Source organism: Nycticebus coucang, chromosome 3 (genome assembly GCF_027406575.1).
Source record: "Nycticebus coucang isolate mNycCou1 chromosome 3, mNycCou1.pri, whole genome shotgun sequence".
Lineage (NCBI taxonomy): Eukaryota > Metazoa > Chordata > Mammalia > Primates > Lorisidae > Nycticebus > Nycticebus coucang.
This window is the reverse complement of record NC_069782.1, coordinates 67,965,191-68,037,279: the sequence shown is the minus strand read 5'-3', so window position 1 is coordinate 68,037,279 and position 72,089 is coordinate 67,965,191. Positions and strand designations below refer to the sequence as shown.

At 40.3% G+C, this 72,089-nt stretch overlaps 1 protein-coding gene across 1 annotated transcript; it reads left to right on the top strand.

Annotated features, from left to right (window-relative positions):
• Positions 1-12,223: 12,223 nt before the first annotated feature.
• LOC128580995 (adhesion G protein-coupled receptor E2-like) lies at positions 12,224-71,523 on the top strand. The gene is made up of 15 exons (XM_053583458.1): positions 12,224-12,314; positions 26,024-26,179; positions 27,551-27,682; positions 28,320-28,366; positions 28,485-28,562; positions 28,917-29,094; positions 34,284-34,391; positions 34,575-34,798; positions 35,004-35,183; positions 35,625-35,822; positions 36,174-36,409; positions 68,978-69,044; positions 69,310-69,401; positions 71,168-71,336; positions 71,422-71,523. Exons 1-15 carry the CDS (start codon positions 12,224-12,226, stop codon positions 71,521-71,523), a joined length of 2,058 nt encoding a protein of 685 aa, XP_053439433.1.
• The last annotated feature ends 566 nt before the right edge of the window (positions 71,524-72,089 follow it).

Below are 72,089 nucleotides of genomic sequence, written 5' to 3'. Positions count from 1 at the left end.
ATATTATGCAGCCTTAAAAAAAGATGGAGACTTTACCTCTTTTATGTTTACATGGGTGGAGCTGGAACATATTCTTCTTAGCAAAGTATCTCAAGAATGGAAGAAAAAGTATCCAATGTACTCAGCCCTAATATGAAACCAATTTATAAATACCTACACTTCCATATGAAAGCTATAACCCAACTACAGCCCAAGATGAGGGGGAAAGGAGAGGGGGAGGGAGAGGAGTAGGAGGATGGGTGGAGGGAGGGTAATTGGTGGGACCACACCTATGGTGCATTTTACAAGGGTACATGTTAAATCTACTAAGTGTAGAATATAAATGTCTTAACACGATAACTAAGAAAATGAGGTGAAGGTTATGTTAACCAGTTTGATGAAAGTATTTAAAATTGTATATAAAACCAGCACATTGGGCAGCGCCTGTGGCTCAGTGAGCAGGGCACCAGCCCCATATACCGAGGGTGGTGGGTTCAAACCCAGCCCCGGCCAAACTGCAACAAAAAAATAGCCGGGCATTGTGGCAGGTGCCTGTAGTCCCAGCTACTTGGGAGGCTGAGGCAGGAGAATCGCCTAAGCCCAGGAGTTGGAGGTTGCTGTGAGCTGTGTGATGCCACGGCACTCTACCGAGGGCAATAAAGTGAAACTCTGTCTCTACAAAAAAAAAAAAACCAGCACATTGTACCCCATAATTGCATTAATGTACACAGCTGTTACTTAATAAAAAAAAAAATGTTTATTGCACCTCCATTCACAATTGCCAAGACTTGGAAGCAACCCAAATGCCACCAACCCATGAATGGATTAACAAACTGTGGCATATGTATATCATGGAGCACTTCAGCCATAAGAAAAGATGGAGACTTTACGTATTTTGTGTTTACCTGGATGGAGTTAAAACATTCTTTTTTTTTTTTTTTTTTTTGAGACAGAGTGTTACTATGTCACCCTTGGTAGAGTGCCGTGGCATCACAGCTAATAGCAACCTCATACTCTTTAGGCTTAAGCAATTCTCTTGCCTCAGCTTCCCAAGTAGCTGGAACTACAGGTGCCCGCCCAACGCCTGGTTATTTCATTGTTGTTGTTGTTGTTGCTGCTATTGTTGTTGTCCTTGTTTAGTAGGCCCTAGCCAGACTTGAACCCAGCAGCCCCAGTGCATGTGGCAGGCTCCCTAACCACTGAACTATGGGCACCAAGCCAGAAACATATTCCTCTTAGGAAAGTATCTCAAGAGTGGGGGAAAAAAATCCAATGTACTCAGTACTAACATGAAACTATTATATGAACAACTATAAGCCCACATGAAAGAAAAATACAAGTCTAGCAAGGGGGAGGGTAGAGGATGAAGAAAGAAGGAGGGAGTAGAGAAGGTGTTTGGCAGGTTTGAGACCAGCCTGAGCAAGAGAAAGACCCTGTCTCTAAAAATTAGCTGGGCAGTGGGGAGGAGACAAGATGGCTGACTGAAGCCAGCTTTCCACAGAGGCTCCTGTCTGGTAGAAGAGTTAAAGGACAAAAATTCAGCAAGTAACCTGGTGGATTTGAGCTGCACTAAGAAAGAAGGTTGAAGAACGCACGTCAACCCTGCTGAGGCAAGCTGCAACCACAAGGATACAAACAAAAGGTACAAAATCCATCACCAAGCGGACGGGAGTCCACTCCCCATGAGAACGGCTCAGAGTGCTCCACAAACAACCAGGCAGAGTTCAAAGGTCCTCCCACTACACTCCATGGGACAGACCCTCTAAAAACTGGACCTACCTCCCCTACTAGGGAGTTTATACAGGCATAAAACTGTATAAACTGTATATAGTCTCTACCCGGAATTCTTAGCTACCAGCACTCCCCTTCACTCACACTGAGGTCTGGAGGCCAGTCCTGGTTGGCAGAGAGGGGATGGCACCGGAGTGGCAGTTCCCTGAGGCATAGTGTGACAGCCGTCTTTTGATGACAATACGGCCAGGCATAAAACTGCGTAAAGCTGTGTGTGTTCTCTGTCCGCAACCCCAGGCTCCCAGCACTCCCCATGATCCCCTCTGCTCTTGCTCCAAGGTCTGGAGGCCTGTCCCCCAGGGGTCCAGACACTTGGGCGATTGCTCAAGGGGTGTACACAGTGCTGGGCTGCAGCTGGTCAGTGCAGATTCTGGGGTATGGGAGCAGAGAGAGGACGGTTGGCTGGAAGGGAGCTACACCAGAGCAGCAGTTGCCTGAGCCATAAAACAGCAGCCCTCTTTTGCTAGCAATACGGCTTGCTACAGAATATTCTGAAGCCACACCCCTGTCTCCCTGGGCAACCAGAGACTCTGAGTATAGGATTTACCTGAGGCAACACCAACTTGCAAACCGGGAAACTCCCAGAGTGGGAGGTCTGACCCAGAGGTCCGCTTTACTAAACCTAAGACGCACCTGGCCCTCAGGGGATCATCACCCCATAGACAATACAAGAGCAAAGACAAGCTGATTTGGAACTCAATTCAGCTTCTCTTCTGCAGGGGAACCACAGAGTTGTTCTGTTGTGTTCTGTCAGTAACATTAATCAGGGGCGAGACTGGACCTGAGTGAAAACCCCCCAACCTTCATCACGTGCCCGAGGTTGTCAGGCCTCACCTCCTCCTGCTAGAGAGAGACAGAGCGCAGCGGCCTGGCAGACTTCCTTGTGATTCAGGCAGGTGCAAACTCCTGGAGTGCTGATTCACTACAGGCAACTGGGTCAGCCAACTGCAGGTCTATCAGTGACTGGGTGTGACAGTGGTGCAAGGTGGGGAAGGAGGCAGCAACATTCCCAGACTGATCTGTTGGCTGGGTATCTCCTCCTGACTCCACGCAGCACTGGAGCAAGCCACACCAGAGTAGTCACCAGACCTGTGACTGGATCACCTGTGATCCAGTTCCCAGAGACCTCTTAAACTCTCTCACCCAAGACAGGTGCAGACTGAGACAACTGATTTGGACTTTTTGAACTAAATGAATCACCTGAGGACAAATCAAGTGGTGCCCTGGGTGCACGATGGTAGGAAGGTTTGATTTTTCTTTTCCAATTGTTTGCCAGTCGTGGGTGGGGTGACTTAATTGCTGATATTTCTCCACAGCTGAGACTTCAATCCAGAGTATCTGTTTCACTAGGGTGGAACAGAAACCAGCTGAAAACAAGGCAGAGCCACTTAGCCCCACCACACCAGACAGAGCCCCAGTTTCTCAGGCCACAACATTGTACAGGCCCTCGACAAAGCCCCAGGGGAAAAAATCAAAGGGAGTAAAACAACCATGGGGCAGAATTAGCAGAAAAACTCTGGTAACATGAATAACCACAATAGATCAACAACCCCCCCCCCAAGGAAAGATATGGCAGATGTAATTGAAGATCCTATTCATAAACAACTGGCTGAGATGTTAGAAATCAAATTCAGAATTTGGATTGCAGACAAGATTAACAAAGTGGAATTAGGAATTCAAGGAGAAATTCAAAAGTTGTCTCAAGAATTTAACGAATTTAAAGACAAAACCACCAAAGACTTAGACACACTGAAGCAAGAATTTGCAGCCCTTAAAGATATGAAAAATACAGTAGAATCCCACAACAGACTGGAGCAAGCAGAAGAAGGGATTTCTGACATTGAAGATAAAGCCTTTGAATGCTCCTAAATTCTCAAAGAGGAAGAGAAATGGAGAGCAAAAATGGATCATTCTCTCCGAGAGTTCTGGGATAATTCAAAGAAGGTGAATATCCAAATCACTGGAGTTCCAAAAAACAGATGAAGTGGCCTCGCTGGGCACAGAGGCCCTTCTGCATGAAGTTATGGGAGAGAATTTTCCAGACATGCCTAGAGATTCTGAAATTCAGATATCAGGCAAATGGTAATCAGAAAAAAGCAGGTGTTGCAATTTTATTTGCAGATACAATAGGCTTTAAACCATCAAAAGTAAGGAAGGACAAGAATGGTCACTTCATATTTGTTAAGGGTAATACTCAATATGATGAGATCTCAATTATTAATATTTATGCACCCAACCAGAATGTGCCTCAATTTATAAGAGAAACTCTAACAGACAGGAGCAACTTGATTTCCTCCAGCTCCATAATAGTCAGAGATTTCAACACTCCTTTGGCAGTGTTGAATTGATCCTCCAACAAGAAGCTGAGCAAAGAAATCTTAGATTTAAACCTAACCATCCAACATTTGGATTTAGCAGATGTCTACAGAACATTTCATCCCAACAAAACTGAATACACATACTTCTCATCAGTCCATGGAACTTATTCCAAAATCGATCACATCTTAGGTCACAACTCTAACCTCAGTAAATTTAAAGGAATAGAAATTATTCCATGCATCTTCTCAGACCACCATGGAATAAAACTTGAGCTGAGTAACAACAAGAATCTGCATACTCATACAAAAACATGGAAGTTAAATATCCTTATGCTGAATGATAGCTGGGTCAGAGATGAGATTAAGAAAGAAATCACCAATTTTTTGGAACAAAACAACAATGAAGACATGAACTATCAGAACCTATGGGACACCGCAAAGGCAGTTCTAAGAGGGAAATTTATAGCACTGCAAGCCTTCCTCAAGAGAAGGGAAAAAGAGGAAGTTAACAACTTACTGGGACATCTCAAGCAACTGGAAAAGGAAGAACATTCCAACCCCAAACCCAGTAGAAGAAAAGAAATAACCAAAATTAGAGCAGAATCACATGAAATTGAAAACAAAAGAATAATACAACAGATCAATAAATCAAAAAGCTGGTTTTTGGAAAAGGTCAATAAAATAGATAAATCTTTGGCCAACCTAATCAGGATAAAAAAGAGTAAAATCTCTAATCTCATCAATCAGAAACTACAAAGACGAAATAACAACAGACTCCTCAGAAATCAAAAAAAATCCTTAATGAATATTACAAGATCCATCCATGTAAACATGAAAGAGGTAAAGTCTCCATCTTTCTTTAAGGCTGCATAGTATTCCATGGTATACATATACCACTATTTATTAATCCATTCGTGGATCGATGGGCACTTGGGCTTTTTCCATGACTTAGCTATTACGAATTGGGCTGCAATAAACATTCTGGTACAAATATCTTTGTTATGTTGTGATTTTTGGTCTTCTGGGTATATGCCCAGCAGAGGAATTACAGGATTGAATGGCAGATCTATTTTTAGATCTCTGAGTGTTCTCCATATATCTTTCCCAAAGGAATGTATTAATTTGCATTCCCACCAGCAGTGCAGAAGTGTTCCCTTTTCTCCACATCCACGCCAACATCTCTGGTCTTGAGATTTTGTGATATAGGCTAGTCTCAGTGGAGTTAGATGATATCTCAAAGTAGTTTTGATTTGCATTTCTCTGATGATTAAAGATGATGAGCATTTTTTCATATGTCTGAAGGCCTTGCACCTGTCTTCTTCAGAGAAGTTTCTCTTCAAATCCCTTGCCCAGCCTGCGATGGGATCCCTTGTTTTTTTCTTGCTGATGCGTTTGAGTTCTCTGTGGATTCTGGTTATTAAACCTTTGTCGGAGATATACCCTGCAAATATCTTCTCCCATTCTGAGGGCTGTCTGCTTGCTCTGCTTACTGTGTTCTTAGCTGTGCAGAAGCTTTTTAGTTTGATCAAGTCCCAGTAGTGTATTTTTGAAGCTGCTTCAATTGCCTTTTCTTCTTAGTAAAGTATCCCAAGAATGGAAGAAAAAGTACCCAATGTACACAGCCCTACTATGAAACTAATTTGTGACTCTCACATGAAAGCTATAACCCAGCTACAACTTAACAATAGGGGGAAGTGGGAAGAGGGGGTGGGTAGAGGGAGGGGGAACGGTGGGATCGCACCTGTGGTGCATCTTACAGGGGTATTTGCGAAACTTGGTAAATGTAGAGTGTAAATGTTTTGGCACAGTAACTGAGATAACACCAGAAAGGCTATGTTAACCACTGTGATAAAAATGTGTCAAATGGTTTGTGAAGCGAGTGTATGATGCCCCATGATCATATCAATGTATACAGTTATGTTTTAATAAAAAAAAAGAATATTACAAGAAACTTTATTCTCAGAAATATGAAAATCTGAAGGAAATTGACTGATACTTGGAAGCACGTCACCTTCCAAGACTTAGCCAGAATCAAGTGGAAATGTTGAACAGGCCCATATAAAGTTTGGAAATAGCATCAACCATACAAAACCTCCCTAAAAAGAAAAGCCCAGGACCAGATGGCTTCACGTCAGAATTCTACCAAACCTTTAAAGAGGAATTAGTACCTATATTATTCAAAAAGGTAGAAAAGTAGAAAAAGAAGGAAGACTACCCAACACGTTCTATGAAGCAAACATCACCCTGATCCCCAAACAAGGAAAAGACCCAACAAGAAAAGAAAATTATAGACCGATATCACTAGTGAATATAGATGCAAAAATTTTCAACAAGATCCTAACAAACAGAATCCAGCAACACATCAAACAAATTATGCATCATGACCAAGTCGGTTTTATCCCAGGGTCTCAAGGCTGGTTCAATATACGTAAATCTATAAATGTAATACAGCACATAAACAAATAAAAAACAAAGACCATATGATTCTCTCCATCGATGCAGAAAAAGCTTTTGATAATATCCAGCATCCATTCCTGATCAGAACACTTAAGAAAATCCATATAGAAGGGACATTTCTTAAACTGATAGAGACCATCTACAGCAAACCCACGGCCAATATCATATTGCATGGACTTAAATTGGAATCATTTCCACTCAGATCAGGAACCAGACAAGGCTGCCCATTGTCTCCATTGGTTTTTAACATTGTAATGGAAGTTTTAGCCACTGCAATTAGGGAAGAAAAGGCGATCAAGGGTATCCATATAGATAGGGTCAGAAGAGATCAAACTTTCGCTCTTCACAGATGATATGATAGTATATCTGGAAAACATTAGGGACTCTACTACAAAACTCTTAGAAGTGATCAAGGAATACAGCAGCGTCTCAGGTTACAAAATCAACATTCATAAATTGGTAGCCTTTATATATACCAACAATAGTCAAGTTGAAAAAACAGTTAAGGACTCTATCCCATTCACAGTAGTGCCAAAGAAGATGAAATATTTGGAAATTTATCTAACAAAGGATGTGAAAGATCTCTATAAAGAGAACTATGAAACTCTAAGAAAAGAAATGGCTGAAAATATTAACAAATGGAAAAACATACCATGCTCATGGATGGGAAGGATCAACATTGTTAAAATGTCCATACTACCCAAAGCAATATATAATTTCAATGCAATCCCTTTTAAAGCTCCACTGTCATACTTTAAAGATCTTGAAAAAACAATACTTTGTTTTATATGGAATCAGAAAATACCTCGAATAGCCAAGACATTACCCAGAAATAAAAACAAAACAGGAGGAATTACACTACCAGACCTCAGACTATACTACAAATCAACAGTGATCAAAACAGCATGGTATTGGCACAAAAACAGAGAAGTAGATGTCTGGAACAGAATAGAGAACCAAGAGATGAATCCAGCTACTTACCGTTATTTAATCCATGACAAGCCAATTAAAAACATGCAGTGGGGAAAAGATTCCCTATTTAACAAATGGTGCTGGGTGAACTGGCTGGCAACCTGCAGAAGACTGAAACTGGACCCACACCTTTCACCATTAACTAAGATAGACTCTCACTGGATCAAAGATTTAAACTTAAGACATGAAACTATAAAAATACTAGAGGAGAGTGCAGGGAAAACCCTTGAAGAAATCAGTCTGGGCGAGTATTTTATGAGGAGGACCTCCCGGGCAATTGAAGCAGCTTCAAAAATACACTACTGGGACTTGATCAAACTAAAAAGCTTCTGCACAGCCAAGAACACAGTAAGTAAAGCAAGCAGACAGCCCTCAGAATGGGAGAAGATATTTGCAGGTTATGTCTCCAACAAAGGTTTAATAACTAGAATCCACAGAGAACTCAAACACATTAGCAAGAATAGAACAAGGGATCGCATTGCAGGCTGGGCAAGGGATTTGAAGAGAAACTTCTCTGAAGAAGACAGGCGCGCGGCCTTCAGACATATGAAAAAATGCTCATCATCTTTAATCATCAGAGAAATGGAAATCAAAACTACTTTGAGATACCATCTAACTCCAGTGAGACTAGCCTATATCACAAAATCCCAAGACCAGAGATGTTGGCGCGGATGTGGAGAAAAGGGAACACTTTTGCACTGCTGGTGGGAATGCAAATTAATACATTCCTTTTGGAAAGAGATATGGAGAACACTTAGAGATCTAAACATAGATCTGCCATTCAATCCTGTAATCCCTCTACTGGGCATATACCCAGAAGACCAAAAATCACATTATAACAAAGATATTTGTACCAGAATGTTTATTGCAGCCCAATTCATAATTGCTAAGTCATGGAAGAAGCCCAAGTGCCCATCAATCCACGAATGGATTAATAAATTGTGGTATATGTACACCATGGAATACTATGCAGCCTTAAAGAAAGATGGAGATGGGCGGCGCCTGTGGCTCAAGGAGTAGGACGCCGGTCCCATATGCCGGAGGTGGCGGGTTCAAACCCATCCCCGGCCAAGAAAAAAAGAAAGATGGAGACTTTACCTCTTTCATGTTTACATGGATGGAGCTGGAACATATTCTTCTTAGTAAAGTATCTCAAGAATGGAAGAAAAAGTACCCAATGTACTCAGCCCCACTATGAAACTAATTTAGGGTTTTCGCGTGAAAGCTATAACCCAGTTACAACCTAAGAATGGGGGAAGGGAGGGGAGGGAGGGGGAGGGGAGTAGAGGGAAGGGGATTGGTGGGATTATACCAGCGGTGCATCTTACAAGGGTATATGTGAAACTTGGTAAACGGTCTATGAAGCTAGTAAATGATGCCCCATGATTATATCAATGTACGCAGCTATGATTTAATAAAAAAAAAAAAATTAGCTGGACATTGTGGCAGGTACCTATAGTCCCAGCTACTCAGGAGGCTGAAGCAAGAGAATTGCTTGAACCCTGGATTTTGAGGTTGCTGTGAGCTATAATACCATGGCACTCTGCTGAGGGCGACAACGTGAGGTTCTATCTCAAAAGAAAAAAAAGAGAACTGCACTGAGACATTGGTATGGGACAAATTGGGGAAGGAAAGCAGTTTCCTAAATCTTCTCATATAGATACAATCTCAGTTTAAAAAGAAAAATTTTGTCCAGGCACCGTGGCTCACACCTGTAATCCAATTACCCTAGGAGGCCAAGGCAAAGGACTGCCTGACCTTGGGATTTTGAGGCTAGCCTAAACAAGAGGGAGATCCTCATCTTCTAATAAAAATAGAAAAATTATGCAGTCATCATGGTTCACCATGGAGTCCCAACTACTCACAAGGCTGAGGCAAGAGGATTGCCTGAGCCCAAGAGTTTCAGGTTGCAGTGAGCTATGATAACATCACTGCATTCTACCCATGGCAACAGAATAAGACTCTGTTTCAGAAAAAAAAAAAAAAAGAGAGAGAGAGAGAGAAAGAAAAAAGGAAGTATTCTTAAGTCATGTAAACCAGTATGACAAACCCTCCACAGTGGAGCTTGCTGGTCTGTGCACCATGAGAAACAGACATCTACACTGATTGGCAGGTGGGTAGAATTATGACATTAGTGATAAAAAATTAAAGCTATCTGAGAGCTATTTGTCTAGTTTGAGAATCTTCTCAGTGCTGTGCTTAATTTCTGAAAAATGCCTTCACAGACATTTCTTAACTAGTGTCTGACCAACTTTCTGGGTCCTTGGCCTGCTCACATGGATACCCATAATTCAACACCACACCTCCTATACTATTTTTTCAGAGGCAGAGATAACCAAACTCTCTGAAAATTCTACTGTACTTTTGAAAACAAATAATTTAGTCTAGAACTAAGCTTTGTGTAGATCATAAAGTGATATGAAGAATAGTCACAGTGAACTGGCTGAAAATTGATATTGGCAAGGTCAGCTTAATTTTAATGAGTCCCTATTTCCTTCCTTGGGTAGGATAAAACCTGTCATGTAGTAGATGCTCCTTATATGTTGACCTAATTGTTCATGGTTTTTTCCCCATTTTTATGAAAATGGATTGATTTCTTACCATCTTATTTGTGAAACACCTTTTTATAAAGCTGTGCATATTTCGGAGGGATCACTGTACCCAGTGCTGTGGGCATTTAAAAGAAATAGCAAAGTTAATTTCCTAACTTTTGTATTTCCTAATAAATATTTAGGTGTGCATATATAATATACTCAGAAGACTATATATAATATACTCAGAAGACTAGGGGGCTTCATTCATATAAATGAGATGTGAGAAGTCATGTTAGAGAATAGAAGCATAGCTGACAGGCATCTGAGGCACGGAGCTCCTGAACAACTCGGCCAAGCGACAGCTGCCAGGTGTCAAATATAGGATTTAGATTCAGACGATTTTCCACCCAGAGCCCAGTTCTCTCCACCACTGGACAGGGCAATAAGAGAAAAGGAGCATTTGATGGACCAGAAAGGAAGAGTAGAAACGTGGGACTCTGATACAGAGAGCCAAAACTAGCATGTAACTTTGCCTGTCCCCGGAGTCTGACAGACACAGGTAACTCTCGGGTAACAGGAAGGTATTAGAATAGCAGGAGAGAAACTCTGCTGCTTTTGTTTTCTTCTTTTTCTCTTCCTGTCCTGCAGGCTGACCTGACTTATCTGTTCACTCGGTCCAGGCAGCACACTAGCTCTTTATTAGCCCTCACCAATGTACAATCCTAAAAAAGCTCATGCTTCCATCATCACCATTGTACCCTTTTACATTGGGAAAAGCAAAGTTCAAAGAAGGTTGGTGGCAGCCCTGAAGCTGCATGGCCACCAAGTGTCAGACTGGTAGACTGACTTGCGCATGTCTGACTCACAGATCCATTCTCCACACTTGTCCCCTGTCCCCTTACACAGTAATGATGTGGTGGTACAGTATGAGTAAGGAAACCCATCTTTGCCTTTGCCAGAGGTGAAAGATCCAGGGAATTTTCATAAGGTTCGTTGGCTCACATGGATGCGATTGCAGAAACTAATGGGGTACTAGCTTATATGGTAGACTCGATCCCTTGGCACTCATAATGATTTTCACAGCATAAAGCATATTGCTGTCAGTAACTCAGGTCTCAGGGCCGACAGAAAAATAAAGGGGAAAATCTGTGTCCTACATGCCTTGGAGCAGCGGTTCTCAACATATGGGTTGCGACTCCTTTGGACTGTATTAAAGATTCACAGCATTAGGAAGGTTGCGAACCATTGCCTTAGAGGGAAGTGTGGGAGTCCATTTGGAAGGAAGCATAGAAGCCACTGAATAAGCAGATAGTGGCCTTAGTTCTCACTCCTTGCCCAGCATCACCTCCCTCTCCTGTTTCAGGGGTCCATGCTCTGCTAATACCATTCTAAACCACAGCACAACATTAGGGCTGCCGGCCTCGAAACCCAATGCTTCTCTCGTATATGCTAGGAGATGTACCTTAGACAGGAGAAATGTGTTCTCAGAAGTGAAACCCTCAAGGCAGATTTCTGCCATGGCAATAGAACAAAGAACTCAGCTATGGGCAAAGGCACACTGATCTGAAGACTTTCTCCTTTAATATTTTCCCCCTCTCTGCGTGACACAGGAGTTTCTAGGACATGTTCCTGTCATCCTCTGTCTTTATATACTCTGTTCCCATCCCTGCGGCACCTGAGATACGATGGGGGCTCGTGGCTGTCAGTCCTGATTTCTCAGGGAGCATGGGGAGGGGCAGGGGAAGGGCTGAGCCCATGATTCTCTGCCTCATGGGAGGAATTGCAGAGGTGCAACTGGGAGGTTCAGAACCAGAGCTGCCGGCCGTGGCTATGCACACAGTGGTGAACACTGGAGCTCAACTGTCCTCCTGCTTTTATCTCTCTGTGTTTCTGGCCCAGGACTCTCTGCGCTTCTACTGTTGCCATTGGGAGCTGCATCTCAGAACTCTGCAGGTGAGTCTTCCCAGCCAGCCTCTGTTTCTTCTCTTCTCTTCTCCAAATGCCCAGTTTCCTGAGCTCTTCCTCTTCCAATGGTAACCATCCCTCCTCTCCCCACCCCCTCCTCCTCCACTGTCTGATCCCCAAGAGGCAGTTCATGTCCTCCATTCCCAAAACCTTCTGACCATTGGCTCCATCCCCATAGCCTGTGCCCAGTGGTGCCCTCCAAACGCCATGTGTGTCAACACCACTGCCTGTCGCTGCAAGCCAGGATTCATTTCCTCAATGGAGGAGACCTTCAGTGACCCCACAGGGACTTGTGATGGTACAGGCGTGGGGGCAGTACAGGGGCATGCCTGTGATTGGGGGAGTTTGTGGGGCATCAAAGCTCCCATCCCTGGGGTCTGGAGACAAGTACTCTGCCAAGGATGAGAGTGAGGAAACAGTGAAGTGTGAAAGGGGTGAACCACCAATGTCTCTGTGATCAGTAGGTGTAGTGTTGAAAGCTTACACAGGGAAGCTGGGCTACTTGGGCTCAGTCTAGCTCTCCCACTGACTAATGTTTTGGCACAGTAACTGAGATAACGCCGGAAAGGCTATGTTAACCACTGTGATAAAAATGTGTCAAATGGTTTATGAAGTGAGCGTATGATGCCCCATAATCATATCATTGTATACAGTTATGATTTAATAAGAAAAAAAAGAAAAAAAAAAAGAAAATCTCTACTCTGTCTGCCTCAACTTGCTTGTCTGTACATTGGGCACCTACCCCACATAGACAGCGTGCAATTAAAAAGGCATCTGTGGAGAGTACATGTAAGGACTGGTACAGAGAAAATTGGCAAAAAATGCAAGCTATTAGCAATCCTACTGCTGTTATTATAATTTTCAGAGGGCAAAGAAAGGAGAGGAATAGGGAAGCAACAGGAAGAGAGAAGTGCCCAGCACCTGGAAGCCCACTGTACCCCACCTGCTCTCAGCTCATGGCCACAATTTCCTACCCTAAACCTCACAGAAGCCTGTGAGGGAAGCAGAACTAGCATCATTTTAAAACAAACGGCCTCAGAGAGGCTGAGTGAATCATACAAACTTGCACAACTAATAAGGTGGTAAAACCTAGATCCAGTTGTAAGACTGAGTTGTGTACAGAATTGTAAAATTACACTGTTTTTACACCAAGAAGTACTCTTTGTCACTCAAGATAGTCTTAAATTCACATTTATTCATAAAGGACAAAAAATTTCTACATATTTTCCCATTTGTATGTGGTATGATTTGAATTCTGTTACATATATATGTTGTATAATGGGCGAGTCTTGGCTGTAAGTGTACCCATCACCTGAACAGCATACATTGTACCCCATAGGTAATATTTCTAATATATTTGAAAAAATGAGAGATATATAACCTCCAAATTTCCCAGTAGTCTATGTGGTGGAATGATGGATGATTTTCTTTGTTTTTATTTTTTACATTTGTTTTGTTTTCTAAGTGTCCATGTATTGTTTAGTATTCAGAGGAAAGTAAATTTTATCACAACAAAAGAAAAAAATGATGTTGTTGTGGCCACTGCTCAGCCATCCATGGCCCTAGGGATACTCCTGCATGTTCCTTTTGTGTTTGCACGTGTGTGGTGAAGAGGAGGCGCTCCTGCTAATGTAACTGGATTCCAGCTCTCTTCTGGGAGGACATTTACACTTGATCCCACCCTTCCCCAGCAATCTTAAGGACAGGTCTCCAGTATTGCCACCATCTGAGAACATGGGAGGGAAATCTCATTGCCCAGGTGGGGCTGGACATGCATCCCTCAAGTGTGTACCCCTTCCCCATTCCTATCCTGACCTGGTCCCATCTTGCACGGCCCAGGTGAGAGTCTCAGCCGGAAAATCCTCAGTTGCAGAGAATAGAATTCCTCTGGGGTGGGATGTGGATGCTCACACCTGTGATCCTGGCACTCTGCAAGGCTGAGGCAGGGGGATCGCATGAGGTCAGGAGTTTGAGACCAGCTTGAACAAAGCATAAAAAATTAGCCAGGCATAGTAGCATGCCCTTGTAGTCCCAGCTACTTGGGAAGCTTCGGCAGGAGGATAACTTGAGCCTAGAAGTTTGAGGTGGCATTGAGCTCTGATGATGCCATTGCACTCTAGCCCAGGTGACAGGACAAGACTCTGTCTCAAACAAACCCCCAGGAAGAGGGGTGGGTGTGTTCCCACTTGATGGGCACAATGTTAGGATGTATCACGCACCTCTTGGGGGTGGGACACAATTGTAAGATGGACTTTACCTAACAAATGAACCATTGTAACCTAATTATTTGTACCCTCAATTAACCTGAAACAATAAAAATAAGCCCCTCCCCCCCAACAAAAATAAGAACTTAATCTGGAAAAGACCGGGTGCCTGTGCTGACTCAAAATAACTCATGAGTCCAAGAATCTTTGGTCCTCTCATGGGAAGGGTCAAACATTCTGCCTCCTGTTTGAATTCATTCTTGCTCTGCTGGTTCTTGGTAAGCTGTTGTTTTTAAGCCAACAGCGCCCAGCCTCAACTCTAGTTTCCTTTAGATACTCAAGGGGAAATAGTTCATGTAATCTTTCCTCTCATATTCAGAGAAGAGAAAGAGATAAGATGCCAAAGCCCAGGCCCGATGACTCAGCTGGGAGCACCTTCCTGCCGTTTCTTCATTTTATGATGAGACTGGCTCTGATAAGAAGGAACTTCCCCAGTGGTGGAGACATGCTGGGCACCTCAGAAAGACCTCCCATCTCTGTGTGTCACACCTCCAGGAGCTGGGAGGTGCCAGGCCGTGAGTGCGGGGTGTGCTTGGGAAGACTGTGAGTCAAGCAGGGCAAAGCTGGCAGTGGGCAGAGCCCTGAGACTTGACTTTTGTTGTTATTAGTGTTTTTGCTCAGAGTTAGATTATTTTTGTTATGGTAAAAATAAATATACTGTGAAGTATACCGTTTTAACCATGTTAAAACATACTAGTTTTGTGTTAAAACATACTAGTTTTGTTAAAACATACTAGATTGAATCATGATCCAGTCATCATTACCATTGATCTCTGGAGCTTTTTTCTGGTTTTTTTCTTTCTTTCTTTTTTTTTAATTGTTGGGGATTCATTGAGGGTAGAAGAAACCAGGTTACACTGACTGCATTTGTTAGGTAAAGTCCCTCTTACAATCGTGCCTTGCCCCCCAAAAGGTGTGGCACAAACCAAGGTCCCCCCCTTCCCTCTGTCTGCTCTTCCTTTCTCCACCCCTCCCTCCTTCTTTCTCTCTCTGCTCTCCCTTTCTCCCACACCCACCGTGTCCTTAATTGTTCTCATATCAAAACTGAGGGTATAGGATTCATGCTTCTCCATTCTTGTGATGCTTTACTAAGAATAATTTGTTCCACTTCCATCCAGGTTAATACAAAGGATATAAAGTCTCCATTTTATTTTTTTTACACTTTCATGTTTATTAGGACCCTTAGTCTTGAATCAGGGAACATTACTCCCTCTTTGTGAAATTAAAATGTGTAGAAATTTAAGATGACTATTTAACTTCCAAAGCTGTTACATAAACATAGTATCCTATATTCATCATGTGTTTTATGGTGAAAAAATTACAGATGAGCTATGAACATATATATATTTTCTTCCATCTGCCATCTTAATTGCTTCATAATTTATTCTTTTTATTATTAAATCATAGCTGTGTACGTTAATGCAATCATGGGGCACCATACACTGGTTTTATAGATCATTTGACATATTTTCATCACACTGTTTAACATAGCCTTCCTGGCATTTTCTTAGTTATTCTGTTAAGACATATATATTCTACATTTAAAAACTTTCAAATGTACCCTTGTAAAATGCACCGTAGGTATGATCCCACCAATCACTCTCCCTCAGCCCATCCTCGCCCCTCCCCTCCCTTCCCTTCCCCCCTTCCCCATATTCTTAGGTTATAACTGGGTTATAGCTTTCATGTGAAAGCCATAAATTAGTTTCATAGTAGGGCTGAGCACATTAGATACTTTTTCTTCCATTCTTGAGATACTTTACTAAGAAGAATATGTTCCAGCTCCATCCGTGTAAACACGAAAGAGGTAAGGTCTCCATCTTTCTTTAAGGCTGCATAATATTCCATGATGTACATATATCACACTTTATTAATCCATTCGTGGATCGATGGGCACTGGGCTTTTTGCATGACTTACCAATTATGAATTGGGCTGCAATAAACAATAAAGATATTCTGGTACAAATATCTTTGTTATAATGTGATTTTTGGTCTTCTGAGTATATACCTAGTAGAGGAATTACAGGATTGAATGGCAGGTCTATTTTTAGATTTCTAAATGTTCTCCAAACATCTTTCCAAAAGGAATGTATTAATTTGCATTCCCACCAGCAGTGTAGAAGTGTTCCCTTTTCTCCACATCCACGCCAACATCTCTGGTATTGGGATTTTGTGATTTGGGCTAATCTTACTGGAGTTAGATGATATCTCAAAGTAGTTTTGATTTGCATTTCTCTGATGATTAAGGATGATGAACATTTTTTCATGTGTCTGTAGGCCGTGCACCTGTCTTCTTCAGAGTTCTATTCAAGTCCCTTGCCCAGCCTGCGATGGGATCACTTGTTCTTTTCCTGGTAATACGTTTGAGTTCTCTGTGGATTCTGGTTATTAAACCTTTGTCGAAGACATAACCTGCGAATATTTTCTCCCATTCTGAGGGCTGTCTGCTTGCTTTACTTACTATGTTCTTGGCTGTGCAGAAGCTTTTTAGTCTGATGAGGTCATAGTGGTGTATTTTTGAAGCTGCTTCAATTGCCCGGGGGTTCCTCCTCATTCGCCCAGACCAATTTCTTCAAGAGTTTTACCTGCACTTTCTTCTATTATTTTTATAGTTTCATGTCTTAAGTGTAAATCTTTAATCTAGTGAGAGTCTATCTTAGTTAATGGTGAAAGGTGTGGGTCCAGTTTCAGTCTTCTACAGGTTGCCCTCCAGTTCACCCAGCACCATTTGTTAAATAGGGAGTCTTTTCTCCCACTGAATGTTTTTAATTGTCTTGTCAAAGATCAAATAACAGTAAGTAGCTGGGTTCATCTCTTGGTTCTCTATTCTGTTCCAAACATCTACCTCTCTGTTTTTGGTGTTTTGATCACTATTAATTTATGGTATAGTCTGAGGTCAGGTAGCGTGATTCGTCCTGCTTTGTTTTATTTCTGAGTATTGTCTTGGCTATTCGAGGTTTTTTCTGATTCCATATAAAGTGAAATATTATTTTTTCAAGATCTTTAAAGTATGACAGTGGAGCTTTAATAGGGATTTCATTAAATTTGTATATTGCTTTGGGTAGTATGGACATGTTAACAATGTTGATTCTTCCCAGCCATGAGCATGGTATGTTTTTCCATTTGTTAACATTTTCAACTATTTCTTTTCTTAGAGTTTCATAGTTCACTTTATAGAGATCTTTCACATCCTTTGTTAGATAAGCTCCCAAATATTTCATCTTCTTTGTCACTACTGTGAATGGACTAGAGTCCTTAACTGTTTTTTCAGCTTGACTATTGTTGGTATATAAAGGCTACCAATTTGTGAATGTTGATTTTGTAACCTGAGATGCTGCTGTATTCCTTGATCACTTCTAAGAGTTTTGTAGTAGAATCCCTGATGTTTTCCAGATATACAATCATATCATCTGTGAAGAGCGAAAGTTTGATCTCTTCTGAACCTATATAAATAACCTTGATCGCCTTTTCTTCCCTAATTGCGATGGCTAAAACTTCCATTACAATGTTAAAGAGCAGTGGAGACAATGGGCAACCTTGCCTGGTTCCTGATCTGAGTGGAAATGATGTCAATTTAACTCCATTCAATATGATATTGGCTGTGGGTTTGCTGTAGATGGCCTCTATCAGTTTAAGAAATGTCCCTTCTATACCCATTTTCTTAAATGTTCTGATCATAAAGGGATGCTGGATATTATCAAAAGCTTTTTCAATCGGTCTGGGCAAGTGCTTTATGAGAAGGACCCCTGGGGCAATTGAAGCAGCTACAAAAATACACTACTGGGACCTGATCAAACTAAACAGCTTCTGCACAGTCAAGAACACAGTAAGTAAAGCAAGCAGACAGCCCTCAGAATGGGAGAAGATGTTTGCTGGTTATGTCTCTCACAAAGGTTTAATGACCAGAATCCACAAAGAGCTCAAACGCATAAGCAGAAAAAGAACAAGTGATCCCATCACAGGCTGGGCAAGGGACTTGAAGAGAAACTTCTCTGAAGAAGACAGGCACATGGCCTACAGACACATGAAAAAATGCTCATCATCCTTAGTCATCAGAGAAATGTAAATCAAAACTATTTTGAGATATCATCTAACTCCAGTAAGATTAGCCCAAATCACAAAATCCCAAGACCAGAGATGTTGACGTGGATGTGGAGAAAAGGGAACACTTCTACACTGCTGGTGGGAATGCAAATTAATACATTCCTTTTGGAAAGATGTTTGGAAAACACTTAGAGATCTAAAAATAGACCTGCCATTCAATCCTATAATTCCTCTACTAGGTATATACCCAGAAGACCAAAAATCACATTGTAACAAAGATATTTGTACCAGAATGTTTATTGCAGCCCAATTCATAATTGGTAAGTCATGGAAAAAGCCCAAGTGCCCATCAATCCACGAATAGATTAATAAATTGTGACATATGTACACCATGGAATATTATGCAGCCTTAAAGAAAGATGGAGACCTTACCACTTTCGTGTTTACACGGATGGAGCTGGAACATATTCTTCTTAGTAAAGTATCTCAAGAATGGAAGAAAATGTATCTAATGTGCTCAGCCCTACTATGAAACTAATTTATGGCTTTCACATGAAAGCTATAACCCAGTTATAACCTAAGCATATGGGGAAGAGAAAGAGGGAGGGGAGGGAGAGGGGATTATGGGCAGAAGGAGGGAGATTGGTTGGATTACACCTATGGTGCATCTTACAAGTGTACATGTGAAATTTAGTAAAGTATCTCAATAATGGAAGAAAAAGTATCCAATGTACTAAGCCCTACTATGAAACTAATTTATGGCTTTCACATGAAAGCTATAACCCAGTTATAACCTAAGAATAGGGGGAAGGGGCAAAGTGAGGGGAGGGAGGGGGAGGTGGGCAGAGGGAGGGTAAGTGGTGGGATTACACCTGCGGTGCATCTTACAAGGGTATATGTGAAACTTCATAAATGTACAATGTAAATGTCTTAACACAATAACTAAGAAAATGCCAGGAAGGCTATGTTAACCAGTGTGATGAAGATGTGTCAAATGTCTATAACACTGTATGGTGCCCCATGATCGCATTAATGTACACAGCTATGATTTAATAAAAAAAAGAAAAAAGAAACTTAGTAAATGTAGAATATAAATGTCTTAACACAATAACTAAGAAAATGTCAAGGGGCTATCTTAACCAGTGTGATATAAAATATATCAAATGGTCTATAAAACCAGTGTATGGTCCCCCCATGATGGCATTAATGTACACAGCTATGGTTTAATAATAAAAATAAACAAAAAATAAAAAAGCTGTTTCTGCATCAGTTGAGAGAATCATATGTTCTTTGTTTTTTAATTTGTTTATGTGCTGAATTTATATTTATAGATTTACATATATTGAACAAGCTTTGAGACCTGGGGATAAAACCCACTTGGTTGTGATGCATAATTTCTTTGATGTGTTCCTGGATTCTTTTTGTTAGGATCATGTTGAATATTTTTGCATCTATATTCATTAGTGATATTGGTCTATAACTTTCTTTTCTTGTTGGGTCTTTTCCTGGTGTGGGGATAAGAGTGATGTTTGCTTCATAGAATGTGTTGGGTAGTCTTCATTCTTTTTCTACCTTTTGGAACAGGTTGAGTAATATAGGTACTAATTCCTCTTTAAAGCTTTGGTAGAATTCTGACGTGAAACTATCCGGTCCTGGGCTTTTCTTTTTAGGGAGTTTTTGTATGGTTGATGCTATTTCCAAACTTGATATGGGCCTGTTCAACATTTCCACTTGATTCCAGCTAAGTCTTGGAAGGTGACATGCTTCCAAGTATCGGTCAATTTCATTCAGATTTTCATATTTCTGAAAATAAAGTTTCTTGTAATATTCATTAAGGATTTTTTTGATTTCTGAGGAGTCTGTTGTTATTTCGTCTTTGTAGTTTCTGATTGATGAGATTAGAGATTTTACTCTTTTTTATCCTGATTAGGTTGGCCAAAGGTTTATCTATTTTATTGACCTTTTCCAAAAACCAGCTTTTTGATTTATTGATCTGTTGTATTATTCTTTTGTTTTCAATTTCATTTAATTCTGCTCTAATTTTGGTTATTTCTTTTCTTCTACTGGGTTTGGGGTTGGAATGTTCTTCCTTTTCCAGTTGCTTGAGATGCCCCAGTAAGTTGTTAACTTCCTCTTTTTCTGTTCTCTTGAGGAAGGCTTGCAGTGCTATAAATTTCCCTCTTAGAACTGCCTTTGCGGTGTCCCATAGGTTCTGATAGTTCGTGTCTTCATTGTTGTTTTATTCCAGAAAATTGGTGATTTCCTTCTTAATCTCATCTCTGACCCAGCTATCATTCAGCATAAGGTTATTTAACTTCCATGTTTTTGTATGAGTATGCAGATTCCTGTTGTTACTCAGCTCAAGTTTTATTCCATGGTGGTCCAAGAAGATGCATGGAATAATTTCTATTCCTTTAAATTTACTGAGGTTAAACTTGTGATGTAAGATGTGATCGATTTTGCAGTATGTTCCGTGGGCTGATGAGAAGTATGTGTATTCAGTTTTGTTGGGATGAAATGTTCTGTAGATGTCTGCTAAATCCAAATGTTGGATGCTTAGGTTTAAATCTAAAACTTTTTTGCTCAGCTCCTTATTGAAGGATCTATCCAACACTGCCAAAGGAGTGTTAAAATCTCCAACTATTATGTAGCTGGAGGAAATCAAGTTGCTCATGTCAGAGTTTCTCTTATAAATTGAGGTGCATTTTCATTGGGTGCATAAATATTAATAATTGAAATCTCATCATATTGAGTATTACCCTCAACCAATATGAAGTGACCATTCTTATCCTTCCTTACTTTTTTGGTTTAAAGCCTATTGTATCTGCAAATAGAATTGCAACACACACTTTTTTTCTGATTTCCATTTGCCTGAAATATGGATGACCATCCTTTCACCCTGAGTCTATATTTATTTTTTAAGGTAAGATTAGATTCTTGTATGCAGAAGATATCTGGCCTGAGTTTTTGTATCCAGTCAGCCAACCTGTGCCTCTTTACAGGACAGTGTAAGCCATTCACATTAACCCTTTTGCCACTGTGGAAGTTGGAGTTTGAGCAAAAGTTTCTGAGTGAGTTTACTTTTGTGGTAGCGTACTGTGCTGGTCATTATGGAGGATAGGTCTCAGAATATCCTGAAGAGCTGGTTTAGTTATGGAAAATTTCTTCAACATGTGAATGTCATTTAAGTATTTAATTTCTCCACCATAAATGAAACTCAGTTTAGCTGGATACAAGATCCAGGGTTGAAAGTTATTTCGTTTTAGGAGATTAAAAGTCAATGACCACCCTCTTCTGGCTTGAAAGGTTTCAGCAGAGAGATCTGCAGTCATTCTAATATTCTTTCCTTTGTAGTTTATGGTTTTCTTACATATGGCTGCTTTCAGAATTTTCTTCTTCATATTAACTTTAGTGAAGTTAATTATGATGTGCCTTGGGGATGTCCTATTCAGGTTGAGTCATGCTGAGGTTCTGAAACTGCTATCTGAATGTTGGAATCTCTTGGCATGTCTGGAAAATTCTCTTTTATAATTTCATGGGAAAGAGCCTCTGTGCCTTGCAAACCCACTTCATTGCTTTCAGGGATTCCACTGAGGTGGATATTAGCCTTCTTCGAATTATTCCAGAGCTCTCTGAGATCATGATCCATTGTTGCTCTCCATTTCTCATCTTCTTTGAGAGTTTGGGAGTGTTCAAAAGCTTTGTCTTCAGTGTCAGAAATCCTTTCTTCTGCTTGCTCCACTCTGTTATGGAAGGATTCTACTGTATTTTTCAGATCTTTGAGGGCTGCAAATTCTTGCTTCAATTTGTCCAAAATCTTTGGAGATTTTGTCTTTAAATTCATTGAATTCTTGAGACAACTTTTGAATTGCTCCTTGAATTTCTAATTCCAACTTTTCCTCCATTCTATTAATGTTATTTGCAATCCAAATTCTGAATTCGATTTCTGACATCTCAGCCATTTGTTTATGAATGGGATCTTCAGTTACGTCTGCCATATCTTTCCTTGGGGGTTGGGGGGGTTGATCTACTCTTGTTATTTATGTTACCAGAGTTTTTCTGCTGATCCCACCCCATGATTATTTTACACCATTTGACTAGATGAATGGATAAAGAAAAGTTGGGTTGGGGGTTCCAGGAGTAGTGATTAACCAGCCCTTTGCCCAAAAGCTGGGACTGGTGTCTGTACCCTTTCCCCTGGAGCTTTGCTGAGAACCCATACAGTGCTACATCCTGAGAAACTGCGGACCTGCTTGGTGTGGTGGGGCTAAGTGGCTCTGTCTTGTTTTCAGCTGGTCTCTGTCCAACCCTAGTGATTCAGTTACTGTGGGTTGAAGTCTCGGCTGTGGTGAAATACCAGCAATTAAGTCACCCCACCCCCCACAGGCAACAATTGGAAAAGGAAAATCAAATCTTCCTACAACCACACACCCGAAGTACCACTTGGATAGTCCTTGAGCAATTGGCTCCATTGAAGAAGTCCAAATCAATTGTCTCAGTCAGCACCTATCTCAGGTGGGAGAGTTTAGGTCTCTGGCAACTAGATAGCAGGGATCTGCTGACAACTCAAATATGACTTGCTCCAGTGCTCCATGAGGTCAGAAGGACCCACGCAGCAAATAGATTAGTCTGGGAAGGTTGATGCCTCCTTCCTCACCTTGCACCTCTGTCACACCCAGTCACTGATAACCCCGCAGGGCTGTGACCCAGTTGCCTCTAATTAGCAGATACTCCAGGGGTTTTTGCCTGCCTGAATTACAAGATTTATGTCTCCTCAGCCAAGCCGATGCCCTCTGCCACTATCCAGCAGGGGGAGGTGAGGCCTGACAACCTCGGGTGCTTGATGGAGGCTGGGGCTGTTCACTCAGTTCCAGCCCCGCACCTGATTAATGTTACTGACAGAACAGAACAACTTTGAGGAATTTGTTTCTGTCCTGGCTAAATTCCCCATGCAGAAGAGAAGCTGTTTTGAGTTCACAGAACTTGTGCCTCAGGCCCTGTCTGTGCTGCTGCCCAGTCTCAGCTGTAGTTTATATTCACAGCACAGTTACCTGTCAGTTCCAGCCGCTGCCTGCCCTCCTTTGTCTAGGCTAATGATCCCCTGAGGGCCGGGTGCGTCTTAGGCTCAGTAAAGTGGTCCTCTGGGTCAGCCCCGCCCTGGGAATCTGCCGGCTCTGTGTGTGTGTTTTCTAGTCCCTGCACCTGACCCAGGCCAGTACAGCCTCAGGCAAACCCTTTACTCACGGGGCCTGCATTCCCTTCCCAGATCTATTCCATCTGTGGTTGCCACCTGAGAAGATGCCTGGCCTCCTCTGGTTGCCCAGAGAGACAGGGGGTGTGACTCCAGAATATCCAGGGGTGAGCCCTATTGTTGCCAAAAATGGTTGCTGCTCTGCACCTCAGGGCACGGATCTCCTGTGTGGTTCCCTCTCAGCCGACCATCCTCTCCTCACTCCCATGCCACAGAATCAGCACTGACCAGCAGCAGTTCATGCCCTGTCCACACCTCTCGAGAAAATACCCAAGAATCTAGCCTCCTGTGGGACAGGCTTCCAGACCTCAGAGTGAGAGTGGAGGGGAGTGTTGGGAGTTCAGAATTGCAGGTAGAGAATCTATACAGTTTTATACAGTTTTATGCCTAGCAGGAGAGTGCCATGGCACCCTAGTAGGGGAAGTAGGTCCAGTTTTTAGAGGATCTCTCCCATGGGATATAATGGGGGACTTTTGAACTCTGATGGGGTACTCCAAGCCTTTCTCATTGAGGAGGGGACTCCCGTCTGCTTGGTGATGGATTTTGTACCTTTTATTGGTATCCTTGGGGTTGCAGCTCACCTCAGCAGGCTTGATGTGCATTCTTCAACCTTCTCTCTTGGTGCAGCTCTAATCCACCAGGTTACTAGCTAAATTTCTGTCCTTTAACTCTCCTTCTGGACAGGAGCCTCTGGGGAAAGCTGGATTCAGTCCTCTCCATTTTTTTTAATGGCTGAATAGTATTCCAGGTTTTTTTCTTTTTTATGTTTTTAATAGACATATACAAATTCTGTATGTTTATTTTGTACAGCGCAATAATTAATGTCCTAAAATATGTATGCATTGTAGAATGGCTAATTGAGTTCATTAACTTACACTGCCCAACTGCTGCTGGTCAGTGCTCATATACTTATTTTTTGTGGTGAGAACACTTAAAATCTACTCTCTTAGTGATTTTCAATAATATAACATGTTATTAAATAACTATACACAGAATGTTATACGATAGATCTCTTGAACTGACTCCTCCAATCTAAAAGAAATTTGGTATCCTTTATATTTTGTATCTCCCTAACTCTACCACACCCCCAGAAGTCCCTGCAAACCACCATTCTAGTCTCTGCTTCTATGAGTTCAGCATTTTTTTTTTTTTTTTTTTGTAGAGACAGAGTCTCACTTTATGGCCCTCGGTAGAGTGCCGTGGCCTCACACAGCTCACAGTAACCTCCAACTCATGGGCTTAAGCGATTCTCTTGCCTCAGCCTCCCAAGTAGCTGGGACTACAGGCGCCCGCCACAACGCCCAGCAATTTTCTGGTTTTTTTGCATTTTGGCCGGGGCCGGGTTTGAACCCGCTACCCTCAATATATGGGGCCGGCACCTTACCGACTGAGCCACAGGCGCCGCCCGAGTTCAGCATTTTTATGTTTTATTTTTTATTTTTCTAGAGACAGAGTCTCAAGCTCTCACCCTGGATAGAGTGCTGTGGTGTTACAGCTCACAGCAACCCCAAACTCTTGAGGTTAAGCAATTCCCTTGCCTCAGCCTCCCAAGTAGCTGGGACTATGGGCACCCACCACAATGCCCAGCCATTTCTTTTGCTGTTCTTGTTGCTGTTGCAGTTGTCATCGTTGTTTAGCTGGCCTGGGCTGGGTTTGAACCTGCCAGCTTTGGTATATGTGGCCAGCACCCTACCCAATGAGCTATGGGCACTGCAGAGTTCAGTGTTTTTAGATTCCACATGTGAGATCATGTGGTATTCGTGCCTGGCTTGTTCCACTTAACCTAACATCCTCTGGTTCATCCATGTTGTCACAAATCGTAGTATTGCCTTCTTTTGTGAGGCTGAATCATGTTCCATTGTGTAAACACAGCTGACTCTCTCTAGCTATAGGTTCCACATCTGTGGAATCAACTTATTGTGGATCAAAACTATTTGCAAAAAATTAAATGAGTGGTTGTATGTATACTGAACACATGCAGGGTTTTTTCTTGTCATTATTTTCTGAACAATGCAGTATGACTATTTTCATAGCACTTATATTTTAGCAGATATTCTAAGTAGAATGTTTATAGGTTGCATGCAAATACTACAGCATTCTGTATAAGGAACTTGATCATCCGTGGATTATGATATCCTCATGGGGGACAGGAGGAGAGGGTCCTGGACCAAATCCCCCTTGCATACAGAGGGATGGCATACAACATTATTTTTAATCTGTTCATTCATTGATGAACACTTAGATAGATTCCATATCTTGGCTATTGTGAATAATGCTGCAGTTAACATGGAAGAGCAGATACTCTTTAACATATTGATGCCATTACAGTCTAGACTGGGTGACAAAATGAGATGCTGCCTCAAAAAAAAACAAAAAAAGAAAAGCAGAGTTTCTTCCCCAAGGGAACACATACCTTTAGGAGGTGACTCTTTGCCCTATTGGTTCCAGACATCAACGAGTGTACATCACACACGGGAGTGTTCTGTGGAAAATTCGCAAACTGCTATAACATGGAAGGGAGCTACTACTGCCTATGCATCCCAGGATATGGGCTCACTTCCAGGGCTAAAACTTTCCAGAATGAGAGTGAGAACACATGTCGAGGTAAGCTCCACCCAAGTCTTCCATCTCCTCATTCATGAGGCCTGGGTTTGCCAGAACTATTCCTACAGCATCCAGTAGGGCAAGACCCTGGTTAAAGCTGGGGGGGCGGAGGGGGGGCAGTTTGAAGTAGGACAAGTGTCATGTGCCTGTCCCACTGGCATAGAAAGGGAAGGGTAGCATAGAGGCCGAGGACAGACTCCAGGTTCAGCTGCCCAGGTCCAAATCCTGGCCTTGCTACCTATTAACTACATGATATTAGCAAAATCACTATCTCTCTTGGACCCTTGGCTTACCCATCTATAAAATGAGGGTGACAATACCAGTGCTATTTCTGGGAGCATCGAGGAAATTGTAAGTTGTTTTAGCAGAGCCTGGCACATAGTAGGTGCTATATGCATCTTAATGTTTCAAAAATTTATTATGTGATGCATCCTTTTCAGTATTCTCCCAATACTATGTGGGGCTGTTTCTGGGGCTGGCACTTAGAAGAAAGCTCTTTGCACCCAGCCTGCTACATCCTTGCCATGATTTTGCCCCACACTGTGGTGCCAGCCCAGGAGAAGCCAGTCCCCCATGCATCACAAGGCTTTGCCCCCTTTCCAGGGGAAACTGGTTGGGCAGGAAAGGGAGCTTCAGGCATCTGCATGCAAGGCCAGATCTGAGCCAGTAGGAGGTGGGAAAAAGCCACAACTTACCCAGAGAAAGAAAATCAGCCCAAAGAAAAGTAAGGAAAGGCAGGAGATAAGAAGGCTGAGCCAGAGCTGTGGGTCCACAGAGAGTCTGAGGGGAGTCAGCAGACCTTCACTGTTATAAAAGAAAAAAGCCTGGGGTCCTGGTTCCACCTGTCCTTCCTGGCCTCTCTGCAAGTAGACAGCAATACAGCTCTTGGACCTCATCCCAGGTGGCCTGGCTCAGGGTCAAGTTCAGGCCATCCCCATAGAGCTGGGCTCTCAGTGTGGAGGGGAGAGTGCTGTCTTGCTAAGGTCACTGAATCCTTTCTAAGGAATCCCAGGAGAAGTTGGCCAGCAAACAGCCACCTGGGGGAATCTGCTCAAAGGATGCCACTAAGAACCAAGATGAGGTCCTGCTCTGGAATGTAACCTTTGCCCTGCAGCTGGTTCCCAGGATTTTCCTTCAAATCCTGGAACACAGGAGGCTGGAATGCCTTCGCCCCAGTCAGGAGAGCAGATAGAGAGGACCCGGGCTGCTCCTAGCTGCATGAGGACAATGAAGGACCCAGGCCACCAATATTTCCATAGGATGCTTCTGAGTGCATTTGGAAAAGGGAGGTGACAATGGTGCTTTCTGGATGCTTCTGTGCCAGGAAACGTGGCTGGCCTTTAGCCATGAAGGCTGTCCTTCCTCTTACAGATGTGGACGAGTGTCAGCAGAACCCCAGAATTTGTAAAGGCCACAGCATCTGCATCAACACCCCGGGCAGCTACACCTGCCAGTGCCCACCTGGCTTTGTGTTCAAACCAATGGACCCAGAGCTGTGCACAGGTAGAAGCCCCATGAGGCTGGAGTCAAGGAGGAGGGAGAAGACCCAGTTTCCCACAAGGTCAACGGCCTAATACACTACCTAAGGAGTTGCTTCCCAGGAAAGTCCTGACAGGACAGGGAGGTGGTGGGTTCTCTGGGTCTGGAATTCTTTTCCGAAGCCCCCAGACCTCACCTCTTTCTCATCTGTCACATTCAAGTGGAAGAAGACATCACTTCCAGTTCTGAGAAGGGGAACCACAGCCTTGGGTAGGAAGGGCACAGGCAAGAGTGCATGGTCAGGAAGGGCAGCCCCTGTGATTCAGCTTCCCTCCTGGTTTCTCTTCTTATAAACTAGATACCAAGGTCCCTGCTGTGCACATCTTGCAGGGAGTCCACTGGTGAAATTGAAGGTCACCAACTGGCAGCACATTTAATAAGGCCATTGGTCTACCGAACTGTAGGTTCAGTGCAGGGAGGGGAGACCTGAGCCAATCAGAGGACGGGTTTGACCCTCTGGCTTTGCCCTCAGACATGAATGAGGTCCCGAATACCCAAAAGAGCCCTGTCTGTGAAGGTATGTTCTGACCTCACAACCTCCCCCATCCCAACACACTCAGATACTCATGCACCTAACATGCTGCTGTCCTGTTCCCTGCAGAGACACCCTTCACCCACTGGACCCTGCCCCCCGGTGGCAACAGCCAGGTGAGTAGCCCCAGCAGGGACTATGGAGCAGGAAATCCCTCACACAGCACCAGGATTTATTCTGAGCTCCCCAGCCACACTAGAGAAGGCCTAACCCTCTCTTCTTTCCCCTCCCAAGAGTCTCTCTGCCTTCTTTGACAAAATCCAGGATCTGGGCAGAGACTTGGAGTCAGCCTCAGCCCAGGACACCATCAAGGTAAGGGCAGGTAAAAGCCTTCCACAGAGGTGGGCAGTGCTTTGGGCTCCTAGGTCAGACTCCTGCCTTTCCCAGAGCTAGTGGAAGAGTGGACACTGGTTGTTGTACACACCGTTAGGCTATTACTATCTTTCCTCCTGCTGCTCCTGGACATCAAGAGTATGTCATTATTGATATGGCAGAGAAAGATTAATTTCTAAGGGGCTATTTTCTAAGGGCAAGGATTCCCCAGAAAATCCCATCTGATGCCAACTTGACCATCTCTGGAGTCTGTTCTCTGGGCCCGAGTGGTCAAGGTCTTCATGCCACCCCTCTGGTCTGTGCCTCACTAGCTCCATGTTTCCATCCCTCCAGGACCTCATGCAGCTGGTAGATGAGCTGCTGGAGACCCCTGGAGACCTGCAGACCCTGCCCCGCTCACAGCAGCACTATGTGGCCACTCACCTACTGGTTGGCCTGGAGGACGTCCTGAGAGGACTGAGCAAGACCCTGCCTGATGGGCTGTTGACCTTCAATTACTCTGCAGGCACAGGTAAGCACTTGGGTCTGCCCCAAGGATCCTGCTCTGCCTCTTCCCTACCTCATTCCTCTCTCATCTCACTAGAGCCCAGTGACCACACTTGTATCTCAATGTTCCTCTCATAAATTAAGAGATTAAAAAGATATTCATAAATCTGTAAATAATATGTATTTTCATTGTAACAGAAATTATAAGCAGAAAAATAAATATGATGAAGACATTAACAAAACAGAAATAGCTTCAAAATAAAACAATGTATTTAATGTTGAAGAAGACAAATTAATATTATTTGACATATAAGTGCAATTTGTTTTATTAAGGCATAATTCATATTACATAAAATGAAATATTTTAAAACGTGCATTTCAGTAGACCCCAGGATATTCATAGTGTACAACAGCCACCTCTAGCTCTAAAATGTTTCCATCACCCAAAACTAAGCGCTAAACCTCCTAACCAATCTCGTCTCATTCCTCTTTTCCTTCAGCCCCTGAGAAACACTGATGTGCTTTCTGTTACTCTGGATTTGCCTCATCAGGATATAAATGGAATCATACACTATGTCACCTTTTAGTCGAGCTTTTTTACCATAACGTTGCTAAGGTACATCCATGTCACCAGTATCAGTATTTCATTGTTTTCTAGGGCTTAATATCATTCCATCATATGGATATACCACATTTTGTTTAACTTATCCAACCATTCATGGATGTTTGCATTTTTTCCACCCTTGGACTATTGTGAATAACGCTGCTATGAATATTGGTATACAAGAATTATTCCAATAACTGTTTTCAGTACTTTTTTTTAAATTTTGCTTGTTTGTTTTTGAAACAGAGCCTTGCTCTGTGTGGCCCAGGCTAGAGTGCAGTGCCTTCATCACAGCTCACTGAAACTCAAACCCCTGGCCTCAAATGATCCTCTTGCCTCAGTCTCCCCAGTAGCTTGGACTACAGGCACTTGCCACCACATTTAGCTAATTTTTCTAGATTATGCAACTGGGCCTCACTCTAGCTCAAGCTGGTCTCAAATTCCTAGCCTCAGCAATCCTCCTGCCTTAGCCTCCAAGCGTATTAGAATTACAGCATGAGCCACTATGCCCAATCTGTTTTCAGCTCTTTTTAGTATGTACTTAGGAGTGGAATTGCTGGGTAATATGGTAATTCTATGTTCAACTTTTTGAGGAACCACCAAACTTTTTCCAAAGTGGCTTCTGTATTTTATATTCCCACCACAAACACTCCAGGGTGACAATCTCCACACCTTTTGCAAATTTTGTTTTTATTATAGCCTTTCCATTGTATGTGAGGTGAGATCTCACTGTGGTTTGAATTTGCACATCACAAATAATTAGCAATGTTTAACATAATTTCATGTGCTTGTTCACCATTTGTGTATAATGTTTGGAGAAATAGCTATTCAAATCCTTTAACCATTTTTTAATTGGGTTGTCTCATGGTTGTTGAGTTGTAAGAGCTCTTTGTATATATGAGATACGTAACATCTTCTTCTGCAAATATTCTGCAAATATCTTCTTCTTTTCTCTAGATTGTTTTTTCACCTTAATAGTGTTTGCACTTCAGCTGTTTTAAGTATAAAGGAAGCCCATTTTTTTATGCTTTTATTTCTGTTGATCGTGCATTTGATGTCATATTTAAGAGTTCATTGTCAAATCCAACACCAGGAAGATTTACTACTATGTTTTTCTACAAAATGTTCTACTATTAGTTTATAAATTTGGAAATCTTTGACCTATTTTGAGTTAATTCTTGTGTATTTTGTGAAGGGCCAATTTTTTTCTGTTGCGTGTAGATATCCAGTAATCCCAGCATCACTTGTTAAAGAGTCTGTTCTTTCCCTCCATTGATTAGTCTCAGCACCTTTTATTGGGAATCAACTAACCATTGATGTATGGGTTCATTTCTGCCCTCTCAATTCTATTCTGTTGGTCTCTATGTCTATCTTTTTGCCAATACTATAGTGTTTTGTTTACTTTAGACTTGTATTTAGTTTTCAAACCAGATAATATAAGTCCTCCAAATTTATTGTCCTATAAGATCGTTCTGTATATTTGGGTGCTTTGCCAAATACCAATCCACTGCTCAGGAGTTGGGGACTACAGTAGTTAGGCTATTTAATTTCTTTCAAAAACTTCTGCAGTTTTCTCTTACAAATCTTGAGCCTCCTTGGTTAAATATATTGCTAATATTTTCCTAATGATTTTTTCATCTTTATCTATAAGAGATATTGGTCTATAGGGTTCTTCCCTTGTGATGTCTGTATCTGGTTTTCTTATCAGAGTAATATTAACATCATAGAATTATCTGAATCCATATATAAATACCTCTTCTATTTTTTAGAAGAGTTGACATGTTGATTCTTCCTTAAGAGACTGGTAGAATTCACCAGTGAAAAAGCCATCTTGCCTGGGCTGTTCATTTGGGATTTTTTGATTCAATAGATCTGTTCAAATTTTCTTTTCCTATATTTATTTCAGAATATGACAGGGGTACCCATGTTTTGGTTTTGTAATTTGCTTTTGCACATTTTAAGGCAAAATTATAAGTGAGCCCTTCACCCAGAAGATGTGCATTGTACCAGCACCAGGGTGTTAATTTACCAAACCTCTTCTCCCCACCTTCCACCTATTTGATTTCCTTTGAGTTTTACTTCCATATGTGCACATAAGTATTGATCAATTAGTTCCAGTTTGGTATTGAGTACATGTGGTGTTTGTTTTTCAATTCTTACAATACTTCACTTAGAAGAATGGTCTCTAGTTCCATCCAGATTGTTACAAAAGATACTAGATTGCCCGTTTTTTTATGGCTGAATAGTACTTCGTGGTATTTATATACCACATTTTATGATTTTAGGGTTATGGTGGTTTATGATTAATAAATACTCATATATATTATGATTTATCATGATTAGTAATACTCGTGTATTAATGGGCATTTAAGTTGTTTCTATATCTGTGCGATTGTGTATCCTGCTTCTATACACATGCAAGTACACGTGTCTTTTTTTAAAAATGTCCTTCTTTTTTTTCCTAGTAATAAGAGTTCTGGATCAAATGGTAGGTCTACTTTTAGCTGTTTGAGTTACCTCCATACTACTTTCCATAGGGGTTGTCCTAGTCTGCAGACCCACCAGCAAGGTGCAATGTTCTTTTCTCTCTCCATCTATACCAGCATATTATTCTGGGACTTTGTGATAAGATCCAATCTCATTGGAATTAGGTGATACTTCACTGTGGTTTCCATTTGCATTTCCCTGATGATTAGAGACACTGAACATTTTTTCATGTTTTTGTTGGCCTTTAGACTATCTTCCTTTGAAAAGTTTCTGTTCATGATCATCTATTGAATCCTAATTTCAGGAGATAAGGACCAGGGACCAGCATTTTAACAAGTTACCCAGCTAATCCACTTCAAATTCACTCATAATTGAAAAACACTAGAATATTGCCTCATTCTTTGATGTAATTAGAGATCAAATTCAAAAGAGATGGAAGGATACACAAAACTTCTTGGAGTTCAGAGTTTCCTATTTCGTGCTGAGAATTGTGGGTGGGGGCCCTTGGGTGGGAAAACAAGTTGAAGGAGAGACACAGGACAGCTAGGAGGGAACACATCAGGAGTGGGATGGAGATGGATGTCGGAGGAAACTCACAGTGAAGTTTACCTTCAGTCCCAATAATGTTAAGGGGGAACCCTGAGGTTCTCTCATCACAAACAAGGGAATAATAGTTCACTCTTATTGAATAAACAGGCCAGGTTTCTTCTCCTCTTGAAGGGGTGAAATCCAAGGAAACAAAAACAGAGATGTTGAAAGAAATGACACAATCAAGGAGTCGATGAAATATACTATCTCTTCTTTCCCCACAAAAGCTTCACTTCTCAGGATGTCCATATGGAAAGAGCATAGGACCATTGAGGATAGGGTCCTGTCTCAACACCATCCCTTCTTTATCTTCATTGTCCTGAGGTGTAAAATAAAAGAATTATTTCAGAAAAAAGAAGAAAGAAAAGTTTGTTTGTGCCTTTTGCCCACTTTTTTTTTTTTTTTTTTTTGAGACAGAGCCTCAAGCTGTCACCCTGGGTAGAGTGCTGTGGCATCGCAGCTCACAGCAACCTCCAACTCCTGGGCTTAAGTGATTCTCTTGCCTCAGCCTCCCAAGTAGCTGGGACTACAGGTGCCTGCCACAATGCCGGGCTAATTTTTGGTTGCAGTTGTCATTGTTGTTTGGCAGCGCAGGCTGGATTCAAACCCACCAGCTCTGGAGTATGTGGCTGGCGCCTAAGCCTCTTGAGCTACAGGCGCTGAGCCCTTCTGCCCACTTTTTAATGGGGTTGTTTAGTTTTTTTCTTGCTGATTGGCTTGAGTTCTTTGTAGATTCTGGTTATCAGATGTAGAGCATCCAATTATTTCTCCAATTCTATAAATTCTCTATTTACTACTCTATTGATTGTGTCCTTATCTGTGCAGAAACCTTTGAATTTGATTAGGTCTCATTTGTTTATTTATGTCGTTGCTGTGGTTGCTTTTGGGGTTGTCTTCACAAATTCTTTTCCTACACCAATATCTATAAGAGTATTTCCAACATTTTCTCCAGAATGCTTATCTTTTCATGCCTTAGGTTTAAGTCTATTATCCACCATGAATTGATTTTTGTGAGTGGTGACAGGTGTGCCTCTCAATTCAGTCTTTTACATGTGGCTATCCAGTTTTCCCAGCACCATTTATTAAAAGAATTAAAATTCTTTTCCCCCGTGTATGTTTCATCTGCATTAACAAAGATTAGGTGAGAATATGAGGATGGTTTCATCTCTGGGTTCTCTATTCTGATTCATAGGTCTATGCCTCTGGTTTTGTGCCAGTATCATGTTGTTTTCATTACTACAGCCTTGTAATGCAGCTTGAAATCTGATGAAGGGATGCCTTCCATTGAGTTGCTTTAGTAGTTTTGTCCATTTCATCTAGGTTATCTAATTTGTTATTGTACAATTGCTTATACTATTCTTTCCTAATATTCTGTATGTATATATACATATATATGAGTATGAGTATATATATTAACTATAGAGTGTGTACATACAGTGTGCGTATATAAGTATATATTATATATTGACCCATGTCAATCACTGCAGGCACAAATCCTAACCTCACTTCCCTTGTATAATACCCACAATTCATAGAACTGTCCCTGGAGGTACAGGACCAAGGAGACAAGAATGTCACCTTGACTCAGAATCAGGCAAAGATGCAGCTGAACTGGAATCTGGCACAGAAACCTGGTGACACAGGTAATGGCTGAGATAATAGAAGGTGCATGAGACTTCATGGTGAGACAAAATGCCGAAAGATGTGGAAAACAGATATTTAAAGATTAAAGAGAGATGTTGGGGGGGGCTAAGAGAAGAGTTTATTTAAGAAGGATTAGGCATGACTGGGGACCTCAAGATGTTAACTGTGACCTTCTCCTGCAGGCCCTTCTGTGGTGGGCCTTGTGTCCACTCCAGGGATGGGCAAGTTGCTGGCCGAGGCCCCCCTGGTCCTGGATCCTGAGCATCTGGCAGCTCTGCATGAAACACACAAGGGCTGGCTGCAGGATGTCCCCCCAGTCCTGCTCTCAGATGTCACCTCTGCCTTTCTGAGCAACAAGAACACCCAGAACCTCAGCTCCCCAGTTACTTTCACTTTCTCCCATCATGTGAGTGCTGGTAGGGTGAGGTGGTAGGCGTTGGAAGAAGCCTGAGTCCTGGGCACAGCCTTATTGCTCAGTTAACCCTTAGGGTTTAGGGGGCCCCATCACATTTGCATCATCTCCCCCAAAATCAACCCTTCTCAAGCCAACTTTGGGCCAGGATCTCAGAGCATCTCAATCCCCAGCTCACACCTGTGCCCTGTACCTACAGTCAATGATCCCTGGGCCAAGGCAGAATGTATTCTGTGCCTTCTGGGAGCGTGGCCAGAGTGGATGTGGACATTGGGCCACCACAGGCTGCAGGACAGTGGACCCCAGAGACACCAGCACCACCTGCTGCTGCACCCACCTCAGCACCTTTGCTGTCCTCATGGCGCACTACAACGTGCAGGTGAGAGGAGATGCACTCTGCATCTACTGCTGTGTAACAGATTCCGACAAATGTGGCAGCTTACTAAAAGCAAATTTGTTAGCCCACAATTTCTCTGGGTCAGCATCCAATATGGCAAGACATGACTCTTTTTCTCCTTCAGTCCTCCCAGTGGCTAAATTCATTAGTTCAGAACCTCATAAAATTCTAGATTAACTTCACATATTTAGTGCCTCCTCCATTCCTGGATTTCATAAACAAAAAAATACATGAATAAAAATGGCAGTGGGAGTCATTACCCCAGAGCAGGAAGGAAATTCTTTTTTTTTTTTTATTTTTATTAAACCATAGCTGTGTACATTAGTATGATCGTGGGGCACCATACGCTTGGTTCATAGATCGTTTGACACATTTTCATCACATTAGGAAGGAAATTCTAATCGTGAACCTTTCTTTTCCCAGGAAGACCGTCTGGTGCTGACCTTCATCACCTACGTGGGGCTGGGCCTCTCTCTGTTGTGCCTCCTCCTGGCAGCCCTCACCTTCCTCCTGTGCAAGGCCATCCAGAACACCAGCAACTCCCTGCACCTGCAGCTCTCCATCTGCCTCTTCCTGGCCCACCTCCTTTTCCTCACGGCAATTGATCAAACCAAACCCAAGGTACTGATAATGGTGTCCCAAAGGACTCCATTCCTTGCCCCAGAAGGTTCTGGTTCATGAAACGATGCTGCATTGGGTACCTTAATGAAATGACCCTGAGTCCTGGGAGGGCTAGAAGAGGAAACTGCCAATTTCACACTGCCTTACCCAACTAGAAAACAAATTTTTCTTTTATTCTCTTTTTTATTCTCTTTCTTTTTTAACTATGCCCCTGTCAGCATGAAGAAAACAAATCTTCCCTTTACAACTCCATTATGTACATCAGAATTCCCCCACAATGGCCAGATACAGCAGTCCTGGACCACTCCTAGACCAGACTGCTGCCCACAGTGTCTTTTACTCCACCCCAAGGTGCTGTGCACCATCATCGCAGGTGCCCTACACTATCTGTACCTGGCCTCCTTCACCTGGATGCTGCTGGAGGGCCTGCACCTCTTCCTCACTGCACGGAACCTGACGGTGGTCAGCTACTCCAGTGGGAGCACATTCATGAGGAGGCTCATGTTTCCTGTGGGCTATGGAGTCCCAGCTGTGATTGTGGCCATTTCTGCAGCATCCAGGCCTCACCTTTATGGAACACCTGCCCGGTAAATACAACTCCCCACTGTCCTCATCTTCTGTAGTGCAACTATGGCTATTACTAAAACCAATATAGCATTTTGATTATGCCAGGGCATAATATACAGAACGATGCTAAGTAATCATCCCAAACTCATATGATAATACTGAGTTTTCTTTAGCAATCAGACTAACTAAAAGTTTGCCAGTTGTGCCCATCCTTCTGGTAGAAGATTATGATAATTAAGAAGAATGTATTTACATCTCTGTCTTGAAGGATGAAATTAAAAGAATTTCTCAGGACAACATGTTTTTAATTTCAGAATATTATAGAGGTATACACATAAAACATCATCTTTTTAATCTAACTTAATTCATCCAAATTTTGTAGGATGTTCCATATTTTTATTTAGAAAAGGACACCTGGTCTCAATAACCACAATAATGAAAATTGTGATAGTTAAGATTCACAAAGTGCTTAGTTTGTGTCAGGCACTTTTCTAGCTTTTTTTTTTTTCACCTAATTGCAGTGGCCAAAACCTTAAGTGGACAATTTTGTTCCCAAACTTAGGGAGAAAGCATTCAGTCTTTCCCCACAGAAGTATGACATTAACTGAAGACTTTTTTTCATGGATACTCTTTTTTGGTAGAGGAAATTCTTTTTTATTCCTAGTGTATTGAATCTTTTTATAACAAAAGAGTGTTGGTGTTTGTCAAGTTCTTTTCTGAATGAATTTAGATGATTTTATGATTTTTATCCTTTATTTTCTTAATATGTGTACTCCACTGAAGGATTATCAGATATTAAATCAGCCTTACATTCATGGTAAAATAACATCTTGTTCATGATTTACAATCCTTTTTATATATTGCCTTATTCAGTCTGCTAGCACTTCATTGAGGATTTTTATATTCGTATTTATATATATGCACTTTTCTATTCTTGTGATCTCTTTTTCTGGTTTTGGTATCTGGGTAATACTGGTCTCATAGAATAATTTGGGAAAATAGAAAACTTCCTCCTGTTCTATTTTTGATTTTGTGAGGAACTGATATTAATTTTTAAATGTTTGGAGAAACCCCAACTGAAGTCATCTGGGCTTCGGCTTTTCTTTGTTGAAAGATTTTAAATTATTAGTTCAATAGTTATGTGTTATTATTCTTCTTGCTTGTTATAGGTCTATTCAGATTATCTATTTCCTCTTGAGGCAGTTCTGGTAGTGTGTCTTTCTATGAATTTCTCCGTTTTATGTAAGTTATCCAATTTGTCATAAAATTGCACATAGTTCCTTAATGTTTTTTTTTTATTCTGTAAAGTCAGTATTGATGTCCCCTCTTTCATATATGATAATACTGAGTTCTCTTTAGCAATCAGGGTAGCTAAAGTTTGCCAGTTGTGCTCATCTTTAAAAGAATTGCACTTTGGTTTCATCGGTCATATTTTATTTTTTGATTTTTCTGTTTATTTTATTTTGACTCTAATCTTCATGTCCGTCCTCTTCTGTGATTTGGGTTTAGTTTGATATTATTTTTCTAGTATCTTGAGGTGGAAGTTTAGATTGTTGATTTAATATTTTTGTTCTTTTCTGATGCCTGGGCACAGTGGCTCACACATGTAACCCTAGCACTATGGCAGGCCAAGGAAAGACGATCACTTGTGTTCAGGTGCTCTAGACTAGGCCGAGCAAGAGTGAGACCCTGTCTCTACTAAAAATAGAAAAATTAATCACCCATGGTGGTATGCACAACTAGTCCCAGCTAGTCAGGAGGATAAGGCAGGAGACTCCTTTTTTAATTCAAATTAATTACAAGGGTAAAATTTTTTAGGTTACATTGCTTTCAGTTCTAAAGTAAAAAGTTCAAGTTGTAGTGGAGCCCCTCACCCAGCACCCAGGGGGCATGATGAACACCCTCACATAGTGCACATTAGGTGAGATCTCACCACTGCCATCCCTACTCGGCCAGTCAACCTCCCCCCTCTAGTCTCTCCTCTCAGCTCCCCGTTACTATAGTATATTTGTATTTCATCATTTGAGTGGGTGTATAGTCATTTGTATGTTAGTTTCAATTTAATAGTGAGTATACTGGATACGTTTCTTTCCATTTTTGAGATACTTTTTTTTTTAATTAAATCATAGCTCTGTACATTAATGTGATCTTGGGGCACCATACATTGGTTTTATAAACCATTTGACATATTTTCATCACACTGGTTAACATAGACTTTCTGGCATTTTCTTAGTTATTATGTTAAGACATTTATATTCTACATTTACTAAGTTTCACATGTACCCTTGTAAGATGCACCATAGGTGTAATCCCACCAATCACCCTCCCTCCACCCATCCTCCCCCTTTCCTCCCCTCCCTCTTCCCCTTTCCCATATTCTTAGGTTATAACTGGGTTATAGCTTTCATATGAAAGCCGTAAATTAGTTTCATAGTAGGGCTGAGTACATTGGATACTTTTTTTTCCATTCTTGAGATACTTTACTAAGAAGAATATGTTCTAGCTCCATCCATGTAAACATGAAAGAGGTAAAGTCTCCATCTTTCTTTAAGGTTGCATAATATTCTATGGTGTACATATACCACAATTTATTAATCCATTCATGGATCGATGGGTACTTGGGCTTTTTCTATGACTTAGCAATTATGAATTGGGCTGCAATAAACATTCTGGTACAAATACCTTTGTTATAATGTGATTTTTGGTCTTCTGGGTATATACCTAGTAAAGGAATTATAGGATTGAATGGAAGGTCTATTTTTAGATCTCTAAGTGTTCTCCAAACATCTTTCCAAAAGGAATGTATTAATTTGCATCCCTACCAGCAGTGTAGAAGTGTTCCCTTTTCTCCACATCCACACCAACATCTCTGGTCTTGGGATTTGGGGCTAATCTCACTGGAGTTAGATGATATCTCAAAATAGTTTTGATTTGCATTTCCCTTCTGATTAAGGATGATGAGCATTTTTTCATATGTCTGTAGGCCGTGCGCCTATCTTCTTCAGAGAAGTTTCTCTTTAAGTCCTTTGCCCACACTGAGATAGGATCGCTTGTTCTTTTCTTGCTTATACATTTGAGTTCTCTGTGGATTCTGGTTATTAAACCTTTGTTGGAGACATAACCTGAAAATATCTTCTCCCATTCTGAGAGCTGTATGCTTGCTTTACTTATTGTGTTCTTGGCTGTGCAGAAGCTTTTTAGTCTGATGAGGTTGTAGTAGTGTATTTTTGAAGCTGCTTCAATTGCCCGGGGGTTCCTCCTCATAAAATATTTGCCCAGACCAATTTCTTCAAACTTTTACCTGCACTTTCTTCTAGTATTTTTATAGTTTCATGTCTTAAGTGTAAATCTTTAATCTAGTGAGAGTCTATCTTAATGGTGAAAGGTGTGGGTCCAGTTTCAGTCTTCTACAGGTTGCCAGCCAGTTCACCCAGCACGATTTGTTAAATAGGGAATCTTTTCCCTACTGAATGTTTTTAATTGGCTTGTCAAAGATCAAATAATGGTAAGTAGCTAAGTTCATCTCTTGGTTCTCTATTCTGTTCCATACATCTACCTCTCTGTTTTTGTGCCAGTACCATGCTATTTTGATCACTATCGATTTATAGTATAGTCTGAGGTCTGGTAGTGTGATTCCTCCTACTTTGTTTTTATTTCTGAGTAATGTCTTGGCCATTCAAGGTTTTTTCTGATTCCATATAAAACAAAGTATTATTTTTTCAAGATCTTTAAAGTATGACAGTGGAGCTTTAATAGACATTGCATTAAAATTGTATGTTTCTTTGGGTAGTATGGACATGTTAACAATGTTGATTCTTCCCAGCCACGAGCATGGTATGTTTTTCTATTTGTTAACATTTTCAGCTATTTCTTTTCTTTGAGTTTCATACTTGCTTTATAGAGATCTTTCACATCCTTTGTTAGACAAACTCCCAAAAATTTCATCTTCTTTGGCACTACTGTGAATGGAATAGAGTCCTTAACTGTTTTTTCAGCTGGACTATTGTTGGTATATATAAAGGCTACCGATTTATGATGTTGATTTTATAACCTGAGATGCTGCTGTATTCCTTGATCACTTCTAAGAGTTTTGTAGTAGAATCCCTGGTGTTTTCCAGATATACAATCATATCATCTGCAAAGAGCAAAATTTTGATCTCTTCTGACCCTATATGGATACCCTTGGTCACCTTTTCTTCCCTAATTGCGATGGCTAAAACTTCCATTACAATGTTAAAGAGCAATGGAGACAATGGGCAACCTTGCCTGGTTCCTGATCTGAGTGGAAATGATTTCAATTTAACTCCATTCAATACGATATTGGCTGTGGGTTTGCTGTAGATGGCCTTTATCGGTTTAAGAAATGTCCCTTCTATACCAATTTTCTTAAGTGTTCTGATCATGAAGGGATGCTGGATATTATCAAAAGCTTTCTCTGCATCAATTGAGAGAATCATATGGTCTTTGTTTTTTAATTTGTTTATGTGCTGAATTATATTTATAGATTTACGTACATTGAACCAGCCTTGAGACCGTGGGATAAAACCGACTTGGTCATGATGTATAATTTATTTGATGTGTTGCTGGATTCTGTTTGTTAGGATCTTGTTGAATATTTTTGCATCTATATTCATTAGTGATATTGGTCTATAATTTTCTTTTCATGTTGGTTCTTTTCCTGGTTTGGGGATCAGTGTGATTTTTGCTTCATAGAACATGTTGGGTAGTATTCCTTCTTTTTCTATATTTTGGAACAGGTTGAGTAATATAGGTACTAGCTCCTCTTTAAAGGTTTGGTAGAATTCAGACGTGAAGCCATCTGGTCCCGGGCTTTTCTTTTTAGGGAGGTTTTGTATGGTTGATGCCATTTCAGAACTTGATATAAGCCTGTTCAACATTTCCACTTGATTCTCACTAAGTCTTGGAAGTTGACATGCTTTCAAGTATTGGTCAGTTTCCTTCAGATTTTCATATTTCTGAGAATAAACTTCCTTGCAATATTCATTAAGGATTTTTTGAATTTCTGAGGAGTCTGTAGTTATTTCATCTTTGTCATTTCTGATTGATGAAAATAGAGATTTATTCTTTTTTTTGTGGTTAGATTAGCCAAAGGTTTATCTATTTTATTGACCTTTTCAAAAACCAACTTTTTGATTTATTGATCTGTTGTATAATTCTTTTATTTTCAATTTCATTTAATTCTGCTCTAATTTTGGTTATTTCTTTTCTTCCACTGGGTTTGGGGTTGGAATGTTCTTACTTTTCCAGTTGCTTGATTTGTCCCATTAAGTTGTTAACTTCCTCTCTTTCCATTCTCTTGAGGAAGGCTTTCAGTGCTATAAATTTCCCTCTTAAGACTGCCTTTGTGGTATCCCAGAGGTTCTGATAATTTGTGTCTTCATTGTCGTTTTGTTCCAAAAATTTGGCATTTCCTTCTTAATCTCATCTATGACTCAGCTATCATTCAGCTTAAGGTTATTTAACGTCCATGTTTTTGTATGAGCATGCAGATTCCTGTTGTTACTGAGGTCAACTTTTATTCCATGGTGGTCCGAGAAGACATTCTTGAGATACTTTACTAGAAGAATGTGTTTCAACTTCATCCAGGTAGACAAAAATATGTAAAGTCTCCATCTTTTCTATGGCTGAATAGTACTCCATGGTATCCATATGCCACAGTTTGCTAATCTATTCATGGGTTGATGGGATTTCAGTTGTTTCCACATCTTGATGGTTATAAATTGACCTGAAATAAACATTCTGGTACAAATGTCTTTGTGATAAAATGATTTTTGTTCTTCTGTGTAGATATCTAGTAATGGGATTGTAGGATCAAATGGAAGGTCCACTTTTAGTACTTTAAGAATTCTCTATACTTCTTTCAATAAAGGTTTTATTAGTTTGCAATCCCACCAACACTGCAGAAGTGTTCCCTTCTCTACATACCCACACCAGAATCTGCACCAGCATCTGCGGATTCAGGACTTTGTGATGCAGGCTAATCTCACTGGATTTAGGGGATACCTCAGAGTGGTTATGATTTGCATTTCTCTGATATTAGGGATGATGACCATTTTTCCATGTGTTTTTGGCCATTGGTTTGTCAACATCAGAGGAATTTCTGTTCAGGTCTCTTGCCCACTTGTAAATGGGTTGTTTGCTCTTTTTTTGTTGATTAATTTGAGTTCTCTATAGATTTTTGTTAGCAGCCTTTTGTCAGATTTGTAACATGCAAAAATCATCTCTCATTCTAAAGGTTATATGTTTGCTGTAGTTGTGGTACCCTTAGCAGTGCAGAAGTTTTTTAGCTTGATCCTGTCCCCCTTATTTATTTTTGGTGTTGCTGAAATTGCCAAGGGGGTCTTCTTCATGAAATCTTTTCCCAGGCCAATGTTGTCAATTGTTTCCCTCATACTCTCTCTTCTAGAATTTTTATTGTTTTGTGTCTTAAATTGAAATCTTTTATCCAGCAAGAGTCAATTTTTATCAATGGTGAGAGGTGCAGGTCCAATTTAAGTCCTCGACATGTGGCTAACCAGTTGTCTCAGCACCATTTATTGCATAAAAATTCTCTTCCAAATTTTTGGTTTATCAAAGATCAAATGGCAATAGGTGGCTGGTTCATCTCTAGATTCTCATTTTATTCTATAGATCTGTATCACAATTTTTGTGCCAATACCATGCTGTTTTTGATCACTATAGAGTTGTAGTATAACCACAATTCTGATAGCATGATGCCTCCAGATTTGTTTTAATTTCTAAAAATTTTAATGGCTGTTTAGGGTTTTCTTTTTTTTTTTGCTATTTAGGGTTTTCTCTGGTTCCATACAAAATGAAGAACTATGTTTTCAAGTTCTTCAAAGTATGACAATGGTGCTTTGATGGAGATTACATTAAATCTGTACATTCCTTTGGTACTATGGACATTCTAACAATGTTGACTCTTCCCAGGCATGAACATGGTATGTTGTTCCATTTGTTAATGTCTTTTGCTATTTCTTTTCTCAGGGTTTCACAGTTCTCTTTATAGAGATCTTTCACATCTTTTGCAAACCTTTCCCAGGTATTTCATCTTCTTTGGAGCTACTGTAAAAGGTATAGAGTCTTTGATTTTATTCTCAGCTTGAATGTTATTGACATATATGAAGGATTTTAGCTTGATCATGTCCCCTTTATTCTAGAATTCTATTCTATGAAATAGAATGAGAATCTAGACATGAACCAATCACATATTGCATACTGATTTGAGGGCATTGATTTTTTTTATCCTGAGATGCTACTATATTCCTTGATCACTTCTAAGAACTTTGTAGTTGCATCTCTGGGATTTTCCAGGTTTAAGATCATGTCATCCATGAAGAGCAAGAGTTTGACCTCCTCTGTCCCCATTTGAATACTCTTGATCTACATCTCTTGCCTGATTGTATTGGCTAAGACTTCTAGCACTATATTGAATAGCAGTGGTGACAGTGCGCATCATTGTCTAGTTCAAGTTCTGAGGGGAAATGCTTTCAGTTTTACTCCATTCAATGTGATATTGGCTGTGGGTTTGTTGTAGATGGCTTCTATCAGTTTAAGAAATGTCCAACCTAAGCCTATTTTCTTAAGTGTTCTTATTGAAAAAGGGTGCTGGATTTTTCTGCATTAATTGGGAAAATCATATGGTCGTTGTTTTTTATTTTATATGTGGTGAATTACATTTATGGATTTATGTATGTTGAACCAACCTTGCATCCATGGGATAAAAACCTACCTGATCATGATGGATAACATTTTTTTTTTTTTGAGACAGAGTCTCAGTAGAGTGCCATGGCATCACAGCTCACAGCAACCTCAGACTCTTGGGCTCAAGCGATTCTCCTAAGGCTCCCAAATACCTGGGACTACAGGTGCCAACCATAAAACCCACCTATTTGGTTGTTGTAGTTGTCATTGTTGTTTAGTAGGCCCAGTCTGGGTTCAAACCTACCAGCCCTGGTGTGTGTGGCCAGCATCCTAACTTCTTAGCTATGGGTGCTGAGCTGATGGATAACATTTTTAATGCATCGCTGTATTCTGTTTAAAGGACCTTATTGAATATTTTTGTATTGATATTCATCAATGATTTTGGCCTATCATTTTCTTTTTTATTGGGTCCTTTCCTGATTTTGGAATCTGGGTGATATTTGCTTCATAGAATTTGTGGGAGAGGATCCCTTTTTTCTCTATGTTTTGAAATAGGTTATGTAATATAGGTAAAAGTTCCTCTTTGAAGATTTGGTAGAATTCTGGTGTGAAACCATCTGGTCCAGGGCTTATCTTTTTGGGAAGATTTTGTATTGTTGATGGAATTGCAGTGCTTGATATAGGTCAATTCAAAATTTCTAATTCTTTCGAGTTGAGTTTAGGAAGGTGACATGATTCCAGGCATTGGTTCATTGCCTCTATATTTTCATATTTCTGAGCATAGTTTTTTGTAGTAATTGTTGAGAATCTTTTCTATTTCTACAGTATCTCTTGTTATGTCCCCGTTATTGTTCCTGATCAAAGTTATGAGAGATCTTACTATTCTCTTTCTACTTAGTAGGGCCAAGGATTTGTTTATTTTATTAAGCTTTTCAAAGAAACAGCTTTTTGTTTCACTGATCTTCCAAATGATTCTTGTGTATTCAGTTTCATTTAATTTTTTTCTAATTTTGGTTATTCCTTTTCTTCCACTAGGTTTGAGGTTGGATTGTTCTTTCTTTTCCAGTTGCTTTAGATGCCCCATTACATTGTTGACTTGCTCTCTTTCTGTTTCCTTGATGAAGACATCTAAAGCTATGCGTTTGCTTCTTAGCACTAGCTTTGCATTGTCCCACAGGTTTTGATAGGTTATGGCTTCATTATCATTTTGTTCCAAAAATTTAGTGACTTCCTTCTTAATCTCTTTGACCTGGCTGTCATTCAGTATAAGGTTATTTTATTTCCATGACTTATTTGGGTATGAAGATTTCTGTTGCTGTTGAGATCAACTTTTAATCCATGATGGTCTGAGAAGATACAAGGAATGATTTCTATTCTTTTGAATTTGTTGAGGTTAGACTTGTGTCCTAAGATATGACCAATTTTGGAGGATGATCCATGGGCTGATGAGAAGAATGTGTGTTTCAGTTTCGTTAGGATGAAATGTACTGTAGATGTCTGTTAAGTCTGTTTGTTCTAGAATCATGTTTAAGGCCATTATTTCTTTGTTTGGTTTCTGGTTGGAGGATCTGTCCAGTACTGTTAAAGAGGTGTTAAAATCTCCAACTGTTATGGTACAGGAAGATATCATATTCTCCAGATCATGTAGGGTTTATTTTATGTATCGAGGAGCATTTAGTTTGGGTGTGTAAATGTTAATTATTGAAATATCTTCATGCTCTATGCTTCCCTTAACCAGTATGTAGTGTCCATCCTTATCTTTCCTTATTTTTATTGGCTTAAATCAAAATCTATCTGCAAATGAGATTGCAACTCCTGTTTTTTTTCTGATTTCCAATTGCCTGGATTATTGTTTCCCATCCTTTAACCCTGAGTTTTGTTTTATCCTTTGAGGTTAAATGTATTTCTTGGAGACACTGGAGATATTGAGCTTAAGCTTTTGTATACAGTCACCCAGCCTGTGCCTAATTAGAGAGGAATTCAAGCCATTCACACTTATTGAGAGAATTGATAGGTATGGAGGAGTTTTGGTCATTTCCTTTTTCAGAGGTCTTGAATTTATTTATCCCTTTCACCATTGTAGAAGCTAGGCTTTTATCTTTAATTTCTGAGTGTATTTACTTTGCAGACAGACCATCATTCTGGTCATTATGAAGAATGATTCTGAGTACTTGCTGTAGAGCTGGTCTAGTTATGCCAAATTTCCTAACATTTGCATTTCAATAAAATATTTCACTTCTCCATCACAATTTAGTTGGATACAGGATCCTGGGATGAAAATTATTTTGTTTAAGAAGGTTAAAGGCCAATGACCATCCTCTTCTGGCTTGAAAAGTTTCAGCTGAAAGATCTGCGGTCATCCTGATACTTTTCCCTTTGTAGATAATACTTTTATTTCACCAAGCTTCTTGCAGGATTTTCTCCTTTATGTCCACTTTGGCAACAATAGCTACAATGTGTCTAGGAAATGCTTTGTTAGTATTGAGTCATTCTAGAGTTCTGATACTATCTACTATTTAAATTTCTGAGTCTCTTGCAATGCTTGGGAAATTCTCCACCATAATGTCTTAGTGTAGAGCATCAGGGGATTTATGACCATTCTCTTCTCCTACAGGGATCCCTATAATTCATATATTTGGTGTTTTGGAATGATACCATAACTATCTGAGGGAATATTCTGTTTTTCTGTTTTTCTGCCTCTTTCAATGATTGGGATAGTTCAAAAGTCTTGTCTTCAATTTGTGAAATTCTTTCTTCTCCATGTTCTAGTCTGTTACTAAGAATCCCCACTGTGTCTCAAAGCTTTTTGAATGCCTCTTTTTAATTCCTTAAGCTCTGCTATATCTTTCCTCATTATGTCCAAGCCCTTGGTGACATTGTCTTTATTTATTTATGTATTTATTTATTTATTTTTGAGACAGAGTCTCACTATGTCACCCTCAGTAGAATGCCATGGCATCACAGCTCACAGAAACCTCAAACTCTTGGGTTTAAGCTATACACTTGCCTCAGCCTCCCAAATAGCTGTGACTACAGGTGCCCATCACGATGTCCAGCTATGTTTTGGTTGTAGTTGTCATTGTTGTTCGGCAGGCCCAGGCTGGATTCAAACCCACCAGCTCCAGTGTATGTGGCTGGCTCCCTGGCTGTTGAGCTACAGGCATTGAGCCTACTTTGTCTTTAAATTCAGTAATTTCATGAGACAACTTTTGAACTATTATTTAGATTTCTATGTCCCATCTTCTCTTCAATTCCTATCATCTTATTTGCCATCCATATTCTGAATTATATTTCCAACATTTCAGAAATTTCTATATGGATGGTATTTTCTACGATATCTCCCTTGTAATCCATTGATCTGCTCTGATTTTTCATGTTGCCAGAATTCTTCTGCTAGCTCCTCTCCATGAGTATTTTCAGCGTTCTTTTTAATATTAATTATACTTTTTGAGTATAGGAAACAATAGGTTGTCCATGAATAGTTATTGAGAGATAATCTAATTAGGGGCCCTTAGAAAACACCATACAAATGTATATGGCAACTAAAACTGGCAGGGTGAGACCAGATTGGGAGGCCCCAGGAAATGGAGCTACCAGCTCTTCATCACTGAGCTGGAATTTGTCCTTGTGGTCATCCCCTAGAGCCTCACAAAGCTCCCTTTCACAGTTGCATCAAGAGTCTCTGAGGGTCGGCTTGCTGAGACCACAACCTGATTATGTCCTGGCATCATCCTGTCCTCTACCCAATTCAAAGGAATCACAGTATTTCACAGGAGCCTCTTCTGCACAAAGATGCAAATAGCTTTGGTCCTTCCCCCAGCTGGCGATAGCTGGAGGAGGAGTAATCAGCAAACAGACCCACTGGTTATGCCCCTCACTGCTCCAAGGGAGAAATATTAAAATGACTGCAGATCTCTCAGCTGAAATCTTCCAGGCCAGAAGAGGATGGTCATCGACCTTCAATCTCCTAAAGCAAAACAACTTTTAGCCCAGGATCCTGTATCCAGCAAACTGAGCTACATCTGTGATGGAGAAATCAAATACTTTACCACCTTACACATGTTGAATAAATTTGCCATAATTAAACCAGCTCTCCAGGATATTCTTAGTCCCATCCTCCATAATGATCAGCAGAATGCTCCATGCCCAAAGTAAACTCACCCAGAAACTTTTGAACAAAACCTAACTTCCACAGTAGGGAAAGAACCAAAAATATACAATAGCATTTGAAAATACTACCAGGCTTATTAATTCTCTCAATTAATGTGAATGGCTTAAATTGTCCTCTAAAGAGGCACAGGTTTCCTGACTGGATACATAAACTCAGGCCAGATATCTGTTGCAGACAAGAATCTCATCTTACCTTAAAGGATAAAAACAGACTAAGGGTGAATGAATGGACAGCTATAATTCAGGCAAATGGAAATCAGAAAAAAGCAGAGGTTGCAATATTATTCATCGATTCAATAGGCTTTAAACCAAACAAAAGTAAGGAAAGATAACGATGGTCACTTATCCTTATCTCGGAACATTCAACATGAAGAGATTTCAATTGTTAACATTTACGTGCCCTCCTAGAATGCTCCTCAGTTTATAAAGGAAATTCTAACAGACATGAACAATTTGATATCTTCCTGCACTATAATAGTCAGAGATTTTAACACCTCTTTGGCAATTTTGGGATAGATCCTCCAAGAAAAAACTAAGCAAAGAAATATTGCACTTAAACTTGACCCTACAACAAATGGACTTAACAGACATCTACAGAACATTTCATCCTAACAAAACTGAATACACATTCTTCTCATCAGCCCATGGATCATCCTGTAAAATTGATCATATCATAGGACACAAGTTTAAAAATAGTAGAAATTATTTCATTCTATTCTATTAATTTAAAACAATAGGAATTATTCCTTGTATCTTCTTGGACCATCACAGTATAAAATTTGATCTCAACAGCAACAGGAATCTTCATACTCAAACAAAGACATGGAAACTAAATAACTTTATGCTGAATGATAGCTGGGTCAAAGACTAGATTAACAAGGAAATCACCAAATCTTTGGAATAAAATAATAATGAAGACACAAATTATTGTGGGATACTGCAAAGACAGTCCTAAAACAGAACTGTATAGCATTGGAAGCCTTCCTCAAGAAAATAGAAAGATTTCAGGAAGTCAACATCTCAAGTAACTGGAAAAGGAAGAACATTCCAACCCCGAACACAGCAGAAGAAAGGAGATAACAAATATTAGGACAGAATTAAATGAAATTGAAAACAAAGAATCATTCAGAAGATCAACAAAACAAAAAGTTGGTTTTATGAAAAGATCAATAAAATTTATAAACTTTTCCCTAATCTAAGAAGAAACAGAAAAATAAAATTGCTAATATCACCAATCAGAAATGATAGAGCAGAAATAATGACAACTGAGAAATATTAAAAATCCTCAAAGATTGCTACAAAAAACTATTCTCAGAAATATGAAAATCTGGTGGAAATGGACCAATACCAGGAAGTATTCCAATTCCTACACTCAGCCAGAATTAGAAATGCTGAATAGATGTATATCAAGCACTGAAATAGCATCAACAATACAAAATCTCCAAAAAAAGAAAAGTCCAGGACCAGATAACTTCACAACAGAATTCTACCAGACCCTCAAAGAGGAACTAGTACCTATTTTACATAACATTTTCCAAAACGTAGAAAAAGAAGAAATACTCCCCAACACATTCTATGAAGCAAATATCACCCTGACCCCCAAACCAAGAAAAGACCCAACAAAAAATGAAAACTATAGACCATATCATTAATGAATATTGATGCAAAAATATTCAATGAGATCCTGCAAACATTATTCAATAACACATCAAAACCATTATACACCATGATCAAGTCAGTTTTATCCCAGGGTTACAAGACTGGTTCAACATATGTTAATCCATTATTATAATACAACACATAAATAAAATAAAAAACAAAAACCACATGATTCCCTCAATTAATGCATAAAAAGCTTTAGATAATATCCAGCACCCTTTTGTGATCACAACACTCAAGAAAATGGGCTTAGGTCATTTCTGAAACTGATAGATGCCATATACAGCAAACCTACAGCCAATATCATACTGAATAGAGTAAAATTGAAAACATTTCCACTCAGATCTAGAACTAGGCAAGGATGCCCATTGTCTCCACTGCTATTCAACATAGTAATGGAATTTCTATCCATTGCAATAAGGCAAGAGAAAGGGATCAAAGTATTCAAATGGGGTCAGAGGAGATCAAACTCTCACTTTTTTTTCTTTTTTTTATTAAGTAATATATACATAGCTCATGAATACATTTATGCCTTTCTGGGATTCAATGTGTTGATTATTTGTACAAATTGGAGTGCTTACATCCTACTAATTAACAAATAGCTTTCACCTCATTTACTTAATCACAGTGTTAAGACATTTATGTTCTATACTTGATAGATTTCACTTCTACCCTTGCAATATGTTCCATAGGTGTGGTCCCACCATTAACCCTCCCTGTATCAAACTAACCCCCTTCATTCCCATCTTTTCCCCTTCCCTCCTTCTTCCTGGGCTATAGTTGTGATTCATCTTTCATATGAAAGTGTGAATGATTATAAATTGGTTTCATAGTAGTACTGAGTACACTGGATATATTTTTTCCATTCCCGTGATACTTTACTAAGAAGAATATTTTCCTGCTCCATCCATGTAAACATAAAAAAGGTAAAGTCTCCATCTTTCTTTAATGCTGCATAGTATTCCATGGTATACATATACCATAATTTATTAATCCATCCATGGGTTGATGGGCACCTGTGCTTCTTCCATGACTTGGCAATTATGAATTGAGGTGCAATAAACAATCTGGTGCAAATATCTTTGTTGCCAAGTGATTTTTGGTCTTTTGGACCAAAAATATACACCTAGTAAAGAAATTGCAGAATCAAACAGCAGGTCTACATTTAGATCCCTGAGTGTTCTCCAAACTTCTTTCCAAAAGGAATGTACTAGCTTGCATTCCCACCATCAGTGGAGAAGTGTTCCCTTTTCTGCATATCCACGCCAACATCTGTAGTTTTGGGATTTTGTGATGTGGGCTACTCTTACTGGAGTTAGATGATATCTCAAAGTCGTTTTGGTTTGCATTTCTTTGATGATTACAGATGATGAGCATTTCTTCATGTGTCTGTAGACCATGCACCTGTCTTCTTCAGAGAAGAGTCTATTCATCACTTTTGCCCACAATGAAATGGAATCACTTGTTCTTTTCTTATTAATAAGTTTGAGTTCTCTATGGATTCTTGTTATTAGACATTTGTCAGAAATACAACCTGAAAAAATCCTCTCCCATTCTGAGGGCAGTCTACTTGCTTTATTTACTGTGTTCTTGGCAGTGCAGAAGCTTTTTAGTTTGATCAGATCCCAGTAATGTATTCTTGATGTTGCTTCAATTGTCCAGGGTGTCACATAAAGTATTCTCCCAAGCCAATTTTTTCAAGTGTTTCACCTGCACACCCTCCAAGAATTTTTATAGTTTCATGTCTTAAGTTTAAGTCCACTGGCCAGTGAGAGTCAATTTTTGTTAGAGGAGAAAAGTGTGGGTCCAGTTTCAGTCTTCTACAAGTCGCCAGCCATTCACCCAGCACCATTTGTTAAACAGGAAATCTTTCCCTCAATTTATATTTTTGATAGGCTTATCAAAGATCAAATGATGATAAGCGTCTGGGTTCATCTCTTGCTTCTCAATTCTGTTCCATACATCTACCTGTCTATTTTTGTGCCACTACCATGCTGTCTTGATCATTATAGATGTATAATACAGTCTGGTGGTGTGATTCCTCTTGATTTTTTTTTTATTTATGAGTAATGTCTTGGCTATTTGAGATATTTTTCTGTTTTAATATAAAAAGAAGTAGTAATTTTTCCAGATTTTTAAAGTATGACAGAGGTGCTTTAATAAGGACTGCATTAAATCTGTAGATTGCTTTGGTTAGTATAGACATTTTAACAATATTGATTCTTCCCAGCCATGAGCATGGTATATTTTTCCATTTGTTAACATCTTCAGCTATTTCTTTTCTCAGAGTTTCATAGTTTTCTTTATAGAGATCTTCCATACTTTAATAAGTACACTCCCAGATATTTCATCTTCTTTGGCACTATTGTAAAGGGAATAGAATCCTTGATTGTTTTTTCACCTCAACTATTGTTAGTATATATAAAGTCTATAGATTTGTGAGTATTGATTTTGTATCCTGAGACACTGCTGTATTCCTTGGTCAATTCTAGGAGTTTTTAGTTCCTGGAATTTTCCAGATATACAATCATGTCATCTGTGAAGAGTGACAGTTTCATCTCCTCTGATCCTATTTGGATACCCTTGATTGCCTTCTCTTTCCTGATTGCAATGCCTAAGACTTTCATTACAATATTAAAAAGCAGTGTAGACAATGGGCAACCTTGTTTGGTTCCTGATCTGAGTGGAAATGATTTCAGTTTTACTCCCTTCAATATGATATTGGCTGTGGGTTTGCCCCTATCAGTTTAAGAAATGTTCCTTCTATACCTATATGCTTAAGCGTTCTGATCAAGAAAGGATCCTGGATATTATCAAAAGCTTTTTCTACATCAAATGAGAGAATCATATGGTCTGTGTTTTGTATTTTATTTATGTAATGTATTATATTTATAGATTTACGTATATTGAACCATCCTTGGGACCCTGGGATGAAACCCACCTGGTCTCATGTCTAATTTGTTTGATGTGTTGCTGGATTCTGTTTGCTAGGATCTTATTGAATATTTTTGTATCAATATTCATTAGAGATATCAGTCTATAATTTTCTTTTCTTGTTGAGTCTTTTCCTGGTTTGGGGATCAGGGTGATATTTGCTTCATATAATGTCTTGGGAAGTATTCCTTCTTTTTCTATGTTTTGTAAAAGATTAAGTAATATAGGGGGGATGATGGGAAGATGGCGGACCGAAGCCAGCTTTCCACAGAGGCTCCCGTCCTGAAGGAGAGTTAGGGGACGAAAATTTAGCAAGTAACCTGATGGATTCCAGCAACACCAAGTGAGAAAGTTGAAGAACACACATCAACCCTGCTGAGGAGAGCTGCGATCACAAGGAAGCAAACAAAAGGTACAAAACCCATCACCAAGCCGACGGGAGTCCCCCCTCCCCCACCTGATTGGCTTAAGGGCCCCATGAACAAAAGGGCAGAAATCAAAGGCCATCCCACTACACTTCACGGGAGAGACCTACTACAAACTGGACCTACCTCCCTTACTAGGATGCCTAGGTGTTATCCTGCCAGGCATAAAACTGTATAAATCTGTAAATATCCTTTGCTGGCAACTCTGAGCACCCAGCACTTCCCTCCACTCTCTCTGAGGTCTGAAAGCCTGTCCCCCAGGAGTTCGGATTCTTGGGTGACTCCTAAAGGGGAGAGGACAGTCCCTGAGCTGCGGCTGGTCAGCGCTGATTCTGGGGCATGGTAGAGAGGTCAGGACAGTCAGCGGAGGGAGACCCTCACCAGGGTGGCGCTTCCCCAAGGCGAGGTGCAGCAGCCCTCCTTGGGCAACAATACAACCAGGCATATAGCTGAGTTGAACTCACTACCAGCTGCTCTGAGTGCCTGGCGCTCCCCCCGCCCTCACTCTGTGGTCCAGAGACCTGAACGCCTGCCATGTGGCCAGGCAGGGAACTGGGGGTAGCCGAGTCTGTTCGCTGCCCAGTGGTTCTGGGCTCCAGCCGCTCCCTCCCACCCCACCCCCACTCTGAAGCCTGAAGGTTTGAGCTGCGGTGGTATAACCAGGCGAGAGACTGGAAGAAACTGAATTTGCTCGCTGCCGACTGGGCTCTGGCTCCGGGCTCCCGGCACTCACCCCACCCTCGCTCTGTGGTCCGGAGACCTGAACGCCTGCCATGTGGCCAGGCAGGGAACTGGGGGTAGCCGAGTCTGTTCGCTGCCCAGCGGTTCTGGGCTACAGCCACTCCCCGCCACCCTGCCCCCACTCTGAAGCCTGAAGGCTTGAGCTGCGGTGGTACAACTGGGTGAGAGACTGGGAGAAACTGAATTTGCTCACTGCCAACTGGGCTCCCTGCAGCTCTGAGCCCTTGCTGGCTCTGGGCTCCCGGCGCTCGCCCCGCTCTTGCTCTGTGGTCCGGAGACCTGAGCGCCTGCGCGTTTCTGGGCTCCAGCCGCTCCCTCAACCCCACCCACACTCTGAAGCCTGAGGGCTTGAGCTGTGGTGGTACAACTAGATGAAAGACTGGGAGAAACTGAATTTGCTTGCTGCCAACTGGGCTCCCTGCAGCTCTGAGCCCTTACTGGCTCTGGGCTCACGGCGCTCACCCCACCCTCTCTCTGTGGTCCGGAGACCTGAGTGCCTGCCGTGTGACCGGGCAGGGAACTGGGTGGAGCTGAGTCTGTTTGCTGCCCGGTGGTTCTGGGCTCCAGCTGCTCCCTCCACTCCACCCCCACTCTGAAACCTGAAGGCTTGAGCTGCGGCGGTACAACCGGGTGAGAGTCTGGGAGGAATTGAATTTGCTTGCTGCCGAATGGGCTCCCTGCGGCTCGGAGCCCCTGCTGGCTCTGGGCTCCTGGAGCTCTCCTGGCCCTCGCTCTGTGATCTGGAGACCTGAGCGTCTGCCATGTGGCCGGGCAGGGAACTGGGTGGAGCTGAGTCTGTTCGCTGCTCGGCAGTCCTGGGCTCCAGCCGCTCCCCCACCCCACCCCTCTCTGAAGTCTGGAGGCTTGGGCTGCGGCGGTGCAGTGGAGCCAAAGATTGGGAGAAAAGGAGTAGGCTTGCTGCTGGTGGCTCTGAGTTCCCAGCACCCCACCCCACCCACACTCTGCGATCTGGAGGCCTATCCCCCCGGGAGTCCAGATTCTTGAGGGATTTGTAGGGGCGTGGACAGTGCCCAAACTGTGGCTTGTCGGTCCTGACTCTGGGACACAGGAGTGAGGCTGGGGGAGACCCACATCAGAGTGGCAATTCCCTGAGGCAGCTGAAGCCATACCCCCTGCCTCCCTGGGCAACCAGAGGAGGCCACCCCTGAGTATAGGATTTGCCTGAGGTGACTCACAGACCCCAGAAACATCCAGGGTAGGGCCAACTCAGAGAACTGAGACTTCAACCCAGAGTAAGTGCTTCACTGAGGTCAAACAGAAGCCAGCTGACAATAAGTCAGAACCACTCAGCCCCACCACATCAGACAGGGCCCCAGTCTCTCAGGCTACAACACTGAACGGGCCCTCAACAAAACCCTAAGGGAAAAATCAAAGGGAGTAAAACAACCATGGGGTGGAATCAGAGGAAAAACTCCAGTAACACGAATAACCAGAATAGATCAACCCCCCCCCCAAGAAAAGAAATGGCGGATGTAATTGAAGATCCCATTCATAAACAACTGGCAGACATGTCAGAAATCGAATTCAGAATTTGGATGGCAGACAAGATCAATAAAATGAAATTAGGAATCCGAGGAGAAATTCAAAAGTTGTCTCAAGAATTTAACGAATTTAAAGACAAAACCACCAAAGACATAGACACACTGAAGCAAGAATTTGCAGCCCTTAAAGATATGAAAAATACAGTAGAATCCCTTAGCAACAGAATGGACAAAGCAGAAGAAAGGATTTCTGACATCGAAGATAAAGCCTTCGAACGCTCCCAAACTCTCAAAGAGGAAGAGAAATGGAGAGCAAAAATGGATCTTTCTCTTAGAGAGCTCTGGGATAATTCGAAGAAGGCAAACATACGAATAATAGGAGTTCCGGAAAATGATGTAGTGGCATCGAGGGGCGCAGAGGCCCTTCTGCATGAAATTATGAAAGAGAATTTTCCAGACATGCCTAGAGATTCTGAAATTCAGATAGCAGACAGTTTCAGAACTCCAGCACAATTCAACCCCAATAAGTCATCCCCCAGACATATCATAATTAGCTTCACTAAAGTCAACATGAAGGAGAAAATTCTCAAGGTTATCAGGTGAAAGAAAGCCATTACCTACAAAGGTAAGAACATTAGAATGACTGCAGATCTCTCTGCTGAAACTTTTAAAGCCAGAAGAGGGTGGTCATCGACTTTTAATCTCCTAAAGCAAAATAACTTTCAACCCCAGATCTTGTAGCCACCTAAACTGAGTTTCATCTATGATTGGAGAAATTAAATACTTTCACAACATTCATATGTTGAAGAAATTTGCCACAACCAAACCAGCTCTTCAGGATATTCTCAGACCTATCCTCCGTAATGACCAACCCAATCCTCTACTACAAACGTAAACTCACTCAGAAACTCCTGATCAAACTCCAACTTCTACAATGGCGACAAGATTAAATTCATCCACCGGACTTTTGAAAAACTCGATACCCAAAATTTCACCAAATTTATCAATAATCTCCATTAATGTGAATGACTTCAACTGTCCTCTAAAGAGACATAGGTTAGCTGACTGGATACAAAAACTCAGACAAGATATCTGTTGCTTACAGGAGTCACATCTTAACTTAAAAGACAAATACAGACTCAGGGTCAAAGGATGGTCATCCATATTTCAGGCAAATGGTAACCAGAAAAAAGCAGGTGTTGCAATTTTATTTGCAGACTCAATAGGCTTTAAACCAACAAAAGTAAGGAAGGACAAGAATGGTCACTTCATATTTGTTAAGGGAAATACTGAATATGATGATATTTCAATTATTAATATCTATACACCCAATCAGAATGCACCTCAATTCATAAGAGAAACTCTAACAGATATGAGCAACTTGATTTCCTCCAGCTCCATAATAGTCGGAGATTTTAACACTCCTTTGGCAGTGAGGGATTGATCCTCCAACAAAAAGCGGAGTAAAGAAATTTTAGATTTAAATCTAACCATCCAGCATTTAGATCTAGCAGACATCTACAGAACATTTCACCCTAACAAAACTTAATACACATACTTCTCATCAGCCCACAGAACGTACTCCAAAATTGATCACATCTTAGGTCACAAATCTAACCTCAGTAAATTTAAAGGAATAGAAGTTATTCCATGCATTTTCTTGGACCATCATGGAATAAAACTTGAGCTGAGTAACAACAGGAATCTACATACTCGTACAAAAACATGGAAGTTAAATAACCTCATGCTGAATGATAGCTGGGTCAGAGATGAGATCAAGAAGGAAATTGCCAAACTTTTGGAACTAAACGACAATAAAGACACGAACGATCAGAACCTCTGGGACACTGCAAAGGCAGTTCTAAGAGGGAAATTTATAGCACTGCAAGCTTTCCTCAGGAAAACGGAAAGAGAGGAAGTTAGCAACTTAATGGGACATCTCAAGCAACTGGAAAAAGAAGAACACTCCAACCCCAAACCCAGTAGAAGAAAAGAAATAACCAAAATCAGAGCAGAACTAAATGAAATTGAAAACAAAAGAACAATACAACAGATCAATAAATCAAAAAGCTGGTTTTTTGAAAAGGTCAACAAAATAGATAAACCATTGGCCAACCTAATCAGGAAAAAAAGAGTAAAATCTCTAATCTCATCCATCAGAAATGACAAACATGAAATAACAACAGGCTCCTCAGAAATCCACAAAATCCTTAATGAATATTACAAGAAACTTTACTCTCAGAAATATGAAAACCTGAAGGAAATGGGCAGATACTTGGAAGCTCGTCACCTTCCAAGACTTAACCAGAATCAAGTGGAAATGTTGAACAGGCCCATTTCAAGTTCGGAAATAACATCAACCATACAAAACCTCCCCAAAAAGAAAAGCCCGGGACCAGATGGTTTCACGTCAGAATTCTACCAAACCTTTAAAGAGGAAGTAATACCTATATTACTCAAACTCTTCCAAAATGTAGAAAAAGAAGGAAGACTCCCCAACACGTTCTATGAAGCAAACATCACCCTGATCCCCAAACCAGGAAAAGACCCAACAAGAAAAGAAAATTATAGACCAATATCACTAATGAATATAGACACAAAAATATTCAACAAGATCCTAACAAACAGAATCCAGAAACATATCAAACAAATCATACATCATGATCAAGTTGGCTTTATCCCAGGGTCTCAAGGCTGGTTCAATATACGTAAATCTATAAATGTAATTCAGCACATAAACAAAGTAAAAAACAAAGATCATATGATCCTCTCAATCAATGCAGAAAAAGCTTTTGATAACATCCAACATCCCTTCATAATCAGAACACTTAAGAAAATTGGTATAGAAGGGACATTTCTTAAACTGATAGAGGCCATATACAGCAAACCGACAGCCAATATCATATTGAACGGAGTTAAATTGGAATCATTTCCACTTAGATCTGGAACCAGACAAGGCTGCCCATTGTCTCCATTGCTTTTTAACATTGTAATGGAAGTTTTAGCCACCGCAATTAGGGAAGAAAAGGCGATCAAGGGCATCCACATAGGGTCAGAAGAGATCAAACTTTCACTCTTCGCAGATGATATGATTGTATATCTGGAAAACACCAGGGACTCTACTACAAAACACTTAGAAGTGATCAAGGAATACAGCAACATCTCAGGTTACAAAATCGACATTCATAAATCAGTAGCCTTTATATATACCAATAGTCAAGTTGAGAAAACAATTAAGGACTCTATCCCATTCACAGTAATGCCAAAGAAGATGAAATATTTGGGAGTTTATCTAACAAAGGATGTGAAAGATCTATATAAAGAGAACTATGAAACTCTAAGAAAAGAGATAGCTGAGAATTTTAATAAATGGAAAAACATACCATGCTCATGGCTGGGAAGAATCAACATTGTTAAAATGTCCATACTACCCAAAGCAATATATACCTTCAATGCAATCCCTATGAAAGTTCCACTGTCATACTTTAAAGATCTTGAAAAAACAATACTTCGTTTTATATGGAATCAGAAAAAACCTCGAATAGCCAAGACATTACTCAAAAATAAAAACAAAGCAGGAGGAATTACGCTACCAGACCTCAGACTATACTATAAATCAATAGTGATCAAAACAGCATGGTATTGGCACAAAAACAGAGAACTAGATGTCTGGAACAGAATAGAGAACCAAGAGATGAACCCAGCTACTTACCATTATTTAATCTTTGACAAGCCAATTAAAAACATCCAGTGGAGAAAAGATTCCCTATTTAACAAATGGTGCTGGGTGAACTGGTTGGCAACCTGTAGAAGACTGAAACTGGATCCACACCTTTCACCACTAACCAAGATAGACTCTTACTGGATTAAAGACCTAAACTTAAGACATGAAACTATAAAAATACTACAAGAGAGTGCAGGGAAAACCCTTGAAGAAATTGGGTTGGATGATTTTTTAATGAGAAGGACCCCCCGGGCAATTGAAGCAGCTTCAAAAATACACTTTTGGGACTTGATCAAACTGAAAAGCTTCTGCACAGCCAAGAATACAGTAAGTAAAGCAAGCAAACATCCCTCAGAATGGGAGAAGATATTTGCAGGTTATGTCTCCGACAAAGGTTTAATAACCAGAATCCACAGAGAACTCAAACGCATTAGCAAGAAAAGAACAAAGGATCCCATTGCAGGCTGGGCAAGGGATTTGAAGAGAAACTTTCTGAAGAAGACAGGCGCATGGCCTTCAGACATATCAAAAAATGCTCATCATCTTTAATCATCAGAGAAATGCAAATCAAAACTACTTTGAGATATCATCTAACACCAGTGAGACTAGCCTATATCACAAAATCTCAAGACCAGAGATGTTGGCGTGGATGTGGAGAAAAGGGAACACTTTTGCACTGCTGGTGGGAATGCAAACTAATACATTCCTTTTGGAAAGATATATGGAGAACACTTAGAGATCTAAAAATAGATCTGCCATTCAATCCTGTAATTCCTCTGCTGGGCATATACCCAGAAGACCAAAAACCACATCATAACAAAGATATTTGTACCAGAATCTTTATTGCAGCCCTATTCATAATTGCTAAGTCATGGAAGAAACCCAAGTGCCCATCAATCCATGAATGGATTAACGAATTGTGGTATATGTACACCATGGAATATTATGCAGCCTTGAAGAAAGATGGAGACCTCACCTCCTTCATGTTTACATGGATGGAGCTGGAACATATTCTTCTCAGTAAAGTGTCTCAAGAATGGAAGAAAAAATATCCAATGTATTCACCCCTACTATGAAACTAACTTAGGACCTTCACATGAAAGCTATAACCAAGTTACAACCTAAGAACAGGGGGAAGGGGGAAAGCATGGGGAGGGAGGGGGGAGGTGGGTAGAGGGAGGGGGATTGAAAGGATCACACATGTGGTGCATCTTACAAAGGTACATGTGAGCCTTGGCAAATGTGGAATGTAAATGTCTTGACAAAGTAACTAGGAAAATGCCAGGAGGACTATGTCAACTAATGAGATGAAAATGTGTCAAATATTCTATGAAACAAGTGCATGGTGCCCCATGATCATATTGATGTACACAGCTATGATTTAATAAAAAAAAAATTAAGTAATATAGGTACTAGTTCCTCTTTAAAGGTTTGGGAGAATTCTGGTAGAAGCCATCTGGTCCTGGGCTTTTCTTTGGGGGGAGATTTATTATAGTTGATGCTATTTCAGAACTTGTTATAGGCTTGTTCATAATTTCCACTTCCTTCTGGCTAAGTCTAGGAAGGTGGCATGTTTCCAAGTATTGGTCTATTTCTTTCAGATTTTCATCCTTCTGAGAATAGAGTTTTTTGTAAAAGTCATTAAGTATTTTTTGAATTTCTGCAAAGTCTATGGTTATCACATCTCTGTCATTTCTGATTGATGAAATTAGAGATTTTGCTCTTTTATTTCTGGTTAGGTTAGCCAAAGGACTGTCTATTTTATTGACCTTTAAAAAAATCAAATTTTTGATTCATTGATTTCTTGTATAATTCATTTATTTTCAATTTCATTTAATTCTGCTCTAATTTTGGTTATTTCTTTTCTTCTGTGGGTTTGGGGTTGGAATGTTCTTCCTTTTCCAGATGCTTGACATGTCCCATTAAGTTGAGGAAGACTTTCCATTCTTTGAGGAAGGCTTGCAATGCTATAAATTTCCCTCTTAGGACTCCCTTTGCAATATCCCAGAGGTTCTGGTAATTCATGTCTTCATTATAGTTTTGTTCCAAAAATTTGGCAGTTTCCTTCTTCACCTCATATATGATCCAGCTATCATTCAGCATGAGGTTATTTCCTTTCCATGATTTTGTATGAGTATGCAGATTCCTGTTGTTACTGAGCTCAACTTTTATTCCATGATGGTCTGAGAAAATACAAGGAATGATTTCTATTCTTTTAATTTTGCTGAGGTTAGCCTTGTGACCTAAAATGTGATCAATTTTGGAGGATGATCCATGGGTTGATGAGAAGAATGTGTATTCAGTTTTGTTAGGATGAAATGTTCTGTAGATGTCTGTTAAATGCAATTGTTGAAGGGTTAAGTTTAAGCCTAAAATTTCTTTGCTTGGCTTCTTATTGGAAGATCTATCCAACACTGCCAAAGGGGTGGTAAAAATCTCTATTATGGTGCTGGAGGAAATCACATTGTCATGTCTGTTAGAGTCTCTCTTATAAATTCAGGTGCATTCTGGCTGGGTGCATAAATGTTAATATTGAAATCTCATCATGTTAAGTGTTACCCTCAACAAATATGAAGTGACCATCTTTATCTTTCCTTACTTTTGTTGGTTTAAAGCCTGCAAATAAAATTGCAACCCCCGCTTTTTTCTGATTTCCATTTGCCTGAATTATAGATGATCATCCCTTCACCTCCAGTCTATATTTATCTTTTAAGGTAAGATGAGATTCTTGTAGGCAGCAGCTATCTGGCCTGAGTTTTTGTATTCAGTCAGCCATCCTGTGCCTCTTTAGAGGACAATTTAAGCTATTCACACTAATTGAGAGTATGGATAAGCCTGATAGTATTTTGGGTATCAAGTTTTTCAAAAGTCCAGTGGACATTTTTAATCCTTTCACCACTGTAGAAGTTGGAGTTTGATCAAAAGTTTCTGAGTGAGTTCACTTTGGTGGTAGAGCATTGTGCTTATCATTGTGGAGGATGGGTCTGAGAATATCCTGGAGAGCTGGTTTAGTTATGGCAAATTTCTTCCACATGTGTAAGGTGGTAAAGTATTTGATTTCTCCATCACAAATGAAACTCAGTTTAGCTGGATACAGGATCCTGGGCTGAAAGTTGTTTTGTTTTAGGAGATTGAAGGTCAATGACCATCCTTTTTCTGCCTTGAAAAGTTTCAGCTGAGAGATCTGCAGTCATTCTAATATTCTTCTGCTTGTAGGTTATGGTTTTCTTACATCTGGCTGCTTGCAGAATTTTATCTTTTGTCTTAACTTTGGTGAAGTTAATTATAATGTGTCCAGGAGATGTTTTATTTGGATTGAGTAGTGCTAGGGTTCTGAAACTGTCTGCTATCTGGATTTCAGAATCTCTTACCATGTTTGGGAAGTTCTCCTCAATTATCTCTTGGATTGCAGCATCTGAGCCTATTGAAGCAACCTCTTCTACTTCAGGGATTCCTATAAGGCGAATATTTGCTCTTTTATAGTGGTCCCACAATTCTCTCAGGGAATGGTCCATTTCTGCTCTCCACTTCTCTTCCTCTTTGAGCATTTGGGAGCGTTCAAAAGCTTTGTCTTCAATGTCAGAGATCCTTTCTTCTGCCTGCTCTATTCTGTTACTGAGGGATTCTACTATATTTTTCAGATCTTTGAGGGTTGCAAGTTCTTGCCGCAATGTGTCAAAATCTTTCATGATTTTGTCTTTGAATTCATTGATTCTTGGGACAACTTTTGAATTACTCCTTGAAATTCTAATTCCATCTTTATCTCCATTTTGTTGATCTTATTTGCTATCCAAATTCTGAACTCGATTTCTGACATCTCAGCCATTTATTTATGTATGGGATCATCTAGTGTGTCTGTTTTGTAATTTCTTTTTTTTGTTGTTGCAGTTTGGCCAAGGCTGGGTTTGAACCCACCACCCTCGGTATATGGGGCCGGCGCCCTGCTCACTGAGCCACAGGCACCGCCCTGTTTTGTCATTTCTTGAGGGAGTTGATCTACTCTGATTATTCATGTTGCCAGAGTTTTTTCACTGATTCCACCCCATGATTATTTTTCACCATTTGGCTAGATGGGCAGGTAAGGTGATATTGAATTGAGAGCTCCTGGACTTGTAGCTAACCAGCCCTTTGCCAAGGATCTGGGACTGGTGACTGTAGCTTTTTCCCTTACAGCTTTGCAAAGGACCCATACAGTATTACAATCTGAGGCTCTGGGGATCTGCTTGGTGTGGTAGGGTTAGGTGGCTCTGTCTTGTATTCAGCTAGTCTTTGTCTGATCCTGGTAGATCAGTGACTCTGGATTGAAGTCTCAGCTGAGGAGAAATACAAGCAACTAAGACACCCCAACCCCCACGGCAACAACTGGAAGAGGAAAATCAACCCTTCCCATTGCCATACAACCATGGTACCACCCAAGAGGGTCCCTGGGTGATTGGCCCAGGTTAGGAATTCCAAACCATTGACCCAGTCAGTACCAACTCTCAAGTGGGAGAGTTCAAAAGGTCTCCAGCAACTAGATAGCAGAGGTCTACCAACTGCTCAAATGTAGCTCTTTGCAGATGATATGATCTTATACCTGTAAAACCCCAAGGACTCAACTACAAAACTCTTAGAAGTAGCTCGGGACCTGTAGCTCAGAAGCTGGGCACCAGCCACATACACTGGATATGGTGGGTTCAAACCCAGCCCGGGCCTGCCAAACAACAATGACAACTATAACAAAAAAGTAACCAGGCATTGTGGTGGGTGCCTGCAGTTCCAGCTACTTGGCAGGCTGAGGCAAGAGAATCACTTAAGCTCAAAACTTTAGGGTTGCTGTGAGCTGTGACACCATGGCACTGTACAGAGGATGACATAGTGAGACTCTGTCTCAAAATAAAAAAAGAACACGCTTAGAAATGATCAAGAAATACAGCAGCATCTCTGGGTACAAAATCAATACTTATAAATCAGTAACTTTTGTATATGCCAACAATAGTCAAGCTGAAAATATAGTCAAGGACTCTATTCCTTTTACAGTATTACTAAGGAAGATGAAATATCTGGGAATTTATCTAACAAAGGGCATGAAAGATCTCTATAAAGAGAATTATTACTCTGAGAAAATAAATAGCTGTAGATGTTAATCAATGCAAAAACATACCATGCTCATAGCTGGGAAGAATCAACATTGTTAAAATGCCCATACTACCCAAAGCATTGCACTAATATACAGTTTTAATATAATCCCTATTAAAGCACCATCATTATACTTTAAAGAGCTTGAAAAAATAGTGCTTCATTTCATATATAATCAGAAAAACCCTCAAATAACAAATACACTACTCAGAAATAAAAACAGATGAGGAGGTATCATGCTACCAGACTTTAGGCTATACTATAAATCTACACTGATCAAAACAGCCTGGTACTGGTACAAAAATAAAGAGGTAGATTTATGGAACAGAATAGAGAACCAAGAGATGAACACAGCCAATTATAGTCATTTCATCTTTGACAAACCTACCAAAAACATTCATTGGGGGAAAGATTCCCTATTTAACAAAAGGTACTGGGTGAATTGGCTTGTGATCTACAGAAGAATGAAACTGGACCCACATCTCTTACCATTAACAAAGATTGATTGGCACTGGATAAAATATCTAAACTTAATACATGAAACTATAAAAATATTAGAAGAGAGTGTACAGAAAACGCTTGGAAAATTTTTCCAGAGAGAATTCTTTATGAGGAGAACACCCCTGGCAATTGAAGCAACACCAAAATTATATTACTGGGATGTGATCAAACTAAAAAACTTCTGCACAGCCAAGAGCACAGTAAATAAAGCAAACAGACAGCCTTCAGAATGGGAAAAGTTGTTTTCAGAAGCAGGTTATGCTTCTGACAAAGGTCTGATACTAGAATCCACAGAGAGCTTGAACTAATCAATAAAAAAAAAAAAAACTCCATTTCTATGTGGGCAAGAGACTTGAACAGGAACTTCTCTGAAGAAAACAGGTGCATGGCCTACAAACACATGAAAAAATACTTATCTTCTTTATTCATCAGAGAAATGCAAATCAAAACCACTTTGAGATATCACCTAACTCCAGTAAGATCAGCCCACATAACAAAATCCCAAAACTACAGATGTTGGCAAGGATGCAGAGAGAAGAGAACATTTCTACACTGCTGGTGGGAATGCAAGCTAATACAACCTCTTTGGAAAGAAGTTTGGAGAATACTCAAGGAACTAAAAGAGGACCTACTGTTTGATCCTGCAATCCCTCTATTAGATATTTACCCAGATGATCAAAAATCATTTTACAACAAAGATATTTGCACCAGAATGTCTATTGCAGCCCAATTCATAATTGCCAAGACATGGAAGCAGCCCAAGTGCCCATCAACCCATGAATGAATTAATAAATTGTGGTATATGTACACCATGGAATACTATGCAGCCATAAAAAAAGATGGAGACTTCACATCTTTTATGTTTGCTTGGATGGAGCTGGAGCATATTCTTCTTAGTAAAGTATCTCAAGAAGAGGGGGGAAAGTATCCAATGTATTTAATACTGCTATTAAATCAGTATATAATCACGTACACATTCATAGGAAAGGTAAAACATAACTATAGACCAGAAAGAAGGAGGAAGAAGAAGGAGAGGAGAGGAGGGAAGCCAGGAGGAGGCAGGTTATTTGGGGGTACCTAACCTAATGTGCATAATGCAATGATACATTTCTAAACTATTAAGAATAGAGTGTGAATGTCTTACCACAACAAATAAGTAAGTGAGGAGATGGTTATCTTAATCAGCTGGACATAAGCAATCCACATTGTATATCAAATCAGCACATTGTACCTCATAAATTCATTAATGTACACAGTTATAATTTAATAAATAATTTTAAAAATAAAAAAAAAAAGACAGACAAAAAGTGATGGTGAGGATGTGAAGAAATAGAAATCTTCATACATTGCTGCTTGGAATATAAAACGGTGTGGCCATTTCAGAACACAGTTTGATAGTTCCTCAAAAAGTTAATCATATAGCTACCACATGACCCAGCAATTCCACTCCTACACACAAACTAAGACAAGTGAAAACATATCTACGCAAAATTTTGCACATGGGCTGGTCACAGTGACATGTGCCTGCGATGCTATCACTCTGGGAAGCTAAGCTGGGACGCTCACTTGAGCTCAGGAGTTCAATGCCAGCCTGACCAAGATCAAGACCCCCATCTCCACACTGAAAACAAAAATAGAAAATTTAGCTGAGTATGGTTCCCATGCCATTAGTCCCAGCTACTGGTAAGACTGAGGCATGAGGATCACTCAAGCCCAAGAATTTGAAGCTGAAGTGAGCTATAATGATGCTACTATATTCTAGCCAGGATGACAGAATGAGACTGAGTCTCAAAAAAAAAAAAGAAAATCTGTATACATCAATGCTCAGAGCGGCATTATTCAAAATAGTCAAAAATTGGAAACAACCTAAATGCCCATCACTGATAAATGAATAAAAAATTATGGTATAGCTATGTGATGGGATATTACCCAGTCATAAAAAAGAATTTTTATTTATTTCAGATTATTATAAGGGTATATATAATTAGGTTATGTAGTTTGCATTTGTTAGGTAAAGTCCAAGCTATAGTTAAGCCCTTCACCCAAGAGGTGTGCCATATACCTCTACGTATTGCCCATTAGCTGACAGCTTACCAAGCCCCCTTCCCTCAACCCCCCTTCTTTAATTTAATTGTGTTTTTCTTTCATGTGGGCATGTAGTTGTTCATCTACTAGTTTCATATTAGTATTGAGTACATTGGATGTTTGGTTTTCCTTTTTTGTCATAGTTTCCTTAGGATAATGTTCTGCAAATCCATCTAGGTAAATACAAAAGATTTAAAGTCTCCATCTTTCTTCATGGCTGAATAGTATTCCATGGTACACATATTATCATTTATCATTTGTGAGTTGATGGGCACTTAGGTTGTTTCCACATCTTTGTGATTGTGAATTGAGCTGTGATAAATACTCTAGTGTAAGAATCTGTATGTTAAAATGATCTTTTTCCTTCTGCGATATCTAGTAAATGAGATGCAGGATCAAATGGAAGGTCTACTTTTAGCTCTCTGAGGATTCTCAATCAAAGCTGCAGATGCTGGTGTGGATGTGGAGAGAAAGGAGCATTTACACACTGTTGGTGGGATTGCAAACCAATACAGCCTTTTTGGCAAGAAGGATGGAGGAAAAAATAATTTTGAAATATTATTCGGCCATTTAAAAATACTTCAGTATGGTGAAACTTGAAAATACTACACTAAGTAAAGGACTCCAATCATAAAAAAACAAATATTATATTCATTTATATTAAATGTCCAGAATAAGCAAATACATGACAGAAAGCAGATTCATAGAGGCCTGAATCTGGAGTGAGAAGTGGAATTTGTGTGGAATGTGTACAGTGTTTCTTTTGGAAAAGTTAAAATTTTACAAAACTTAGATTATGGTGTTGATTACACAACACTTTATAGTCAACAAACAATGAACTTTACACTTGAAATGAGTGGGTTTTATAGCATATGAAATATATCTCAATAAAACCATAAAAAATTTAAACTCAGTGGATGGGTTTTAAAGCAAATTTTTTAAAAATTAAATTGAACAGTGCAAGAAAAGCCCTTAAAATCATGTTCATTTTACAGGACTCTCACAAAATGGCAACACATTTACAGAATTCTCCCTGCTCCAACACTGTTTATCTCAGTAGCATCCACTCACTCTTCATGTCTCAACTAAATACACAGTAATTTCCTTGGGGACTCCTCCTTGACTACCCTAATCCCATACACCCAAAACTAAGTATGACATCCAATGACACACTCATTCATTCTCAAAGCCTTCCATTTTTGTTTTATTGTTAAAATGGGCCTAATTGTGTGTGTCCTGAATTGAGATCTGTGTGACCTAAGACCATGTTTCTTCATCACTGTATCTTCAGAGCCTATTACAGAGGACACACTCAATATTTGATGAAGGAAAAAAGAAAGGGGGGAGGGAATAATCTACATAACTATTCCCTATCTCCAAGGACAAATGCACTTTTTTTGTTTTTGTTTTTGTTTTTTATTGAATCATAGCTGTGTACATTAATGCGATCATGGGGCACCATACACTGGTTTTATAGACCATTTGACATATTTTCATCACACTGATTAACATAGCCTTCCTGTCTTTTTCTAGTTATTGTGTTAATACATTATATTCTACATTTAGTAAGTTTCACATGTACCCTTGTAAGATGCACCATAGGTGTGATCTCACCAATCACCCTCCCTCTCCCATTCTTCCCCTCCCTCCCCTCCTTCTCCCCCTTCCCTATATTCTTACGTTATAACTGGGTTATAGCTTTCATATGAAAGCCATAAATTAGTTTCATAGTAGGGATGAGTACATTGTATATTTTTTTTTCCATTCTTGAGATACTTTACTAAGAAGAATATGTTCCAGCTCTATCCATGTAAACATGAAAGAGGTAAAGTCTCCATCTTTCTTTAAGGCTGCATAATATTCCATGGTGTACATATACCACAGTTTATTAATCCATTCGTGGATTGATGGGCACTTGGGCTTCTTCCATGACTTAGAAATTATGAATTGGGCTGCAATAAACATTGTGGTACAAATATCTTTGTTATAATGTGATTTTTGGTCTTCTGGGTATATACTTAGTAGAGGAAGACAAATGTACTTTTTATCCTCTCTCTTGCTTAGGTGCTGGCTCCACCCAGAAAAGGGATTTATATGGGGCTTCCTTGGACCCATCTGCATCATCGTCTTTGTAAGTGCTGTAGTCTGATCATTCCTACTGCCCAGCTGAGGATCATTAGTAGGATTCTAAGTATGGTGACAAGAACAGAAATGTCCCTGGGTAGTCTTGGGTTTGGTTGGGTTGGATTGAGTTGGGTTTTCTAACCAGCTTAAACTCTAACACTGGTACTTAATATTGAGAAACTACTTAAGGGTATAATTGATGTTGGACAGAATGGGGTGAGGAGATAACAGTATTAAATTTTGTTCTATAAATGTTTTGTGGTTTTCCCAAGGTAAATTTGGCTTTCTTTTTGATGACCCTCTGCATTTTGAGAAACAGACTATCCTCTCTCAACAGTGAAGTGTCTACCCTTCAGAATACAAGGCAAGTTGGAGAACAGAGTGATAACTACACAGGCATGTATGGTTCCCAAGAGTATAGCTGTGTGCCTCAGCAGCCCCTGATGTTGCTTCTCAGGGTCTTCTGAGGAGACCCAGAGTAAACACATGTGGCCATCCTTCCATGGCAACCATCTCAAATCCAGTGGTCTGCTGCTATGTCCCATGCAAAATAGTCCAAGCTCCTCTAAACCCAGTTTATGAATCCCTCAGCAATAGGAAGAATTGATATTAGTTAACAAATGCTACATATACACAATAAAATACTGTTTTGCCATTTAAAAGAATGAAATCATGTCATTTGAAGCAACATGGATGGAACGGGAGGTCATTACGTTAAGTGAAATAAGCCAGGCACACGAAGACAAATATCACATGTTCTCACTCATGTGGCAGCATTAAAAAAGTTGGTCTCAGCCAGGAGCTGTGACTCATATCCATAATCCCAACACTCTCGGAGGCCAAGGATGTAGGATTGTTTGATGCTAGGAGTTCAAGACCAGCCTGAGAAAGATCGAGATACCATCTGCACAAAAGGTAGAAAAATTGGCTGGGCATGGTGTCCTGCATCTATAGTCCCAGCTATTCAGGAGGCTGAGGCAGGAAGATTCCTTGATCCCAGGAGCTTGAGGTTGTAGTGAGCTTTGATGTCACTACTCTACTCCAGCCCTGGTGACAGAATTAGACCCTGCAGCAAAAACAATAAAAAGCTGATCTTACAGAGTTAGAGAGTAGAATAATAAATACCAGAGGCTTGAAAGCATATGGAGGTAGGGGCTGGAAGGATGAAGAGTAGTTAGTTCATAGGTACAAATATACAATTACACAGAAAGAATAAGTTCTAATCTTCAATAGTAGAGTAAGGTGACTGTAGATACCAATAATGTAGCGTGTATTCCAAAATAATTCGAAGAGAGGACTTGGAATGTTGCCAACGCATAGGAACAACAGACACTTGAAGTGATGGATACCCTAAATACCCTGACTTGATCATTGCACACTCTACACATGTAACAAAATCTCACATGTACTCCATAAATATGTACAAATATTATGCTTCAGTTAAAAAATAAAAGGTAAAAAATCAACATGCTTTGGACTTTCATCAGCAGTCCTATGACAAAAGTGCAAAGGATATTTATGGTTCATGACTGTTCCCACCACCCAGTCAGCACTTGCATATCCTACCCTCAGTCCCAGCTCCCTCTCACCCCTCAAGCAATCTTCCCTCTGGAAAACTCCAAGTCAACATCAAATCCTCCTGGAGGCTTGGGCAGCCCTTTCCTGCAGGCACACTTTCGACTTGGCACCCACCATTACCCTTTCCTAATTTCGCATGTCATTCTTTGGTTGTGTTATTCATTTGAAGAGACTGTGAACCTTATGAAAATGGAAATCTTCTCTTTGTTATTATTATATATAATGCCCATGCTGTAACACACAGCCAGGTGCACATTACATCCTCAATATTGTTGCTTAAATGAAATTAGGGATCTTCATGGAGCATCATAAAATTTTTGAAATGCGAACTATGAAATGTCACTGTCCTTCTTGATCCAAGTCAAAATGCCACCCTGGATCCAAGTGGCATTTTTATTGTGGGGTATCATAGACAGCAAATATCTAAACTGATCACAATTCAAGCTCAGAAATCGCCTACAGGCAAAAGAAGGGGCACCCATGGATAGAGCTAAGGACAGCCTTGATTCTGCTTCTCTTTGTATCACCTACTTCACTTCTCACCTGACTTAGAATGCTGACATTTAAAGTGACAGCTCAGCTCTTCATCCTGGGATGCACGTGGTGTCTGGGCATTCTGCAGGTGGGTCCAGCAGCCGAGGTGATGGCCTACCTCTTCACCATCATCAACACGCTGCAGGGTATCTTCATCTTCCTGGTCTACTGCCTCCTCAGCCAGCAGGTACCACTGCCCACCTCCCACCCAGGACCATTCCCATTCTCACCTCTCTCGGTGAGCTGACTCAGAAGGTGTGTTGCTTCTGCAGGTCCGGGAGCAGTACAGGACATGGTTCAAGAAGATCAGGAAATTGAAAGCTGAGCCTGAGACGTACACACTCTCCAGCAGGGCTATTTCTGACATGACCTAACCCAGCATGGTAAGTAAGTGCTCCCTGAGCATTTTGACTACTGATCCACAGCAGCAGCATACACCTGTCCCACTGGGTAACTGGGGTGTACAGCAGGTGATGCCCCGGATGGCGCCTGCTGGGATGGCTCTTGGACTCATTAACCATTAGCAACATCTCAGGTTCAATGTATGCTCTTTAAAAAATCCTTTACTTTTATTCCTTAGGGAAATGTGCTCATTTTAGGTCTCACAACTATACCTACTATGCCATGAATGGTTGATAATTGAAGGAGTGATGTACATTCTACTCAGAGATAAATTATTTTAGTGTTTTCTCTACATACAACTCAATCTTATGATCTTTCAGCGCCACTAAAAATGGGCAACATCAGGGAAATGCTACGTATTTTATAAATTAAACTGAAATAAGCGCTATCTAGAATTTAGGTTTTCTTAACAAGCCTGTCAATGGGTAATGCATATGCCTCTGGTAAGCACTCTCTACCCCTTGTAAAACCAGGAAGGACAAACAGTAATAGCATCATATAACTCTTGGCAATTATGAGTAATAACTGACATTTATTA

Coding starts and splice junctions, on each gene's coding strand:
- LOC128580995 (XM_053583458.1), top strand. CDS start 12,224: ATGTGTGTCAACACCACTGCCTGTCGCTGCAAGCCAGGATTCATTTCC. Junction 27,683..28,319: donor GGACCCAGAGCTGTGCACAG/GTAGAAGCCCCA, acceptor TGTTCCCTGCAG/AGACACCCTTCACCCACTGG. Junction 69,402..71,167: donor TCTACCCTTCAGAATACAAG/GCAAGTTGGAGA, acceptor CACCTGACTTAG/AATGCTGACATTTAAAGTGA.